At 37.5% G+C, this 62,301-nt stretch overlaps 3 protein-coding genes and 1 pseudogene across 6 annotated transcripts; 2 read left to right on the plus strand and 2 right to left on the minus strand.

The window, feature by feature from the left end:
* Window positions 1–4,479: 4,479 nt before the first annotated feature.
* On the plus strand, window positions 4,480–7,355 carry LOC311096982 (calcium-responsive transcription factor-like; annotated as a pseudogene). Its single transcript has 6 exons — window positions 4,480–4,484; window positions 4,699–5,288; window positions 5,346–5,397; window positions 5,587–5,699; window positions 6,733–7,047; window positions 7,151–7,355. The product of its transcript is annotated as a calcium-responsive transcription factor-like (transcript).
* On the minus strand, window positions 4,998–10,379 carry LOC311097797 (uncharacterized protein). Of its 2 annotated transcripts, XR_014609327.1 has the most exons (3): window positions 9,398–10,379; window positions 5,141–5,262; window positions 4,998–5,027 (listed from the first exon to the last, which is right to left on the minus strand). XR_014609327.1 is itself a non-coding variant. In XM_084137657.1 (2 exons), the coding sequence occupies exon 1, from the start codon at window positions 10,034–10,036 to the stop codon at window positions 9,443–9,445; it is 594 nt and encodes a 197-aa protein (XP_083993783.1). In that variant the 5' UTR covers window positions 10,037–10,379; the 3' UTR covers window positions 5,012–5,262; window positions 9,398–9,442. The 2 variants fall into 2 exon arrangements, 1 of the variants encoding a protein (XP_083993783.1); XM_084137657.1 differs by having other exon boundaries at window positions 5,012–5,262.
* Window positions 10,380–19,779: 9,400 nt separating this feature from the next.
* On the plus strand, window positions 19,780–45,197 carry kif20a (kinesin family member 20A). 2 transcript variants are annotated; one of them, XM_084137411.1, is made up of 19 exons: window positions 19,780–19,988; window positions 20,320–20,491; window positions 22,531–22,653; window positions 22,752–22,871; window positions 22,989–23,127; window positions 23,253–23,428; window positions 24,180–24,285; window positions 24,775–24,987; window positions 25,114–25,225; window positions 27,059–27,133; window positions 27,311–27,454; window positions 29,315–29,483; window positions 29,589–29,741; window positions 30,306–30,445; window positions 32,072–32,174; window positions 40,305–40,554; window positions 40,683–40,774; window positions 42,724–42,861; window positions 44,203–45,197. In XM_084137411.1, exons 2-19 carry the CDS (start codon window positions 20,330–20,332, stop codon window positions 44,548–44,550), a joined length of 2,763 nt encoding a protein of 920 aa, XP_083993537.1. In that variant the 5' UTR covers window positions 19,780–19,988; window positions 20,320–20,329; the 3' UTR covers window positions 44,551–45,197. The 2 variants fall into 2 exon arrangements, with proteins under 2 accessions (XP_083993537.1, XP_083993536.1); XM_084137410.1 differs by having other exon boundaries at window positions 19,850–19,988; window positions 23,253–23,440.
* Window positions 45,187–59,452, minus strand: cdc23 (CDC23 (cell division cycle 23, yeast, homolog)). Its single transcript, XM_084137412.1, has 16 exons — window positions 59,317–59,452; window positions 58,270–58,342; window positions 57,983–58,120; window positions 57,846–57,888; window positions 57,658–57,763; window positions 56,797–56,929; window positions 56,506–56,683; window positions 55,553–55,650; window positions 54,790–54,871; window positions 54,230–54,383; window positions 47,611–47,730; window positions 47,450–47,525; window positions 47,296–47,357; window positions 47,141–47,219; window positions 46,918–47,037; window positions 45,187–45,509 (listed from the first exon to the last, which is right to left on the minus strand). The coding sequence occupies exons 1-16, from the start codon at window positions 59,424–59,426 to the stop codon at window positions 45,342–45,344; spliced, it is 1,740 nt and encodes a 579-aa protein (XP_083993538.1). The 5' UTR covers window positions 59,427–59,452; the 3' UTR covers window positions 45,187–45,341.
* Between the last annotated feature and the right edge of the window lie 2,849 nt (window positions 59,453–62,301).

A 62,301-nucleotide genomic window follows, 5' to 3' on the forward strand; every position in this document is an offset into this window, starting at 1 on the left:
TAGGGTGTTGCTAGGCGGTTGCTAGGGTATTCTGGGTGGTTGCTAGGCGGTTGCTAGGGTGTTCTGGGTGGTTGCTATGCTGTTGCTAGACGGTTGCTAGGGTATTCTGGGTGGTTGCTAGGTGGTTGCTAGGGTGTTTTGGGTGGTTGCTAGGCGGTTGCTAGGGTGTTCTGGGTGGTTGCTATGGTGTTGCTAGGCGGTTGCTAAGGTATTCTGGGTGGTTGCTAGGCAGTTGCTAGGGTGTTCTGAGTGGTTGCTATGCTGTTGCTAAGGTGTTCTGGGTGGTTGCTAGGCGGTTGCTAGGGTGTTCTGGGTGGTTGCTATGGTGTTGCTAGGCGGTTGCTAGGGTATTCTGGGTGGTTGCTAGGCGGTTGCTAGGGTGTTCTGGGTGGTTGCTATGGTGTTGCTAGGCGGTTGCTAGGGTGTTCTGGGTGGTTGCTATGATGTTGCTAGGCGGTTGCTAAGGTATTCTGGGCAGTTGCTAGTCAGTTGCTAGGGTGTTCTGGGCGGTTGCTATGGTGTTGCTAGGTGGTTGGTAGTTGTCATAGATGGTTACTATGGAGTTTTTATAGAGTCCTTAGCATGATCTTGGTATGATTTAGCACTTAACTAATTGATATTAGCATGTAGCTATTCACTGCTAGCATGTGTAGCATGTTGGAAGTGCTGTTTGCTAGCATGAGTCAAAAGAGCCAAACCTCATCTCTATACGATGTTCTGATACAGAGATATAGGTCTTGCAAAACGGTTGCTAGGGTACTCAAGTTTGGTTGCTATGGAGTTGCTTGGGAGCTTGAAGCTTTAAACTTAAAACGTTTAAAGTGGTTTGAAGTTTAAAGTAGTTTACGAGTTTTGAGTTTAAGTTTAAATGAGTTTAGTGTGTGTGTGTGTGTGTGTGTGTGTGTGTGTGTGTGACACACACACACACACACACACACACACACACACACACACACACACACACACACACTCAGAGTTTATGAGTTTAGAGTTTTTAAGTGTATAAATTGATGAGTTTATAAGTGTTAGAGTTTTTGAGTTTAGAGTTTATAAGTTTTAAATGAGTTTAGAGTTTATAAGTTTTAATGAGTTTAGAGTTTATAAGTTTAAATGAGTTTAAGAGTTCAGAGTTTATTAATTTATGAGTTTAAGAGTTCATAAGTCTATGAATTCATGAGTTTATAAGTTAATTAGTTTATAAGTGTATGAGTTTAGAGTTCATTAGTTTAAATGAGTCTCATTGGCTAATATAGTATATAGAACGGCAGTTTGGTTTAGTCTTCAAGGTATTTTGATTTGAATTTTCGTCGGTTGGTGAGTTTGAATCTGGATTTGAATTTTTTAGAACTCCCCAATGTAAGTCAATGGGAGTTTTTCCGAGTTTTGATCGTCATTTTTAGGAAAACCGTAAGTCCAATCAGTCTGAAAAGATATAGCACACTAAGTCAGAACAGTTTGAGTGTCTGAGCCGAGTTTGGAGTATGTAGAGTTAAAGCTCTAGGAGGAGTTTGAGTCAGATTTTTTTCCGCTCAGAAGAATAATAATAACTAGATGCGAAAGTTCGTCGAGACAAACTTTAAGTTGGCTTGAGAAAGTTTGGACCAGAAAGTTTTTTGCTAGGCGGTTGCTAGGGTATTCTGAGTGGTTGCTAGGCGGTTGCTAGGATATTTCTGGTGGTTGCTAGGGTCTTTTGGGTGGTTGCTAGGCGGTTGCTAGGGTGTTTTGGGTGGTTGCTAGGGTGTTCTGGGTGGTTGCTAGGCGGTTGCTAGGGTGTTCTGGGTGGTTACTAGGGTGTTCTGGGTGGTTGCTAGGCGGTTGCTAGGATATTTTGGGTGGTTGCTAGGGTCTTTTGGGTGGTTTATAGGCGGTTGCTAGGGTATTTTAGGTGGTTGCTAGGGTATTTTAGGTGGTTGCTAGGGTATTCTGGGTGGTTGCTAGGCGGTTGCTAGGGTATTTTGGGTGGTTGCTAGAGTGTTCTGGGTGGTTGTTAGGCAGTTGCTACGGTGTTCTGAGTGGTTGCTATGGTGTTGCTAGGGTGTCCTAAGGTATTTTGGGTGGTTTCTAGGGTGTTCTGGGTGGTTGCTATGGTGTTGCTAGGGTGTTCTAAGGTATTTTGGGTGGTTGCTAGGGTGTTCTGGGTGGTTGCTATGGTGTTGCTAGGGTGTTCTAAGGTATTTTGGGTGGTTGCTAGGGTGTTCTGAGTGGTTGCTATGGTGTTGCTAGGGTGTTCTAAGGTATTTTGGGTGGTTGCTAGGGTGTTCTGAGTGGTTGCTATGGTGTTGCTAGGGTGTTCTAAGGTATTTTGGGTGGTTGCTAGGGTGTTCTGAGTGGTTGCTATGGTGTTGCTATGGTGTTCTAAGGTATTTTGGGTGGTTGCTAGGGGGTTCTGGGTGGTTGCTATGGTGTTGCTAGGGTGTTCTAAGGTATTTTGGGTGGTTGCTAGGGTGTTCTGGGTGGTTGTTAGGCAGTTGCTAGGGTGTTCTGAGTGGTTGCTATGGTGTTGCTAGGGTGTTCTAAGGTATTTTGGGTGGTTGCTAGGGTGTTCTGGGTGGTTGCTAGGCGGTTGCTAGGGTGTTCTGGGTGGTTGCTATGGTATTGAGGGCGGTTGATATGGTGTTACTAGGTGGTTGGTAGTTGTCACAGATGGTTACTATGGAGTTTTTATAGAGTCCTTAGCATGATCTTGGTATGATTTAGCACTTAACTAATTGATATTAGCATGTAGCTATTCACTGCTAGCATGTGTAGCATGTTGGAAGTGCTGTTTGCTAGCATGAGTCAAAAGAGCCAAACCTCATCTCTATACGATGTTCTGATACAGAGATATAGGTCTTGCAAAACGGTTGCTAGGGTACTCAAGTTTGGTTGCTATGGAGTTGCTTGGGAGCTTGAAGCTTTAAACTTAAAACGTTTAAAGTGGTTTGAAGTTTAAAGTAGTTTACGAGTTTTGAGTTTACAAGTTTAAATGAGTTTAGAGTTTAAGTTTAAATGAGTTTAGTGTGTGTGTGTGTGTGTGTGTGTGTGTGTGTGTTCACACACACACACACACACACACACACTCAGAGTTTATGAGTTTAGAGTTTTTAAGTGTATAAATTGATGAGTTTATAAGTGTTAGAGTTTTTGAGTTTAGAGTTTATAAGTTTTAAATGAGTTTAGAGTTTATAAGTTTTAATGAGTTTAGAGTTTATAAGTTTAAATGAGTTTAAGAGTTCAGAGTTTATTAATTTATGAGTTTAAGAGTTCATAAGTCTATGAATTCATGAGTTTATAAGTTAATTAGTTTATAAGTGTATGAGTTTAGAGTTCATTAGTTTAAATGAGTCTCATTGGCTAATATAGTATATAGAACGGCAGTTTGGTTTAGTCTTCAAGGTATTTTGATTTGAATTTTCGTCGGTTGGTGAGTTTGAATCTGGATTTGAATTTTTTAGAACTCCCCAATGTAAGTCAATGGGAGTTTTTCCGAGTTTTGATCGTCATTTTTAGGAAAACCGTAAGTCCGATCAGTCTGAAAAGATATAGCACACTAAGTCAGAACAGTTTGAGTGTCTGAGCCGAGTTTGGAGTATGTAGAGTTAAAGCTCTAGGAGGAGTTTGAGTCAGATTTTTTTCCGCTCAGAAGAATAATAATAATAATAAGTTTAAGTACAATATCAGTATGTTGGCTCTCTCAAGCCAACTTAATAATAAGTTTAAGTACAATATCAGTATGTTGGCTCTCTCAAGCCAACTTAATTACATTTGATTTTTTCCAAAGGCTTTAAAATACAAAATAGTATTTTGTATTTCAAATACGTATTTTAAATACATGTATCTGAAATACTGCCCCTGTGTATGTATATATACACATGTATATATATATATATATATATATATATATATATATATATATATATATATATATATATATATATATGTATACTACATATATATATATATATATATATATATATATATATATATATATATATATATATATATATATATATTTTAATCATCTTTGTGTGTATGTAGTTGTGTTTCAGTTCTCCTGATGTATTTGAGCCCCCAGTGAAGCCATTCCCACCAGGGGCACCAAACTGGGCTCTAAGACTGCGTGGGTGTGAGGTTTGTCCAGTAGAAATGGATAAATTGAGTTTTTTTTTGTTTTTTTTACAGACCAAATCATTATGGAATAAAACAATTTAAGAGATAATTGCAACTTTTTATCTCACAGTTATAAACTTGCAATTACGAAAAATAAAGAATTGCAAGATATAAACTTGCAATTCTGAGAAAAGTCTGACTTTTATTGATATTTTAACTTTTATTTTACATTTCTGACATTATATTTCGCAACTGCGAGTTTATATCACACAGTTCTGAGAAAAAAAGTCAGAATTGCGAGATGTAAACACGCAATTGCATGAAAAAAAAGGCAGAATTGTAAGATAATTACCCTAGTCCTTTTTAATTCCATTTTTTATTTTTTATTCTATGGCGTAAACAAGCTTCCATACTAATTTGTCCAGATTTTTGTTCAATCAAATTGTTTCTAGAATGAGAATGCTTACAATAGCAAGTTGCATGTCAAGGCTGGACATGCCTTGTTCTTAAGCCTTGATTGAATGCTGTTGTTGCAGATAATGTAATGGTTTTACAATATGCACACAAAGTCATTTTATCTTGATCTTTAATATGGTTTTAAGGGAGCAGAGCCATTGTGATGGAAAGCCAGTTTGGTCCACGGAGGAAGGGCGTTCAACCTAAAAAAGGGTCAGAGCAAGAAACGAATTAAAACATACTCTACAAAGCCAAGACAGGTATTACACCCAGCTCCCCACAGAGAAAGCTCACCTGTACCATGACGTGGACACTGCAAACCTGCCTCCACTTCCAGAGCAGATCTGCTTTGCAGAGGAAGAACAAAATGAAGATGAAGAGGAAGAGACAGAGGAGCTGGACAGTGAAGCCATGCAGGACGTCACGATGGAGGATGGGGCGTCCCTACCCTCTCGACTACACCCGCTCGTGGCAGAGAAGATCTGTGAGTTGGTAGCACAAGGTCATAACCAAGTTTACACTGTCCGCAAGCAGCTCAGGTATGACTCAGATGGTTTCAAATCTCCTTTGTTTTATTTGCTGGAAAAATATTTACCGTTGCTTTGTCAGAGGAAGTGCCTGAGAGACACAGTCTGTGTTACTTTCCCACTGTCAATGACATCAAGAACCACATCCATGAGGCTCAGAAAGCTCTTCAGCTGACGGCGGGACCACCGGCTACCTCAGATACAGAAAACATGTTTGTAAAGCATTAGATTGGTGAGCACAAATATGCCAACCATTTTCTGTAGTAAGCAGAGACTAATAACCTGCTTCCAGAGACTTTGACCCTGACTCCTGCTACTGTGGATGGTAAAATACTGTTGAGATATTGTTTGAAATCCGACATACATTATTAAAACAATAATCTTGGAATCATTCAATACAATTTAGAGAGCAGAGGAAAGGTCCTGCCTCAAAAAGAAAGCACATACCTGTAGTCCAAGTATAAGCATTGTTTACCCTGCCACAGAATCTAGTGTACTGCTGTTATATTGACAGTGTCCCCTCAGAAGGAAGGACTCTTGGAAGAGAGTGACACTCTTTCTCCAGAGGCTGTGCAGCTCTTCAGCTCTCTCACCTCACTGCAGCCCAAGATCTTTGCACATCTCCAGGTGACCCTGTCCTGAAATGATCATTTTTTATATGGATCTATTCATTTATTAAATTAATGCATTAATTTTGTAAGTTTTTCATTTCTGAATAAATGTAAAAAGTTTCAGGGTGATCAACTGTTCTGATAGTATAATTGAAGAAACAAAAAGCCCATTAAAATGAAATGCTTGAAAATCTGATTATGTAATCATTTTTTATACATTTTTGTTAATGTTCCCATTAACTTATGAAAACGTTATTTCATGGCTTTCAACACCTCTAGTTTTAAACATTTTAAAAACTTTTGTTGGTTAATGCGAACGTTAAGGGAAGATTCAATTTTATAATTTTACAAACATTATGTGGTTACTTTTGAATGTTCTCTGAAGTTTTGAGAACATTATTTAAAAACATTTATACCATGGTCTGGGTGAATACTCGATTCTGATTGGCTGCAGGGTGTCCATTAAAAAGTGATAGAGGACACCTAGTAAAGGAGTTCTGGTGAAACTGACTGTTTATCGTTCGAAATTAATAAATAAATGTGCTGGCTACATCAGCTGTGAGTAACCATAGCAACAGGCAGTAAACTGAAGGGTTCTATGAGCTGAGCGAACTATAAATATCTCCGGTTGCTAAATAAACCGTCAGGCATAACCAGAGAAAAACCAAGTTATTGTTTGTAAAAACTTTAGATTTCGGTTGTAAAACTAATTAAAATATAAACTAATGTTTTAAAAATGTGTTATTTGGCAAGTGACCATGGTATAAGCGGGTTAATGCCCTTCGAGGTGTCCATTGTCAGGTATTAATGGACCTCCGCTGTGCGTCGTACGGTTCACGCCTCTCCTTCGTCCATTAATACCTGACAATGGACACCTCGAAGGGCATTAACCCTTACATAACTTTGAACAAATGTTCTATTAGCGTTAATGGAAGAATGTTTGTTCATAAAAACTTGCCTGGCTTCATTTGTGAGAATGTTCCCTGTTGCCTGGGACAAACCTGGTGGGCAAACTTATCCTTTAAGAGTGCTCTCCTCTTGTCTGATAGGCCATCCAGATACAGCCTGCCTTGTGTCCAGCTGAAGACACTGCCCAACCTAGAAGTGCCACCACCAGAAGCCCCAGAGCTGTCCAGCCCTGCACCTCCACAGCCTGTTCTGCTGAGTCCGTCCCAGTTCCTCCAGTCAAGGGGCAGTGCTGGTGAAAGCATATCTCTGTGTGACCCCCCCGACCCTGCTCGGCATGAGCCAGCCGGTGAGTGTGACCTCGGTGACTAATGCCGGAGCTGAAGGTGGCATCACACAGATCTTGTTGGAGGACGGACAGGCCATTCCAGTCCAGATTGTGGACCCTGCAAGCATAGGTAAGTACATGGCACCACAGAAATAAAAATAAAAAAATCTAAATTTAACCAATTAGAATCATGAAAATAACATATAAACCTGTTGTTTGTTGTTATTGTTCAGCTTTGACTCCCTCAGCAGACGACACTTCAGTTAAATAGGAGAGTGGGAAATCTATGGATGTGTCAGCAGAAATACAACAACGAGAAAAGAAAACTAATGTCCATTTCTGTGACAACAGCGATTGACGATTGAGCTCTTTGACCAATGGAGGACTGATTCATTGTTTCAAGTACAGTATTATGATAACATGAACTCGTGCAATATTGATTTGTATTATTATTTGTTTCCATTTCCCATTATTGCTATTTTAATTTATTACAGTGGTGGCTGGAGAAAAAAAACAATTTCTCAAAAGTATGAATGAGATCAAAATTAAATATTTAAAGCTAAATATTGTTTTCTGTTGCATTCTATTCACACAAAAAACTATTTCACATCTTTTTATAAGAATATCTTATGAGTATTTCTGCATGTATTTCTACCCTTTGAATAGAAGCCTAATGGATCCTTGCGGTGGACTTTTTAAAGTCCCCCTGTGGTGAAATTCAAGTTTTTAATGTTGTTTATTGTCAGGAATCAGTCAGGCTCATTCACATCCACAACACAAAGATCACACTCACCCGAATACTAATCACCTGCACCTGTCATCAATCCCAGCAATCACTGAGCACTACAAAGGAACACACCTCACCTCCAGTCCCTGTCGAACCTTGAACTAGGAAAGACCCACTAACCTGCTCTCTGTGCATTTCAGACTATTGTTCCTGAACTGTTCCAGTCTGTTTCCACAGTACATCCTTGTGATACTTACCTGTGATACTTGTGATACTTACCTGTTTAACTCGTCCTGAGATCCCACATTCTCCTTGGTGTCCATGCTCTGTGTTCCTCGGATTGTGTTTCATGCCACATTCAAGCCTGCCGTTATCTACGAGAGAAAAGACGATCATTCATCAATGTTATTCTCACAGTATCTGTTTGTGCATCTGAATTTACCTGCTGTCCAACGAAAGCTTCATTAAAAGTTATTCTGAATCCTTCTAACCTTGTTATCCGAGTGTACATCCTGACATTTATATGTCTGTGGTGTTTTTAATATGCTTTAAGACAAACCATGTGCAAATTCATAAGTCAGCAACACTGCTGAGTGTTTTCCCCTTAAAACTGCAGTGAAACACAAACTACCTTGTAACCAATCAGATCAACGTGATTGTCAATGAGTGGATCTCTGAGCTGCTTAATTTGCATATTCATAGAACTGGTATACTAAATGAGGCAAGGGTGTAGAGTTACAATCAAGCTATTTTTCAAGGACAAAACAGAAGAACAGTGTCTGTTTATGAAGTTCAGATTACTGTGATAGTGTTTACCTGTGAATAGTAATTGTTGTATTTTAATCATTTTCTCTGCTTACCTGTATATGATCGTGTGCCTGAATTTAGAAGAGAATTATTTCATATTTATCATACATATACAAGAATGTAAGAAATGATAATATTAGCATTCCTCTGATTTATTTGGCCGAATGCTTTTACAAAAATGCTGAAGAAAGAATGCAGCCTTTGCTAATATTAAACTTTTTTACCTTGTTCTGTTCGATCGGTTGCTTCCATTGATCCATTGATGACTTCCACAAATAATCAGTTTTCCTTGAATCATGAATTTTCTTCCATTCCGGTACCGCTGATGTTGTTGTCGTTGTAACAAGACAGTGATCTTCTGCCAGGAACATCAGGTCAATCTTCTGCTGTCCAGAATCAGGTGGTTTGTCTTCGTCTGGCATCTCAGCTGAGACCTGTCCACTATGGGTGACCCTAGCAGTAGTTGTGAAGTACCAGTGGCGTAGCTCTCAGCATCACTGATGCACACAAACCCTCACAGCACGTCAAGCTGCAAACCGTGTGAGGGACCCTAACCTTCCCTAACCTAAGCAACCGCATATCAACCAACTAGGCTACTCTAAACATCCTGACAACCACATAGCAATGCATGAAAAACCAGTCTAGTCCAGCAACACGCTAACAACCGCGCAAAAAACCTTGGCAAACGCATGTCAACACACAAGAAACCATCCAAAACATCCCAACAACCGTGTAGCAAAACGCTAAAAAAAACACTTAGAACAACCTATATCAGTGCTTTGACAATCACCAAAAACATCCTGACAACCTCACAACAACAATGTGCAAAACACCTCTAGAAAATAAAACTTGACGTTACTCATAAAACTCTAATTTTACTCTACAAAATAAAACTTACTCATAAAACTATAAACTTGCTCTGTAACTATATACAGTATTTACATACAGGTCCCGCTGTGATACTCCGGGCTCCATGTGACACAGTGATGACTCAGTGTCTGGGCTTCTTTCTTCGGGGTTCCTCGGGCAGGGGCTCTTCACTGATGTCCACGTCGATTCGAGGAGCGAAGCTTCTGCTGGTTGTGGCGAAGCTCTCGGTGATCCGGACACGTCCATCAGGATGCTCCGTCTCCTCCAGTGAAGGGCGGTTGAGAGCCTCCCACAGTCGCTGCTTGATCTTCCGTCCAAGTTTAAGGCTGTAGGGACGCTGCCGGCCACTGCGTGTCTTCAGCATGGGCTCCACCACAGAGCGGTAGATGTCCTGGTAGGCCTCTACGCTGTAGCCGTGGATGGAGACAGGCTCATCCTGCTGACGCGCGTCCACTGAAGAGCCTGAGACTGCTGGACGGATGGCTGGACGGATGTCAGGAAGGACAGCAGCGTTCTTCACGTAGCGTTCTTCCAAACCCGTGGGTCTTCGAGCTTTGCCAGAGATGCAGCTGTAAGTGTGATCTGACCTGACCAACGTTACAGCTGCCAGCTGTGGAAGCTCACAAGGTTCCGGACTGGAAGAGACGCCCTCCTCCACCAATCCCCTCAGGCGTGTGGGAAGAGCCCTGATTCTTCGTGACCGACGCTGCTCCATGATAATGAATCAAGAAGTACCACAAATCACTAAGACTTACCAAATTGTAGAGTTGTGAAGAGCTTGCAGCAAGTGCGTTCAGGCTTCAAGGCTTCAGAAACAGTTGTGTTGATTTTTAATCTACTGGACTGACATATAATGCTTGGGATCATTTAAATGTAAACATGTGAAAATATGTATTTAAATACAAATACAGTATTTTGTATTTTGAAAATACACAAAATACATGTGAAATTGGCCATCCAGTGCAGGGAATGAAGAAACTACAGGCCTATTGACTTTTCATTCCTACCACACCTCTGCCCTTTCTTTCTTTCTTTCTTTCTTTCTTTCTTTCTTTCTTTCTTTCTTTCTGGCAATTACAAATAAATGTAAAATAGCAGCCATTTATATACTTATTTCTGGTTACAATGTAGTCTATTACTTTTTGATTATTATTTTTTATGTACAATAAAACTAAAAGCTGAAGATTTTTCTGGAGTATCATTCATCAGTGCTTCTTTTTCCACTCCAACGTTCCAATTATTCCTGCCCACTAAAAGCTGCACGGATATTTGCTTACTCCACAAATAGGCCCATCTATGTAAACGATTTAGAAAAAGTTCCATCAATTCAAACTTTATATCATCGCTATATGTAGTGTCATATCACCCAGCCCTAACATGATAAAAATTAACTATTCTTTCTTTTATTCTTTCATGTTAACTGAAGTGAATTATGCACTATTTTAACTTTAATCATCAAGTAGAATTGATCATGACATTTATATATATAAAAAAAAAATCGCTGATCCAATGTTGAGCTAGTAAATGTCTGAACTAGTTGATGCACAAAATCAATACCCTGATAAAGAGGTTGACTGGCAAAAAGTATTTTATGTATTTTGAAAATATAAAAATACTCATCTTAAATGTATTTAAATACAAATTACATTTGATTTTTTCCAAAGGCTTTAAAATACAAAATAGTATTTTGTATTTCAAGTAGGCCTATCTGAAATACTGCCCCTGTGTATGTATATATATATATATATATATATATATATATATATATATATATATATATATATATATATATATATTAATCATCTTTGTGTGTATGTAGTTGTGTTTGTTAAGGCTAGCATCACTGTTAGGAACTGGGTTCATGAATGAATCTGTGTGTTGAAATTCATCTTTAAAGTGAACATACCATTCTTGCATTGACTTTTCTTGTTATTTTTCTAGCCTGGTAAATGTCCAGTAGCTGACCAAATAAAACAATATATCTGCTCAAATTATAAAATTAATTCGTTTTTTAACCTGTGTCTTTGTAATTGCAGACACCAAGGGCGAAAAGAAACTTAAAGTTTCTTTCTAGAAACATTGAGCAGCTGAAAAGAAGAAAGCAAAGACACATTGTAGGTTACGCTTAGATTTATGTAGTGATCGTCAATCATTACTGCCATTTGATTTTTCTCCTATAACAAAAGAAAATGAACAAATCATTTTGATTTATTTTAAAGCGTGCAAGTATATGCTTTGTTTACTGTGTTATGTTTGCTAACTTGCAAATCAATAAATATTTATTGTCTGCATCCACTAATATCATTGTTGGCTAATTAAATAATGTAATAATTCATAATATCTAGGGCTGCAACTACGATAATCCATTAATCTGTCGATTATTCCTGATGGATACTTCCAGCAGGATAATGCACAGTCACAAAGCTCAAATCATCTCAGATCATCAGTTCACTAACACTCAAGTGTCCTCTAATAAAGTGGCTGGTGAGTGTGTGTGTATGTGTATGCATATATAATAGAGTAGTTAACATCTAATAATGAAGAAATTAAATAGAACTAATAAAATATATTATTTTATTATAATATTGCTACACCAATGCAGTTTAGAGCTTGTTTTATTAATGAATCACTATGGAGTATAGTTCAGTTGTATTAGTAAAAGACAATTTTGCACTTATTTCATCTGTTAACTCTCACTCGTTCCTGCTCGCTCATTAGTCTGGGGGTGGGGGCGTTTAATCGATGTCTGTAAATTTGGGGACATCTGAATAATGCTATGGTATATTGGCTCACAAAATTAGACCAAATCATTATGGAATAAAACAATTTAAGAGATAATTGCAACTTTTTATCTCACAGTTATAAACTTGCAATTACGAAAAATAAAGAATTGCAAGATATAAACTTGCAATTCTGAGAAAAGTCTGACTTTTATTGATTTTTTAACTTTTATTTTACATTTCTGACATTATATTTCGCAACTGCGAGTTTATATCACACAGTTCTGAGAAAAAAAGTCAGAATTGCGAGATGTAAACTCACAATTGCATGAAAAAAAGTCAGAATTGTAAGATAATTACCCTAGTCCTTTTTAATTCCATTTTTTATTCTATGGCGTGAACAAGCTTCTATACTAATTTGTCCAGATTTTTGTTCAGTCAAATTGTTTCTAGAATGAGAATGCTTGTAATAGCAAGTTGCATGTCAAGGCTGGACAATGTAACGAATGGATAGAGGGGACAATAGCAAGTAAAACAGATCTTTATTAGAATGTATAGCACCAGTCTCAGAGTGAATAGGAAGGCAGACAAAGTTCTCAGTAATGTTGGAAGATCGCAGATGCAGTTCACAAGAGAGGTGTGTAGACCACAAGATCCTTTTCAGTGCGATGGTAATCTCCGATGATGATGATGATGCAGCAGCGCAGGCTTGCGTGGACAACTCGATCCGATGGTCAGACGTGAAGTGATGAACCCAGTGTCGGTGAAGAGTGAAGACATAAACTGCAACAGCGAACTTCCAGACGAAGACAAAGCAGGAGACACGAGGAGCCGAAGAAACAGGAACACAACAGGCAACATCCACAAAACAACGATCTGACAAACACAAGACGCATAAGGTGAGTATAAATAGGCAGTGGTAATGCACAACACCTGTCGCTGATTCCCCCGGAGGATAATCAGCGACCACGCCCACACACACACACATTCATTCACAAATACACACACACAGCGCAAGGAAGCGTCAATGAATTCCTCAACCGTGACAGACATGCCTTGTTCTTAAGCCTTGATTGAATGCTGTTGTTGCAGATAATGTAATGGTTTTACAATATGCACACAAAGTCATTTTATCTTGATCTTTAATATGGTTTTAAGGGAGCAGAGCCATTGTGATGGAAAGCCAGTTTGGTCCACGGAGGAAGGGCGTTCAACCTAAAAAAGGGTCAGAGCAAGAAACGAATCAAAACATACTCTACAAAGCCAAGACAGGTATTACACCCAGCTCCCCACAGAGAAAGCTCACCTGTACCATGACGTGGACACTGCAAACCTGCCTCCACTTCCAGAGCAGATCTGCTTTGCAGAGGAAGAACAAAATGAAGATGAAGAGGAAGAGACAGAGGAGCTGGACAGTGAAGCCATGCAGGACGTCACGATGGAGGATGGGGCGTCCCTACCCTCTCGACTACACCCGCTCGTGGCAGAGAAGATCTGTGAGTTGGTAGCACAAGGTCATAACCAAGTTTACACTGTCCGCAAGCAGCTCAGGTATGACTCAGATGGTTTCAAATCTCCTTTGTTTTATTTGCTGGAAAAATATTTACCGTTGCTTTGTCAGAGGAAGTGCCTGAGAGACACAGTCTGTGTTACTTTCCCACTGTCAATGACATCAAGAACCACATCCATGAGGCTCAGAAAGCTCTTCAGCTGACGGCGGGACCACCGGCTACCTCAGATACAGAAAACATGTTTGTAAAGCATTAGATTGGTGAGCACAAATATGCCAACCATTTTCTGTAGTAAGCATTTATTTTGATGTTTTTGATGTTGTTGTTGCAGTGGAAAGCAGAGGCTAATAACCTGCTTCCAGAGACTTTGACCCTGACTCCTGCTACTGTGGATGGTAAAATACTGTTGAGATATTGTTTGAAATCCGACATACATTATTAAAACAATAATCTTGGAATCATTCAATACAATTTAGAGAGCAGAGGAAAGGTCCTGCCTCAAAAAGAAAGCACATACCTGTAGTCCAAGTATAAGCATTGTTTACCCTGCCACAGAATCTAGTGTACTGCTGTTATATTGACAGTGTTATTATGTATTAAAGATTATGTAATAATTTTTTATACCTTTTTATTTTGAACTTTTTGTTAATGTTCCCATTAACGTATGAAAACGTTATTTCATGGCTTTCAAAACCTCTAGTTTTAAACATTTTAAAAACTTGTGTTGGTTAATGCGAACGTTAAGGGAACATTCAATTTTATAATTTTGCAAACATTATGTGGTTACTTTTGAATGTTCTCTGAACACAAGTTGAAACATTTAAAAAAATGATAGATAAACATCCAACTAAAATATTTCAGAAAAAAAACTCATTGTTTTTGTGCTAAAGTTTTGAGAATGTTATTTAAAAACATATAACTTTGAACAAATGTTCTATTAACGTTAATGGAAGAATGTTTGTTCATAAAAACTTGCCTGGCTTCATTTGTGAGAATGTTCCCTGTTGCCTGGGACAAACCTGGTGGGCAAACTTATCCTTTAAGAGTGCTCTCCTCTTGTCTGATAGGCCATCCAGATACAGCCTGCCTTGTGTCCAGCTGAAGACACTGCCCAACCTACACCACCAGAAGCCCCAGAGCTGTCCAGCCCTGCACCTCCACAGCCTGTTCTGCTGAGTCCGTCCCAGTTCCTCCAGTCAAGGGGCAGTGCTGGTGAAAGCATATCTCTGTGTGACCCCCCCGACCCTGCTCGGCATGAGCCAGCCGGTGAGTGTGACCTCGGTGACTAATGCCGGAGCTGAAGGTGGCATCACACAGATCTTGTTGGAGGACGGACAGGCCATTCCAGTCCAGATTGTGGACCCTGCAAGCATAGGTAAGTACATGGCACCACAGAAATAAAAATAAAAAAATCTAAATTTAACCAATTAGAATCATGAAAATAACACATAAACCTGTTGTTTGTTGTTATTGTTCAGCTTTGACTCCCTCAGCAGACGACACTTCAGTTAAATAGGAGAGTGGGAAATCTATGGATGTGTCAGCAGAAATACAACAACGAGAAAAGAAAACTAATGTCCATTTCTGTGACAACAGCGATTGACGATTGAGCTCTTTGACCAATGGAGGACTGATTCATTGTTTCAAGTACAGTATTATGATAACATGAACTCGTGCAATATTGATTTGTATTATTATTTGTTTCCATTTCCCATTATTGCTATTTTAATTTACTACAGTGGTGACTGGAGAAAAAAAACAATTTCTCAAAAGTATGAATGAGATCAAAATTAAATATTTAAAGCTAAATGTTTTCTGTTGCATTCTATTCACACAAAAAACTATTTCACATCTTTTTATAAGAATATCTTATGAGTATTTCTGCATGTATTTCTACCCTTTGAATAGAAGCCTAATGGATCCTTGCGGTGGACTTTTTAAAGTCCCCCTGTGGTGAAATTCAAGTTTTTAATGTTTATTGTCAGGAATCAGTCAGGGGTGCGTTTCCCGAAAGCATCGTTGGCCAACTATGGTCGCAAGTTCATCGCAATGTCCATTGAACTCTATTGGTAACGAGGGAACTTGCGACCATAGTTGGCTAACGATGCTTTCGGGAAACGCACCCCAGGCTCATTCACATCCACAACACAAAGATCACACTCACCCGAATACTAATCACCTGCACCTGTCATCAATCCCAGCAATCACTGAGCACTACAAAGGAACACACCTCACCTCCAGTCCCTGTCGAACCTTGAACTAGGAAAGACCCACTAACCTGCTCTCTGTGCATTTCAGACTATTGTTCCTGAACTGTTCCAGTCTGTTTCCACAGTACATCCTTGTGATACTTACCTGTGATACTTACCTCTTTAACTCGTCCTGAGATCCCACATTCTCCTTGGTGTCCATGCTCTGCGTTCCTCGGATTGTGTTTCATGCCACATTCAAGCCTGCCGTTATCTACGAGAGAAAAGACGATCATTCATCAATGTTATTCTCACAGTATCTGTTTGTGCATCTGAATTTACCTGCTGTCCAACGAAAGCTCCATTAAAAGTTATTCTGAATCCTTCTAACCTTGTTATCCGAGTGTACATCCTGACATTTATATGTCTGTGGTGTTTTTAATATGCTTTAAGACAAACCATGTGCAAATTCATAAGTCAGCAACACTGCTGAGTGTTTTCCCCTTAAAATTGCAGTGAAACACAAACTACCTTGTAACCAATCAGATCAACGTGATTGTCAATGAGTGGATCTCTGAGCTGCTTAATTTGCATATTCATAGAACCGGTATACTAAATGAGGCAAGGGTGTAGAGTTACAATCAAGCTATTTTTCAAGGACAAAACAGAAGAACAGTGTCTGTTTATGAAGTTCAGATTACTGTGATAGTGTTTACCTGTGAATAGTGATTGTTGTATTTTAATCATTTTCTCTGCTTACCTGTATATGATCATGTGCCTGAATTTAGAAGAGAATTATTTCATATTTATCATACATATACAAGAATGTAAGAAATGATAATATTAGCATTCCTCTGATTTAATTGGCCGAATGCTTTTACAAAAATGCTGAAGAAAGAATGCAGCCTTTGCTAATATTAAACTTTTTTACCTTGTTCTGTTCGATCGGTTGCTTCCATTGATCCATTGATGACTTCCACAAATAATCAGTTTTCCTTGAATCATGAATTTTCTTCCATTCCGGTACCGCTGATGTTGTTGTCGTTGTAACAAGACAGTGATCTTCTGCCAGCAACATCAGGTCAATCTTCTGCTGTCCAGAATCAGGTGGTTTGTCTTCGTCTGGCATCTCAGCTGAGACCTGTCCACTATGGGTGACCCTAGCAGTAGTTGTGAAGTACCAGTGGCGTAGCTCTCAGCATCACTGATGCACACAAGCCCTCACAGCACGTCAAGCTGCAAACCGTGTGAGGGACCCTAACCTTCCCTAACCTAAGCAACCGCATATCAACCAACTAGGCTACTCTAAACATCCTGACAACCACATAGCAATGCATGAAAAACCACTCTAGTCCAGCAACACGCTAACAACCGCGCAAAAAACCTTGGCAAACGCATGTCAACACACAAGAAACCATCCAAAACATCCCAACAAACGTGTAGCAAAACGCTAAAAACCACTTAGAACAACCTATGAGCAGCATATCAGTGCTTTGACAATCACCAAAAACATCCTGACATAGGCCTACAGTTAAGACAAAGTTGAGACAAAAGGCACCTTATTTTTATAAGCTAATTGTGGAACTACTTATGGGTATTATTGATTGATAATATCTTAGTCTACAAGCTAATGAAATGTCATGTGGAAATTTCACAGCTTAAGTTTATATTTAGTATGCTTGTCCAAAGCAGTAGTAGACCTAATAGAAAATGTAGTCACATTTTAATAACAAAAAAATATTGGTTTACAGCATGAGGAAATAAATGTGAAAATGTTGTCAGTTTTAAAAAGGCTTGAAATACCAATGGTTTTCTCTCTATATAATCTATCTATATATCTATCAATCTAAAAAAAAACAAAAAAAAAATGATTGTTGGTATGAATTAATGTATTTAGAATGATATAGCAATATTAAATAATATTTGTCTTAAATAGCCTATATAGGGAAGTTGGTAGAAAGGCTCAGGACTCACAAATATCATCCAAGGTTGTTTATTAAATGCAAGTGGAGAAGTAAAGGTAAAATAATAATAATAATAATAATTACTGAATGAATTAAAATTATGAAACTAACCAAAATAAAAAAATACAAATTTACAAAAACAAAACTCTTAACTCAGTGCAAACTTTGAGTAGGCCTATACGACCAAAAAACATTTGCTTATGGCAGCATAATCTATACAGACACTTTGAGCAGTATGCCCCCATCTTTTCTTCCCAAGGTTCTGTTTACATGCATCAAAAACATTTTTTTAAAATACTTTAACATGACTGACCAGATAAATGAAATAAATGTAAAAACACATAAATGTAATTCTCCAAATAAAACAAAATATAAACAACACCATAAGACATCTCTTTATGCCCACATGACCAAGGGTTAGGTATCACCCATATTAGTTGTATTAGTTTTACCAAACACCTGAAAAAGGGAAGCTTGTTCAAAACATGTGCAAAATGGTATAAGCCTATATAAAAATATATTTAATATAGTGCTGGGTAGTTACTGATTATGTGCAATCTATGTAATCAGATTCCCAAAATTAAATACTTTGTAATTAGATTATACTAGATTTTAAAATTACAAGTACTTAATTTTTAGAATCTGATTGATTACGTAATCCATATTAGCCTACATGTAACCAGTTATACTGAAACGCCACGTTGTATTACTATTCTGCTTTGTCTGGAACTATTTTTGTTGATGAAATAGAGCAAAAAGAGTCACAATTGACAAGATTGTGTCTAAAAAATGTAACTGTTCATTGTTCATTGAACTGTTGTACAAAATGTATATAACATTTGGGCATTTTATTCATTTTGGTGGCATTTCCGACCTGGGAAACCTCTCGGAATTCATCAAAAGTATCTTCATTCATGTTTCGAAGATGAACGTTTTATGGGTTTGGAATGACATGAGGGTGAGAAATTAATGACAGAAATTTCATTTTGGGAGAACTAACCCTTTAATTGTGGTGGCTGTGACAAGGGATGTAAATGTCAATGTAAATGTAAGGGATCTGGATATCAAAGGGGGGCAGGGCTTTGGCGCAGTTGCCGGGCACACACTTAATTGAGAATTGAACTAAAATATCTTCCAAAAGGGCACTTATATAGTCAGATGCCAAAAGGGAATCTGGGGTCTATCTGCACTTTCAGGAAATGTTTACAAAATTATTTTAGTGGTACAACCACGGATCAATATAAATGTGTGGATTGTTCATGGCGTCATAAAAAGTGAAGCCATATTGGTATTCTTCTTCTTCTTTTTATTGGCGACCTGCAACCATATGGAGCATTATCGCCACCTACTGTATCTTAATTACTTTTACTTAAATCCTTGTGTTCAGTCCAGTTTGTTGTAAAAAAGATGAGATGTGTTTAAGTACCATCTTTCCAGAGTTATTTGAGAAAATAGTTGTAATGTCCATTTGTTTAATTCCTTCATGCTCCAGTCCATTCCTTAAAGCCAGTCTTTGAGTTGAGTATTTAGTGCATTCAAACAGCACATGTTCCACAGTTTCCAGTTGACTGCATGTCTCACAATTTCCAGATATGTTTTCCTATAAGATGTAGAGATGCATTTAACTTTGTGTGTTCTAGTCTAATTCTGCTAAATTGACACTTGACACTCCTGCTCTTCCCCATTGACTTTTCTTATATTGGTATTCCCTCAAGTTCTATTGAATTAATAGGAAATCATCTGATTTTAATGAGGACACATTACCTAACGAGTGTTTTTATATCTGAAGTCACAATGCAAACGCAAACGTCCTAAACATTTAAATGGTTATCTGTTTAAAGTCGGGAATATCCCCTGCTTATTAAAAGTTGCTTTCATCTTCATTACAGTAGCGAATATCAGATCAGCTGACGGACGATAAAAAGTCAACCAAAAAAAAAATGCAACACCTCCACGGGAGTGGAAGTGCCGACCTGGCGACCAATCAAAAGGCAAGTATTTCCTCCGGCGTGTCTGATTGGACGGAGTTGCTCTGGTGCGTTGTGATTGGTGGAACGCACTGACCGCGGTGTTCGAATATGTTGTCTTCACAGTAACCGTCGGCGAGCTATGCACTATGCAGGTGGACACAGATGAGTTTAGTTTAAGTACTAAATGTATTTAGGTTAGATGTTCTGATTTTCGAGACACATATTTAGCTTAGCTGACTGTATAGGAGTCATTTACATAACTGTTAAATCACATTTGGATCATATTTTCCTCTTGAGGACATCATAAATAAAGGTAAGAATGTAACGTTATACGTTTTTTCAAATATGCGATGCTAGCTGAAAAGAGCAAACGCGGCATCCGGTCAGTAAAATAAATGTTACTTTCCTGTCGAAATGCGGTTCCTTGCTCATCTATTCTCGTCTTTTGTTTATAATCATGTCATAATGCTCATTGTTTAACAACTAACGTGAGAGCAAAACAGCGTCTTTGAACTGAAGTGAAGCTAGCTGGCTAGCCGATTGACTTTGTTTATAAGTAACGTTAGTTGTCCATTCATAAACGTCCTGACAGTAAATCTTTATCCGTTTATTGAGTGTAGAATTGTCAATGTTTTCATTTGTAGGTCTGTCATAATGGCTCTGGCGTCTCCATACGGTGTTCTGTCCGATGAGGAAGAGTGTGGAGCTGTGTTTGAGTCCACAGCTGCTGATATTAGATGTCCACGGTTTGTGTCTCCTCTGCCAGAGATCTCCGTCATAACCCCTGCTGCAGATCCTCAAACACCCACTAAAGAGGTATGATAGACAGTAAACTTATGCTCTGACTGACAAATAGTCTTTATTTCTGCAGGCTCAGGTCCAGGTGTTGTGACGAACAATGATAAGTGCCAGATTGTACTACCAACACTAACGTTATGTTTGCATTGTTTTTAGGGTAGGGGTAGGTATGGACGTTAATAAAGCCTCAAACTCATGAATATGATGCTGGTAGCACAATCTGATTGGTAGAATTGGTCATGTTGTCACATGCTGACTTTTAGTGATATTTAAGGTCTTTTAATTATACTAGAAACGTGATTATATAACGTTACATGCTTTGAAATCAAATGGCAAACCATAATGATTCATCACATCACATCTTGTGACAAGCTATTTGAACACTTAGGTGTGGTTTCACAGCCAGGATTAGGCCTTAGTTTAATTATGCCGGAGGAAAAAACATTACTGGTGTACATTGAGACAAAACAATGGCACTAATGTATTGATATGCAAGTTGCTTTCAGTTAAAACAGCTCAAACATGCATTTTAGCCTGGGACTTAATCATTAGATTTTAGTACTTATTTATTAGATCGTAGTATCTATACCAATCATTACTTGTTCGATTTTTAATTTTACTAGTAAGATTCGTAATTAAACTACAGTAGCTGTTCAGACTAGTTATTACATATGACAAGTAATAATACGTTGTGCAACAATTTGTGTATCACTAGTTACTAGTGATAATTGGAACTGACATCAAGTAATAAATGGGTACTAATATCAAATAACTACTTGTCAGTTTATAACCAATAAAAATGGAATGGTTATTTTTACTATTAGAATAAGTACTCAAATCTAATGAGTAAATGTTAGTCAATTTAAAAATGGAATACCTACTAGTAATAATCAGGTGTAATTTGCTGGTGAGACGGATGGTACATGTCCTCACCACTTTTTGCTTAGCTTGATATTGTCCCCACCACTTTTTGAAACATCTCCCATCACAGATATACAAAGAAAGCATCTCCAGTTGACTAGCAGGGTATTCGTTTAGTTTGTTTGTCTTAAATAAGAGGCGATGTGGAGCTGGAATGTGTTGTTTTTGAAATCATGCTGACACCGTGTCACGCCGGACGTGACAGTTTTAAAGTCGTGCTGCAACAGCTTGAGGCTGTCTACACTAGACACAAAGTTTGGATTCTGTGTTTTCCACATCGCAGAAATGATAGGACATGATACTGTGTTGTTAAATGTTAAATCTTCTTGCCATACTTGCCCCGGGCTTATGCTTACTGTTTGTTCAGTCAACTCCTATGTCTCAGATTGTCACATTGCCAGAAGCGGCTCCCTCACAATAATTCTTTTCATTAAGGACAGCTGTAAGTAATGTGTTTTTCCTCTGGTCAACACAAACAGCTTGCTTAATGGTTCCTCACCTCAGGCTCTGTTCAGACTGTTCAGAATGGTGCTTTCATTTCAAAAACCTCCCCGTCCACACCAGCATTTTCAATTGTTTTCCAAATGTTGCTCATCCACACTGAAACTGCTTAAATCTCCTTACTACGCATGCGTAAAATGTAATAAAAGCTCGAGATGAAACCGAGAGAGCAGACATAATAAAGTTCTCATTTCTGGCACGATAATTTTTATTAGCCAAATATCCCATCACTTACTGTTGAAAACAGTCACTCACTCACTCAAAATCACATAGATTAAACGCAATTCTCATCATGTTTTGCAGCAGGACAGCAAATGCGAGTACATTTTCTGTCGTCTTTGCAGGAATATAATATGATGATTCTACCATGGAACATTTATCTTTAACAACACTGATAGTAAATTGCAGGCACAACAATGCAGGTATAACCATAGATCTTATTGGTACGATATGCACCACATGACTAAACGTGCGTCATCGTTTTCAAATACCTCCATTTTCACAGTCCACACTACAATGAGAGAACGACTGTTCCAACGGAGAGAAAAAGATGAGTTTTCAAATGAAAACCTATTAGTGTGTACAATGTCTCAGTTCTGTGATGCTAATGAGTCTTTCATCTGTGTGACTGGCAGCCTGTCCAGATCAAGAGTGATGTCAGCAGAAGAGGCAGCGCTGATGATGGATCAGAGAAGCTGAAGGTTTTCGTACGGATCCGTCCTCTTACCGAGGCAGAGAAGGAGCGGGGAGATGAGCAAGTAAAGGAATTTGACACTTTTGTGAAACACTTTTTCAAGGAAGGAATGGCTTGGTTGGCAAACAATGACATCTTTATTGTAATGTTTGTGCTGTTCAGGGTTGTGTAAATGTGCAATCTGAGGACAGTCTGCTTCTCAGAGCGCCAAAAGACTCCCGCAACATGAAGAGTGCCGAGAGAGGCGTCTCTCAAAGCCTGCACAAGTTCACCTTTACCAAGGTAATGCATCCATTATTAAGGAAATCATCAAATATAGCATTTCATATTTATATATGAATATTTATATATGAATTCCTGGATGCAGCATCATGTACATTTTTTTTTTTCTTTGTGCAGATTTTTGGACCACAAACCAATCAGCAAGAGGTTTATGATCACACCATGAGGGAGATGGTACGAGATGTTCTGCGTGGAGAAAACCGCCTCCTCTATACTTATGGTGTGACCAACTCGGGCAAAACCTACACCATACAGGGTAAGACGGCCATAACACACTTCTGGATTTCAGCATGTTGGTTTGGTGCATATATTTATGTAAAACTGGATAATGTTATTGCTTCCTAAAGTAATGCGAGTACTGGTGTTGCTGTGATTCAACAGGGGCAGGTGGAGAGGCGGGTCTGCTGCCGCGGGCGTTAGTGTCTGTATTCCTGAAGCTTTCTGGGCGACTGTACTCCGCCATGGACCTCAAGCCCGTACTGAGCATGGAGGTCCGTAAGCTTGAGGCTGGTGAGGTCCATGCTGAGGAAATGCGTCGTGATGCTTTGCTGAAAGAGGTAAAGAGAGAGGTAACAAAGAATTAGAATGGTTGAATAAGAAATGTTCTTAGCGATAATTAGAGATGCGCATTTAGTAGGGCTTGTTGATTTAACACGTTAATTTAAGTAGTTCTGGAAGAATAGCGCGTATAAAATATTTAATGCACCCGCCCTAGACCTGCAAAGGTCATTGGTGACATGATACAGGGCAAAAACTCATTGCGTGATGTAGCCTATAGAATGCAGTTGGCGATGTTTTGTTTCTGAATGAATCCGTGTTTTGAGATAATCAATCGGGTGAATCAATGATTTAGTGGCCCATTCATAAAGTGAGCTATTGGTTCTCATTCACTAAGCATGTGTACACCAAAAATTTCGTAATAATTTATTCTAAATTTAGGATTTTTTTTTTATAAAAGGTGTTTATTGTGAGAACTGGTTAGAATGGCACACTTGGCACTGCTCGAGGATCGGGCGAGAGCGTGTCTGCATAAAGTGGCAAGTTATGAAAGGCTGTAAGGAAAGTGTGTGTGAAGAGACATCAGTCAATCAAGCATTTTTATGAACTTTAGCAATTAGAAATAAAATGTCAACCATGTATGAAAATGTGATGTCATATTAAACAGAATTATAAGCTGGTGGTGATTCTTGAGATATTGGTCATTCAGTGTTTCTGTAAAAAAAACAAAAAGTAATGAACATAATCCTTTTTGTCCTTCAGTAGTTTCTGATTTTTCTTGTTGTCTTGAATTGTCTTCCTTTTGTTCAGGAGGAAAGCACAGGTGGACATCAGTCTAGGCTGCGTGCAGGTTTGTCCTGGGACAGTGGCATCGGTGGACTCTCAGCTACCAGTCACATAGCAACACAGCTGGAGGGTGAGGAACTATCTGACATTCCACCCTGAGATACTTCATACTAAAAAGAATTGCAGAAATAATGACACTTGTCCCATTTGCCAGGCACTCACAAGTTAAGATATAGTAGATCAACAAAGATATAGTAGTTCTGTTTGGGGAAAGAAAGACACATTCCAGCTTTAATTTTTGAGCTACATGTAGTTCTCATTAACATATCAGGTGCAGTCACATTAGTGAAATTTTGCAGGCAAAAAAGGTACTTTTTCCATTGCATGAAGCACCGCTCGCAGTCACTTTCAAACCAAGCAGCTTTCTGTTGGTCAGCATGGTGAATTTGTGTGACCCCCGATGCAAAATCTATGTGGGGAAATTTTTCACTCTCACTTGAAAGACTCAATTGCGTGGATTCCTATTGAAATGACAGGATGTCCAATGCGAAGTTTCACAGAGCAACCTTAATAAAATTTTAAAGATTATCTTCTAAGCAGGTGTGTTGTTGTATTACAGATTCAGATGGCATTTTTTTGGAGACAAATGGCCTGGGTCTCAGTGGTGGTGAAGACCTTGAGGAGGGAGTGCATTTCTCAGTGTGGGTCTCATTTTATGAGATATACAACGAATTTCTTTATGATCTCCTGGACACTCTGCCTTCACTTCAGTCCCACAAGAGAGCCACGCTACGCCTCAGCGATGACAAACATGGAAACCCGTACGTAAAGGGTAAGAATCACAGAAGAGGACTGAAATTACCACTTTCAATTACTGATTTAAATATATATCCATTTCCTCAATTATTTTTTACTTACCCATTTTAATTATATTGAATCATTCATGTCCTTCCATTAGATCTGACCTGGATTCAAGTGCGAAGTGCAGAAGAGGCCTGGAAAGTGCTTAAAGTTGGACAACGCAACCAAAGTTTTGCCACTACTCACCTAAACCACAACTCCAGCCGCAGGTACCTGCTTAATGTCATCATACCCATAATGCCGTCGTAAGAGCATGAGTGATGCTGTAAAAAATTCACTCCACTTTCTAAATGCATGTTGTTGATCTTATTGTAAACAGTTCATCCATGCATATGTTTCATTTTAAAAGTTTTGACCTTCTGATGTTTAATTATAATGTCATAACTGGATCTATTAGTGTAAATAGCCATTTCCACCCAAAGTTGCATGCAAAATTGGAATATCGCATAAAACATTTGCAAATAAAGCCATCACATGTGTTTAAGAGAACTAAATTGGGGCAAAATATCTAATAAAAATGCGTTGCTGCAATCGGGGAAGCCACTGTGGCTCTTTTTCCTACATCATAAATGATTTGCATCTTAGAGCGCGCAGATGAAATGCAATAAACGCTGTCATGTTATCTTGTGTTTGAATTGGATGACTGGCGTTTGGTAACGCAATCATATGAGACACTTCTGGGAGACATTGCACAGCAAGCTCAAATGTTGGTTTGATCATTCTGCAAGGAAATTGGTCCTATGGTTAGTCTAGTTATCCAATCATATCCTCATCACCAAAGTCATGTGAGGTTTTTGTTGCGCATCAAGGGATTTATTAAGTAAACATGTTTCCATCGTAGTTTATGTGCATGTCTTATCGGATAAAAAATGTAGTTTCTTTTTTTTTTATACACATTTTTATAATGTATGCGGATAGAAATATAGCTGATGACAATCTTCTCTCTGCTGTTGTATGCAAGACTTCTGCAAACATTTAGTCCTCTTAAACCCTGTTCCTGCAAGCTCACGTTCTTCTGCCTCAATTTTGAAAGCCACACCCACATCTCAAAATCCAATCAACAACCGATAAACAGAACCAAGTCCCGTGAATCCAACACGGAAGTGACTTAAACTGCAATTCATCGACTGGCCGCTAGAGACGGGCTCCAAAAGCCCATTGAAGCCCACTGCCTCTGCCCATTTTCTGTTATCCGGGAGTGACGCTCAACAAAGAGGCGCGGCTCCGCCCACTTTAGGCTTCAAAAATTCACTTCAGAAACCTATGGGTGACATCACGGACACTACATCCATATGTTTTTTACAGTATGGTTAAACTGCAGAAAGCTGCTTGGTTTAAAAAAGTGACTTTTCTGTCAGCTGTGCTTCAAACACCTCCACACTACAGACAATCGGAAACGCAAGCTCAGGTGAAAAAATGTAGCATTCCGCTGCATTCTAAATGTCAGGTTTGGTGAATTCGCATCACGTGAGGACGAGTGACAAGTAGAAGACTGAACCTCGTCATCGGTCATTTAAAAAAAAAACTAAATTAAAAAAATATGGTGGTTGAAATAAAATGCTGCGTGATCTCAAGCAATCAGCATGTTTTGCGCCCAAGTCCCACCCCCAAAAGTTCCTGAACTTAGAAAGTCCCTGCTCGTGAGGTAGTACCTTTTCAGAGGGGGAATTTTTACCTGGAACTTCATTTAGACCCTGGTTCCGGAGGTCGAAACACAGAGTACCACCCCAAAGTTCCTAGTTCCTGGGTAAAGTTCCTGCGGTGGCTCGTATGTTGAATTCATGTTCGTAAAAAAGACGCTGAAGTGCTTGATAAGTTGATATCATGACCATTGCAGTGTCCGAATAAATTATTGCATGCTCAGTGTCTAGTGTGATCGTGGCTTTACTCTTCTGTCCCAATCAGAATCTTTTTATTTGAAATATATTTAAAGTTTACATGTATTTAGTTATTTATTTATGCAACAATACATAAAACAAAAGTATAGTTTATTAAATTGAAAAAGAATTTAATCGTGTTGTGTATTTTCTTTCAATTTTTAGCCACAGTATCTTTACCATCCGTGTTCTACATGTCAAGCCACAAGCAGAGCTGGGACAGGTGACCAGAATCAGCGAGTGAGTCTTTCCACATTAACTGTGTGCTTCTTCATAAGTGAGGTGTTTTTTTTTGTAATATCAGGCATTTTATTGGTGTATTGGACTGAACCTTTTAGAATTACTCTGGCGATTAAAAGATAGTCAGCTGTTCAGTTCTCAAAAGGATTTGATTTTGAATTCTGTTACTTCCGGCAGGCTCTCTGTGTGTGATTTGGCGGGTTCTGAGCGCTGTAAAGTCCAGCAGAATGGTGAGAGAATGAAAGAGGCAAACAACATCAACACCTCTTTGCTGACACTGGGACGCTGCATCAGTGCTCTGAGGCACAATCAAACCAACAAGTGAGTGTGAAACGCTTCAAAATTTACGCGGTGTGATGGGTCATGATGGTACACTAGTAGTCCAATAACTGTCCAAACCATTATAATGCTTTTCCACTGCATGGTACGGCTCACTTAAATAGTACCACCTCGATTGAGGTTTCAAACGTGCCATACCGATACTAAAATGTGACGTGCAGATCACAGATTTGTCAGAGAATCGTCACTACTAGCGTCATTGTATTTGTGAACCAACCCGTTAGAAACAAACTTCGTCTCGCAGTGAAAAACATGCATAGAATCAAGAACACCATTCCATCAATATGCTCCTGTGTTTGTGCGTTTGTTTGTCACGTTTATGATGATGTCACAGCAGTAGAGGCGGTGCAACTAGTGCTGTAGCGGTGCGTCGATGACGTCGACGTCATATTTTTTGCGTCGACGCTTCTTTATTTATTATTTATTTATTTTTTGTACCATTCCCGGAGGTACAGCTCGCCACACACACACCGCCCGCCGTGTTATTCTGTCATGTTTTCTCCCTTTCTTTCCAAACCGCGACAAACGCCAGTCTCCTTTCTCTGCAGAATGTGATAAATCCGCTCAACCAATCACAGCGCACCATTCCACGCATTGTAAACAGTAACGGTGGCGCTTTGAATACACCCGGCATCCTAGTTTTCCTTATCTACTTTGCACTTTTTGATCAACAAACAAACAAAAAATTAATACATTTGACGGCATTGATGAACCTGTGGTGGATTCTGCCGTAGGGAAGAAACGTAAGCCATCGAAATCTAATCATTTACGTGAGGAGATTAACAAGATGAGGCACGCGGGAGGAAGAGAAATGCCGACTTGGACGACAGCGTCAAACTTATGTCAAATACTGACACGTTGACCCCAGGGGATCTTTTAAAAAACTTTCAATTCTTGTACTCAAAGTCAACGAAAACCGAGCAGGACCAAGCCATTTTACAGCTGATCGCCGTCAAAAAATTTCAGAAGGTATTTCTTAGCGATGGCTGATTGAATGTAGCCTATGTTTAGTCCAGTACGTGCTAAATATAAGATTAGTAACTTATTGACCGAGTTCAGAGGCTGTCATGTGGATCAACTTACTTTGTTGTGTATTTTCAACCGTTTCAATATGAAAAATAACTTTTATATTGATTCAATGGATCAATTGCATTTAAAAAAAAAAACGTGTCATGAATTTATTGCATTTTTGGGAAAAAAAAGTTTTTATAATAAATCTTTGAAAATCTAAATCTGGATTTGAATTATGTTATTATAACCTAAAGATGCTATGTGAAAGTTTAAAACAGAAAATAGTGGTTTTCATCTTGCCACTTTCTTGGTAAAGAAAACACATTTTTTTACTCAAATTAATCAAAATGGATTTATCACGTTTATACTATATTATTCAGAAGTAAACATTGTAGCTGACAGTGTGTTTATGTCAGAATGTCTATTTTTTTAAACCACAACCTTCTAAGTGCTTCTTTTACTGATATATTTAACAATATCTTTTGCATTTCTCATCCAAACAACGTCAAACTTGGCACTGCACTTACTCGTGCCCAGACAGCTGTCGAGTTTGAAATCCATCGGAGTAACGGTTCGACAGAGATATGTGAATAACAGACAGGATAATTAATTCAAATTAGTCGTTAGATTAGTCGACTAATCGATAAAATAATCGCCCGACTAATCGTTTAATTAATAATCGTTTACCCCAGCCCTAGGTGCAACTATAACCATCAGTCTATAATCACTTTAAAGCGGTACTAAACTGCAGTGGAAAAGCAAACCGAGCAGAGTCGTACCACACAGTGGAAAACTGCCATTATTGATGTTATTATTCTGTCATTGCCACAGGTCTCGTCCTCCGCTGGTCGTTCCTTTCAGAGACAGCAAGCTAACCAGGGTCCTCCAGAGTTTCTTCTGTGGTCACGGGCGCTCTTGCATGGTGGTCAACATCAACCCCTGCGCCTCCACCTATGACGAAACGCTCCAAGCGCTCAAATTCTCTGCCATTGCCACACAGGTGAAAAGATGCTGCTTGCTCCGAAAAACGTTTTTAATCTTTCCTCTTCTGGACACCAAACGGCATTTAAACAATGTCCATTTACAAATATCTTTCATATTTCAGCTGGTACATGGGCCGTGCAGCAAGACTCGTGTGGCGTACATCCTGTCCCTGCTTCGCGAGCAGCCAGCTTATCACAACGATACCACTTTACTGGAGGAGGAGGATGAGGAGGACAGTGATGAAGAAGGAGACATCACCATGTTTGATCCTGATGTAAATCCACTAATTTGGTTAATTGTTAGTGATAACTAAAAGGACAGTTCACCCAGAAATGACATTTCTGTAATTTATTTACCCTTATGTTGTTCCAAATCTTGACTTTGAAACACAAATTAAGATATTTTTTTTAATGAAACCTTGAGGTTTCTGTCCCTCCATTAAAAGTCCAGGTAACCAAAATGTAAAAGCCTTTCTTGTGAAGGTATCTCTACACAAGACTTGGATTTAAGCACTCGATTCAGATGGATGTTTTTTATAATGCCTTCATGACCTTTTTGGATCTTTTAACCTCTCAGGTTTCATTGATTAATCTTTGAAACATTAAGTTATTTTTTAGAGTCTTATGTGTTTGGAGTTTTCATTCTCTGTAGGAAGTAATTGTAGAAAATCACTATGACTGTTGACTAGCCTATGACGGTTGATGTAACGAGTCATGAATGACTTTCTATTTTCTTTGTGAATGTCTCAGAAACCCTATTTACCGGAAAGCATAAAAAATCCTCTTTAAACCCTACTGAAATATTTCATAATTCAGCTGTATTTGGTTCTGTTGGGCAGGCGCTCCTAAAGGCCATCGATGTTCTGAAGCGCGAGGTGCTGCGTCAACGGCAGGAGAAAGAGGAGCTCGAGGCCAAGGTTCGAGAGGAGGTCTGCGCTGAGATGATGGAGGTCATCAACCGGATGCAGCATGACTTCAGGTACCTAGTGCTTCTATGGATAAGGGAAAGAATCTATATCTCTAGTGTATATATATATATATATCAGTGTTTCCCCTACCATTATATAAGGGGGGCGCCCCGCCCTCCTAACGGCTCCCCCCGCCCCCCTTGAAGGTCAAGTAAATTTGATTTGATTTTCTTTATAGCGCCAGATTAAAGTTTTTTTTTTTTATTACAAAAACTAAATAGCCCTTAAGTAATGTTATTTATCTTATTTCCACGATGGCATGTCTTTTCTGTCTGTGTTTGCGCGTTTACAATTATTCCAATGAGTGCGCAAGCGCGCACACTCGCACACAAACAAACACTTGCGTCAAATACAGATGAGCACTAGCGGACAGAGAGCGCGCGGTGGGAAATATGTCGCTGAACTGAAGATGGCAACACTCGCTCTACTGCGAGTAGCAGCCGGAGTAGCTCTCCTGCTCCAAGTCTAATGCCCGTTTCACACATATTTCGTTTGCAGTGTGTATGCGGTGAGTATTGTTTTCCGTACCCATGTTTACAGAGCTTTCACACTGCACGCAGATGCAGTCCGTCGATGATCGATCCGTTCCAGTTGCGGTGCGTATACAGCAGTGCAGCGATCGTTTCCGCACCGAGTCTATTTTTGCCATTTATATACTGTCTATGATTTTTGCTGTGCTGCAAACGCTGAATTAAAGTGACAGCGCATGTTTCGTGGTCAAAATGAACACAGATTGACCTGAAAATGTAGTCATTTCACCATAAGTGCGATTAATTAAATAAAATGTATGTATTTATACCATAAATTTATTTAATTAAATACTACTTTTTTCATTTTAAAAACGGGGTAAAGCAAGGAAAACTACAATTTACCTTAACAAGGCGACATAATGACATTCGTGGAGGTGGAAAAACAAGTTCTCTGTGACATGCAAGATTTATTGTATTAAAATTGAAATGCAAAAGATTTTAATATAAATACATGGTTAAATATTTTACCACTTGCTTGAGCAACTTAATATATAGCCTAATTATATAGAAGTAATGCATTGAATAGTACATTGTTTAAATTGTGTTTAAACGTGAACGCGCGTTCACAGCAGTGCTGCGTCTGACAGGATTATTCTCTCCAATAAATGCATCATAGAAATAAAAACTTCTCACAAAAAAAGCCCATTTAAAATTTGTTTTTTTTAGTTGTAAATAAAACTATTTAAGCTCTGGTCCATTAATATTAACAAATACTTCTATAAATTTAACAAAGGTTATTTGCAAAAGTCAATTTTAAAAAGATTTAAATATGTTTATTTTATTTTTTTAAAGAGATATCTTATGTTAATTTTTTTTTAAACATTTGTGTTTTATGTTAACTTTTACAAAGCATTACCCTCCCAGACAACCAATTAATGTGACAGATAGATAGATAGATAGATAGATAGATAGATAGATAGATAGATAGATAGATAGATAGATAGATAGATAGATAGTGTCTGTGTCAATTTTCACCAACCCCCCCCCCCCCCCCCCCAAACCTGTAAACCAAGGGGAAACACTGTATATATATATGTACTGTAACGCAATATAAAGTTGTTATTTAGTTGTAAATTCAATGTTTTAAGTTGCTCCCTTGTCGTGCAGCGAGACACTGGAGGGCGAGAGGGATCTGATGGAGAAGAGATGTGACAACAAAATTAACAACCTGAAGAGCAGCCTGAAGAATTATTACAGCCAAGAGCTAGAGGTCAGTGATGTGAAGGGAGCAGTTACACTGACAATTCAACCAAACCCCTGTTTACACCTGGTATTAGCATCTATTTTATCTGATTTATTATTAATAATAATGACACAATTTATGAAATGATTATTTTAAGGATTAGGGTTGTCCCAGTAGACGATAGTCAGAGATATCGCAGATGGCTGATGCCTTTGACGATATCAATACGATAATTGGCATGTTTTCGTTTTTTTTAATCAGGGTCCCCGCGGATCCTTAAAGTCTTAAAAGGTCTTAAATTAGATTTTTTAAATTTAAGGCCATAAAAAGCCTTCCTTTTTTTTTTTTTTTTTAAGTCTTATTTTTACTTATGAAAGGTCTTAAATTTTAGATGACACTTTGACTTAGACTTATCTAAATGCTTTCGAAATTAAAACTATCTAATTAGCGTAGGCCTACGTATTATTTTTTTTAATTCTATCTTTGTGGATTTGCTTGTTCACGTGACAATTCGCATCACTTACGGCAGCATATTAGTCTGTCTCCTGCACGCGAGAGGAGAGAAGAAAACGAGTAAATGAACATTTTTCACCGATGTCTAGGGGCTGTTCACACCAGGCCACTTCATGCGTTTTCTCAGATCGGATTGCAATCTGATTTATCAAAACGATTCCATGTACACCTGCTTACATATACAAATGTGTGTGGGTTTTTTTGCGGATATAAATCCGATCTTCAATTCCCGCTATAGATTTAATGGAGTGCATGTCACCGAAAGCAACAGTTATGAGATAAATTATTTTATTGATCAGCTAAAATTTCGGAATCAAAGCCCGCAATAAGAGAAAGCGGAAACAGCCCTGGTAAGATCATTTCATTTCTTTACATTTAATGAAGATGATTGTGTGTTAAGTGTCTTACTTTCACTTTGATTTGCGATAGCACGTTGATGCTCAGCTTCTCATCTGCGGCGATGCGTGTTGCAGTAGCGTCGTCATATCTGACTAAAACATTACATATAGCCTATAACACGCTCTCACATGTTTATTTTTTAATAAACCATATTCAACAACATATAAAAATGAAATAATCTTTAGAGTAAAGCCGCAGCCATCATTACCAAGCGCGAACCATTGACAGTGAATGAAACGAAGCGAACTTAGCCTGCAGGCCGTAGTGTGACATGCGTAAACCAATGGTGTAAACATAATCATAGATGACGCGCCACGGGTTTTTATTTAAAAGAAAGAACGTAGCTTATGTTTGTATGTAGGTCTAGGCAATTTATATTCACAATACTTAATAACTAATATTATTTTATTGCATTTGTATTAGTTGTTTGAAGAGTTTAAAAAAAAATCGGTCGGTCTTAACGCATTTTACAACCGGCAAGTCGGTCGGACTAAAAGGGAAAAAATAATAATAATTGGGTCGGTACTAAATTGACAGGGTCGGTCGGGTTACGGCAAACAAGAATATTTTTAAGGATGGCCTGAAGAACTCGTTCATATTTTGGATGAACATGAACTGAACGTACTGTATTACTGCCTGATGAACATTACTGTGAACTCGTTCATTCTGGTGTCTGTGAACGGCACGCTCTCTGTTTAACTTCGTTCAATAGAGTGCCAGATTTCTATAGAGACTTCCAGATGAAAACCCGGCTAAAACACACCGTAACCGGCCTAATATGTAGCGGAAAAAAACACCCAATCTGGCAACACCCGCCACCAGTGTCTACTGACTCTCTTGTTCGATCTCGTTCATCAAAATGAACAAATCTTTTTACGAGTCATTTCGTTCATTTAAGGGGCTTTAAATGTTATACTATTAACTGGCAAATTCCCAGAACACATCCACCTACGCAATCTTGATCATATTCTGGATTAAGAAATCATTATAATGCAGTCGTTTACAGGGAACATAAATAATTACTTTACCTTCCAAATCTTTCGTTCATTTGTCATGTGACAGACGCAATGAATGGATCGTTCATGAGCGACTCATCACTTACGTTACAAATCAAAACAAAAAGCAGCAAGGAGGCGTCGTATGATCATTTAAACGAGTTTTATGACAAGGTCGGTGAGGATGGGAAAAATCTGACGCATATCTTCAGTGTTAAAACTGATAAAATAATTGTCTGTGGTTCTATATGGGCTGTGGCAATCATTTTGAAAAATAATATCTCGCAGCAACATGGAAAAAAAGAACTATGAACTAGTTCATTTTTGGAACTGTGAACTTAGTTCAAAATTTTGAAGTATGAACTATGAACTGAACTAGTTCATTTTAAAATTTGTGAACTGAACTTTGAACTAGTTCATGTAGAAAGTGAACTTTCCCAACACTGGCTAGGAGTGTGTGATATTGTCTATGAACTATGATGATATTGTAATCATTGTTTTAACTATGTACGAGGCACTGCGAGTGCGAGCTGACATCGCGTTTGTCTCTCATGCTTGCTTTCACTGCGTGATGTGTCAGTGCAGTTATAGATGTCCCCAAATGAATTTTTGTCTTATATTTATATCATATTATGTTGTTATATTACAATATCACATGAACAAGAGTGCCGTTTTCCTGTGCACAATTGCAAATGTGATATTTATTTTATACAACAGTTAAATTAACAATAAAGCTAACATTGTGAGTAACTTTTTGGACACAATAGTCAATTTTCACTTTATATCGCCGACGAGAATTTCATAATGAAGCCGTGGTCCAACAGACCAATTTTTTTTTTTTTTTTTTTACTGAAATCGGCGTTTTGAACAAATCATTTTAACGATTCAATGAACAATCACTTGTTTTTCTGAATGAATCAGCGGTTTGAACAAAGCGGTTGAATAAATGACTCTAACAACTCGCTTATTAAGACAGTGACTTGCTACTGGTGGTTTTAGTTTCATATTTAAAGTATACTTTAATTAAAACGTTAAAATGATAAATCATTTCATATTTAAATATTGAATAGCTTTATGCAATTGTAAATTAAGTGTAAATATAGTAGGCTAATGCCAGTTTTGATGCCGCTTGTGTGTCATCTCTGCACTACAAGGATGGATTTTAATTTAATTTATTTAATTTGACATTGGTACTGTGTTATTCTAATATAATTTAATTTGAATGTTAGAATTTGACATAAAAGGTGATGCATACCTCTAAATACATTTAGAAACAATGTCCATATATAGGTGAAAATGCCCCTGGAAATCAATTTAAGGTGGTAAATATTGCCCCTTAATAAAAATGTTAATTTCGGTCACTACTGTGAACTGACCACTGCATAGAATATAAAAAATATGAATATCTTCGTGAGTCTGCTGTCAACCACAGGCCTAAACCAGCCAGGGTACCAGTACAAAAACACAATCAGTAAAATATCATCTAATTATTATCAACAAAACTTTGAAAATATCGAGACATATATTTGTCAATATTGCGCACCCCTAATGTACGGTATTAATTTTGATTTCTTCAGGTCTTAAAAAGCCTTAAATTTGACTTTAAAAATTGTGCAGCTACCCTGTTAATTGTTTTTATTATTATCAGGCTTGCTAGTATTATCAAATTAATATAGACCCTATTATTTAGAGCAGCGCCATGACAGGTATGAAAGCGAGGCTGTGAGGGATAGACCGCGTTTTAAAAGCTGTATAAATATCTAGATCACTTATACCACAGCTCATTTTGTTGGGAGTTTTTTTTTTTTTTTTTTTTGTCATCAAAAAATATCTTTCCAAGAAATTTCAGTGGTGTTTCTGCAGCAGAACCATCCAAAAACACATTAAATAACAGTAAAACCCACTGAAGAAATTAATGTCTATCCCTCACAGTCTCACTTTCATTCCTGTTAAAAATCAAAGATGCGCTGCAAAATATAACCATTTAAATGGTGGCTGTTATATTAATTATTATATTATTACTAGAATTATATAGGCCTAATAACAATCTTTAGGTCCAAACACAGCACAATAATCAGTCATCAATGAAAATCAAAAGCAACTTCAAACAGACTTAAAAAAAAAAAAAGAAGTATTGATTCTTCTCATTTTTTTCCACTATCATTAGTCTCTATGGTCCACAGGAGAAATATTAAGCCAATAAATTAAGGTAGATTCAGCTCTCGTCGTGTCTAAGAGAATTAATGTGCAGTGCAGCGCCAGATGCCAAAGCTCAGTCAGTTTTGATTTTCACATTCAGGGAATAATTGACTGGTTTGAGACTCCATCAGCATAAATCTTGTACATATTTGCAAATTACATGTGATATATATCCACGGACTCACCCTTTGGATGAAATATTTCTATGCAACATGACATATTTCTTCATCACAAACTTGATGTTAAAAAAAATTGATAGAATTTGATTCTCATTTCCCAAGATTATTTATTTGAAGTGGTTCTTATACTACCAAGACTACAAAAATACAGTAAAAACATTAATATTGTGATATTAAGGTAACTTTTTCTATTTTAACATTTTATTTGTAATGTAATTTATTCCTGTGATCAAAGCTGAATTTACAGCATCATTACTCCAGTCTTCAGTGTCACATGATCCTTCAGAAATCATTCTAATATGATGATTTGATGCTCAAGAAACATTTCTTATTATTATCAATGTTAAAAACGGTTAATATTTTTGCAGAAACAGTAATACATTTTTTCCCAGGGTTTTTTGATGACTAGAAAGTTCAAAGGAACAGTGGGTACGGAAAGTATTCAGACCCCCTTAAATTTTTCACTCTTTGTTATATTGCAGCCATTTGCTAAAATCATTTAAGTTCATTTTTTTTCCTCATTATTGTACACACAGCACCCCATATTGACAGAAAAACACAGAATTGTTGACATTTTTGCACATTTATTAAAAAAGAAAAACTGAAATATCACATGGTCCTAAGTATTCAGACCCTTTGCTCAGTATTTAGTAGAAGCACCCTTTTGATCTAATACAGCCATGAGTCTTTTTGGGAAAGATGCAACAAGTTTTTCACACCTGGATTTGGGTATCCTCTGCCATTCCTCCCTTCAGATCCTCTCCAGTTCTGTCAGGTTGGATGGTAAACGTTGGTGGACAGCCATTTTCAGGTCTCTCCAGAGATGCTCAATTGGGTTTAAGTCAGGGCTCTGGCTGGGCCATTCAAGAACAGTGTGAAGCCACTCCTTCATTATTTAGTTATGCTTCGTTATGCTTAGGGTCATTGTCTTGTTGGAAGGTGAACCTTCGGCCCAGTCTGAGGTCCAGAGCACTCTGGAGAAGGTTTTCGTCCAGGATATCCCTGTACTTGGCCGCATTCATCTTTCCCTCGATTGCAACCAGTCGTCTTGTCCCTGCAGCTGAAAAACACCCCCACAGCATGATGATGCCACCACCATGCTTCACTGTTGAGACTGTATTGGACAGGTGATGAGCAGTGCCTGGTTTTCTCCACACATACTGCTTAGAATTAAGGCCAAAAAGTTCTATCTTGGTCTCATCAGACCAGAGAATCTTATTTATCACCATCTTGGAGTCCTTCAGGTGTTTTTTAACAAACTCCATGCGGGCGTTCATGTGTCTTGCACTGAGGAGAGGCTTCCTTCGGGCCACTCTGCCATAAAGCCCCGACTGGTGGATGGCTGCAGTGATGATTGACTTACTACAACTTTCTCCTATCTCCCGACTGCATCTCTGGAGCTCAGCCACAGTGATCTTTGGGTTCTTCTTTACCTCTCTCACCAAGGCTCTTCTCCCCCGATAGCTCAGTTTGGCCGGACGGCCAGCTCTAGGAAGGGTTCTGGTCGTCCCAAATGTCTTCCATTTAAGGATTATGGAGGCCACTGTGCTCTTAGGAACCTTAAGTGCAGCAGACATTTTTTTGTAACCTTGGCCAGATCTGTGCCTTGCCACAATTCTGTCTCTGAGCTCTTCAGGCAGTTCCTTTGACCTCATGATTCTCATTTGCTCTGACATGCATTGTGAGCTGTAAGGTCTTATATAGACAGGTGTGTGGCTTTCCTAATCAAGTCCAATCAGTATAATCAAACACAGCTGGACTCAAATGAAGGTTTAGAACCATCTCAAGGATGATCAGAAGAAATGGACAGCACCTGAGTTAAATATATGAGTGTCACAGCAAAGGGTCTGAATACTTAGGACCAGTGTTGTGCAAGTTACTTCCAAACTGTAATACATTATACATTACTTGTTACTGTTATTTAAAAGTAATTCTTTACCTTACAATATTACTGTCTCAGAATTGTAATGCGTTACATTACTCCTGTATTACATTTGAGTTACTTTAACCAAAATAACTACAGAAGTAGAACTTAACATTCTAAAATGACTAGGGCTGTAAAGATATGCGATATGAAACCGCGACACTCAAATTCATGAACCTGTGTCGCGGTGCGCGGTGTGAGAAGGCAGAATCACGACACACACACACACACACGTCCAGATCCAAAGCTACCACATCTTTAAATTACTATTAGTATTATTTGAAATTAACATTATAAAATACGTACCTACACCACAAAACTAGTTGAGAATAAATTCTTTAAAATTGGCAATTCCAGCGTTATGGACGTGACATTTGCAGTAAAAACTTGAAATATAAATTCTCAGAAAATGTATTTAATACCAATATATTGAAACGTCTGTTTATATATCCATACTCCTTTAATAAAGGATTCCAGACATTAGAAAAATATCAGTCTACACACATGCGTTTTATATTTAATATGAGGGAAATAGACATGCATGCATGCGTGACACCAAAAATCTTTAACTTTTAGGTAGCAAAATATTTTTTAGTAATTCTGTGAATTACACTGCGCAAACCAAAAGTAGGCCTAATACTACACACCGGATGAAGAAGGGTCGGCTCTCCACAGAACATAATATATTCATTTTATTTTATTTTTCGTGTTCGCATTTATGTGGAAAAAACGATGTTACGGTCGTGACAGTTCTCAGTTACGGACGTGAGCGCTCTGAAAGCGGCACAAAAAGACTGCTTTAAAGCTTTCACAGTGACCTCAAACAGAAAGCACAAAGCCTTTCTTTAAAGTGAATTTCGTTTTGTATTAATTGTATCTTAATTTTAATCAATGTTTCATCTACCAATTGCCTGGATTTAATAAGTAAGTATATAGTAGACAAGAGATAACCAGGACACGGAGGCGCCGGCGTCTCATAAATGAACCGAAACTCAGCGCCTTGCCTCACAGTCAGACATGTCTACTTTTAAACAGAACAATTCAAAACGAAAGAAAACGGACTGCTCTCTGGTTAGAAAGAAAACACAGAACAAACAAACAGAGTAATGCGCATACGTCCATCCCGCGAATGTACAGTCGTCTTCATTCTCCCATTAACCGCTTTTCCACTGGCCAGCGCGAGCACAGAGACCAAAATCATGCCTCGCGGCACTCCTGTAAAACCTGCCCTAAACACGCTTTTACTGGACTGTCACACAATACAAAGGTACACCCGCAAGAGGGAGATGAATGAAATAAATCGCCTTACAAATATATCAGAAGCTGTCATTTAGTCTTACAAACTTGGACACCACACGCGGCTATTGACTGACCACGAAACAGGTAATAACTTGCTTGCATTTTTCATTCGTCTGGCTGTTTTTTTTCCCCTGTTTTTTTTTTTTAAACAATTAAATTTTGGGCTAAAAGTGTGTTGTAACGCAAGCGTTACTGAACATGTACCGAGTAAAATATTACTGAAAATTGATTAGTAATGCCTTGCACTACTGCGTTACAACAAAAAGTAATAAGTTACTGTAATACATTACTTTTGTAACGCGTTACTCCCAACACTGATTAGGACCATGTGATATTTCAGTTTTTCTTTTTTAATAAATGTGCAAAAATGTCAACAATTCTGTGTTTTTCTGTCAATATGGGGTGCTGTGTGTACAATGAGGAAAAAAAATTAACTTAAATGATTTTAGCAAATGGCTGCAATATAACAGTGAAAAATTTAAGGGGGTCTGAATACTTTCCGTACCCACACTTTTTTAATTTTTTTATTTACTTTTATTTATTAACTTTTGAGAGTGAACACTATTTTCCAAAGCTGATGTTACTATATTGATGCAGGACAAATTAAAAGATGTGATCTTGATAGTTTTGATTTGGTCATTTGTTGAAGGAGCGAGATGATGAGATCAGAGAGCTCACTGCTGCTCTTAAGGAAAAGGAAGAGGGCAGTATTGTCCCAGCTCCTGTTTTCTCACCTCTGAGTGATGTCAACGGTCCCCGGCGCTCACGGCGCCTGGCTTCAACACACAAACGAGAATCGGATCATGAGAGCGTGGATCTCATGCAGTGTAAAGCTGAGCTGGAACAGTGCAAAGCTGAGCTGGACCTGAAACAAACAGAACTGCGGCTGAAAACACTTGGTACGTTTTGCATTTCACATTGGAAAAGTTTCAGGTAACAGTTTAAAGACTCAATTTTACAAGTAAAAAAAAAATGTATTTACCTGACTGCACTTTTCTACAACTACTGAATCCACACTCTTCTTTAGAACTGAAGCGTTTCCAAGAGAACCTCCCAGTGACGGCCATCACAGGCTCCCTGACAACTACAGCCGAGCGGAAACTGGAGGAGGGTCAGAGGGTCAGTGCTTTTGTTTCTCATTGGATGTGATGGGCTGTTTGAATTCCGTTTTTAGCATTTTTTTTAAGGGTTTTGCCATGTAAACATAAAACTGTTATACGAAGGTGTGGCCAGATTTATTTTTACTCTGTGAAACTTTGCTTACAAAGTCCAGTAATTTCTTTAGGCATCCACTCAAATTCGCCATGTTGACCAACCGAAAGCTGCTTGGTTTCAGCATATGTGGTGTTTTGTGCATCACTACACTCAATGGACCTTTTTTTTCCCCCTGCAAAATTTTGATAATGTGACTGTGCCTCAAGGAATTTGGCAAATTCTGAAATCAACAGCAGGGCTGTACAACTAATCAAATCATGAAATTAACTAGTTTGTGACTATTAATATGTTCTGCTTGTCTCGGGCCCTGTTTACACCTGGTATTAAGATGCGTTTTGGTCGATCGGATCACAAGTGGACGACGCTAAATACAGGTGTAAACGGTCTAAAACGTTTGGAGCTTGTCCACTTTTGACCACTTCCATAGGGAGTCGAAAACGCATTCGACCTTATTGCTTTCGTAGTGTAAACGCTCATGTGGTCGAATGTGTTGACCACAACTGACCTAATGCGTAAACATTATGGGAAGCGCTCTAGCCAGATGGGATCTAAACTTTGGCAGAAGACCTACGTTTTGTTTGAAGACGAAAAACATACCAAGTAGGGCTGAACGATTTTGGAAAATAATCTAATTGCGATTATTTTTTTTAAGCTCTTTATCTTCTGTTTTATTCAACAAAGACAAGTAATCGTTGTAAAGTAGGGATGGGAATCTTTAGGCACCTCACGATCCGATTCCAAAACTATTCTTGATCTACTTTTTTTTTTCTTATGTATTTTTTTAAGTTTTATTAATACAATTAATTAAGTAATTAAATAAAGTTAAGTACTTTTTAAAATTACACAAAAAAAATGTAATAAACAATTGCATGTTAAGAATTTTAAATGGCTAATATAGCTTCAAAAAGCAAGGAAATAACAAAGAGGAACAATTACACGCAATAAACAAAGTGCTTTTAGTATTTGAGTGTATCTAGCCGAAACGTTTTCCTTTCAAGAGCTGTGAGTGACTTTTTCTTTTTCTCATCTTTACTCTTTTTTTTTTTTCTCGTTTATTATTACTGATGACATCATAGACAGCAGGAGATCCCATAAGCTGCGTTCACACCAATGTACAGCTCTCTTGTGAAATATAAGATGTGGTTTGGCCCGTCTGGACAATTTTTAATCCCTTACATGACTGTGATGACCGTGATACTCAAGCATGCGTGATGCTTGTGGTGTTTTCTGCGATTGCCGTCTCACTGTCTAAGGACAGTCCAGGTCAACTTCATCTCCAGAGCTGCTCTTCACCAGCATTTCATTTGATACTGTTGTCAAATACAGCACAGAAACTCAAATGTCTTCACTAAAACCTGCTGAAATACATTAGCCTACTACTGTATAGGAAAGTACTTGTCAAATTAGTAATGATTTAATACATTTCTATTAAATATATAAAACAGAATTCAGAAATATTAAAACGGACAATACCAAATTTAGGGAAAAAACAGAGTTCATAGGGCCCTAACCCTGTTGACTTTATAGTAAATGTACAGTTCATCAGTGCACAATATTTCAAAAACAAGATTCAGTTTGTTAACTTTAATGCATCAGGCATCATGTATCAACTAACAATGAACAACATTTTTAAAGCATTTATTAATCTTGGCTATAACATTTATTATTTCATGTTCGTTCATAATACATTGGGTGGAAATGTTTCTAGCTAATAAGTGTTCTTGTTGTAGACGAAGTCCCTCCAGGAGGCGCTTGATGGCATAAAGTCTATTCCTCCACTGTTGACTATTTGCATGATAGTCCCATTATATACAGAATTTGTCCTGTGTAACGAGTGTGTGTTTTGTGTGTAGAACCTGAAGCAGCTGCGGATGGAGCTTCAGATGCTGGGTGTTAAGCTGCAGTCGGGAGAAAGAGCGTGCTGCCGTAACACAGATGGAGAGAAACTCCGTCACGCGCTCTCCTCAGCAGACAGCAAACTCGCCAAACAGGTAAAGAACACCAATACACTTTCAGTCACGTCATGTTTACATAAATTCACCCAACATTTAGAGTTTGCACATTACATTTAAAGGGGACCTATTATACTTTTTTGACTTTACCTTTCCTTTAGTGTGTAATAGCTGTTAGTGCATGTAAACAATCTGCAGTGTTACGTCAATTATAAGGATTTTTTTTTGAACATTAAATCTTGTAAACCTGTTCTAGTAGACCACCTGAACAAAATTATGTTGCTGTGATTTAAGTTCACTTACATTAGTTTGATTGTAATAAAAAGGGAAAAAAAAACGTTTTTTAGCTATTAATGAGGGTATTCAATAGGGCTGGGTATTGACACAAATTTCACGATTTGATTTCAGTTCATTATCGATTAATTTGGATATCAGGTACATTACATGGCAAATTTCCTCAAGGAAAGAAAAATGTCAACTAATGCTGTAAACTATGCAGGGAGTTGGTTGGGACTACATTACTATAATACTGAAGGTTTAAATGGACTGATTGGTATACAAACACTTAAATTACACAAGGAACTTTATAATCAAGTTATAATACTAACTTTATAATTGCATAATGTTTCTAGTCCAATTTGTTTTTTTAAATATAACCATTTAAATGGTGGCTTTCATAAAAACTTGACTGATTTATTTAAACATGCATTAAATATTGAAAAACAGTAAAAAAATAATACAATTTTTTAATATGTATATAAAAATGTGTAAAAATACTCTCACGGTATTGAGATATTGTTTGAATTTCATAATAAAATGGACAGAATTTAAATCTTTTATTTCAAAATAAACTGCACAAAGCCTTGTGATTTATTGGATGGGACGTGCGCTACAGTGTTCTGTACATTCATCAGTTGAAGACAGCATAGACTAAAAGATTGATTCTTGATATTTAAAAAAATCATAAATTTCATAAGTTCATAAAAATGAGAATTGATTAAAATTGATGAATCTTTTTTTAAATACCCAGCCCTAGTATTCAACCCAAGTTGACATGTCTGCCTGGAGAGTCGGTCTGTACTACATCAACACCTTTCCCTCTTTGTTTCTTCCTATATTCTCTCTTAAACCCCTTTCACTCTAATTTAGACTGGTCATATTTACTAAGAACAAAATCCAAACAATGACATGCAAAAGATTCACATGCATCCCTTGCTCTTAATTCCTTTCCTAACATGCTGTTTCTTGTTCTAAACCTCCTGACTTAAACCAGATTTGATCTAATTGGTGTGATTTGATAAGAATTAACCACAGGTGATTCCAGTTTCCACCACACCTTTTGCCCTCTGGCCTCTCTAACCCTGTTCGCTGCGTCTGTAGGCTCAAATGCTGGTGGAGCTGCACACCAGCCTGCAGCTGGTCAAAGTAGACCTGCGTAAGAAAGACGAGATGCTCGGTCAGTATCAGAGCGCTCAGCCGCCTCAGGCCCCCACGGCACCCGGATCCTGCAAGAAGAGGGGCTGCGGGGTAGCGGTAGCTTATGTGGAGAACCAGCCTCCTGAAAAACGGCCCTTCTTCCGCTCACTGTTCCCCGCCCGCACGCCCTCAAAGACCCCCTCGCGACAGGCCCGGCAGAGACCCGAAGTCAACACGCCCTACGCCCGCGTGTTGCGCTCGCGCCAGCCCTCTCCTCCGTCCACTCCCATCCAGCTCAGAGTCAAGTATTAAGAGCTGGACACTGCGACATTTTAAAGCCGCTTGCTTTTCAGTCTTTAAGTTTGTTTTTAGACAAGTCTTTTAATATAATCAGGTGGCCTTGGTGCATAAATGGGCCTTATATTGATGACAATGATTGTTTTCTTTCCTTTTTTACTGAAAACATTGTATAGGTTTTCAGGCGTTTAATTTGTGCTCAAGGTTTCCATTGTAAATAGAAAAACATGGTCATTGACTACTGTCATTTACAGTCTTGTTTTTTTAACACGTGTACATGTATGTATTATGCAAACCAAATACAAGATACAAAGATAAAAGTAGTGCTTCCAAGTTATTAACCTGCATTCAGTGTTTCCCAAATGTATAATAAATCTGAGCATTACTCCAGTCCATGCTATGCATATTTCATGGTTGCTGCTTCATACTTGGCAAGGTTCAGTGTTATTGTCACCAAATAAACATACGTTTTTTCCCTTATGTTTGTAAGTAGCCAAATGCACAGGTTTAAGCACTACATTGTGTTGGCTGCTCTTTTGCACATTTTGCATGAGTTTGGTCATGTTCGTTTTATGGTTTGTCACTTTTCAATGTCTTTTCTCTACACTGTATAATCTCAACTGAATGGGTGAGTTTTTTGTAATAAAACATTCAACCTTCAATGTTTTAGCATTTTATTTAACACAATGGCCACCTTTGTCTGTACAGGCAGTTATTTACAATGTAGCGTACGGGAACATAAAGATGATCAAAGCATCAAAATTGAATGAAGTTTCTAAAACCGACCCGTCGGCGACTGGGATGAGTTAGGGTGTAATAGACGACAGGTCGAGTGGAGATACTCTCCTGACTGGAGTGGTGTTGTTGGACAGAGGGTTGAAGACGCAGGGTAAAGACAGGTCTGTAGATGAAGGCTCTCCTTGCTCCCGCACCGCAGAGATTTGTCTTAACAAAGCCTTGCCTTCCTCTCGTGCCTGAAAAGAAGCAAGCAAACAAGTTCGACTAGTAGTGCTAGTTTATTAAGTGAGAAAGCAAGCTATATTGAACATCTACAAAGAGGAAATAAATGACCAGAAATTGACTAAGCTATCTTTCACCAAACATGGGGTGTCAGAGTAGTCCTTGCTGTAGAATATAGCCAAGTGTTCTGCACACGTTTTAAAGTGAAACCAAAACATCTTGATCGACTCCCTCTGGTGGCTGGCTTTACATGTATTTGGATGGGATGTAAGCCTAACTAAAAAAAAATAATCATTTTATTCCAAAGATGGTTTCTGTCATTTTAGGTCGTTTTTAATCACGCTGATGTATATTTAAGTGATAGTTTTTCCAAATAAGTTTGGTTTTAGTTATTTGATGCTATAAAACAGGGTGTGAAGTCCTGATTGCCAGCTGTGCTTGTGATTGAGTCTATGGGTGGGATCTTGATACAGGATCACTACTGCAAACTCTGCCTCCAAATGATGTAACTGGCACACAATGTCAACCACCATTTCTGGGATTATTTTGGCTTCATTTTTAAACAATGGAAGAAAGTGGAGACACGTCATCCTTTCTTTTCTTTAGTCTATGGTTATCCACCTTGTTTTTCAGGTAAGTGCGGGCAAGCACTTATTTTTGTAAGCCTGTTATGCTGCTTGATATTGCAAATTGATATTTCTTACCATATTATTTTAATTAAGTTTCTTAATTATAAACATGCTGGTTTGTAGCACACACAGTTTTATAGTTTACTGCACTTTTATATATTGTATAAGAAAACTCCTTACTTCTGTATTGAAAAATAAGGTGGATAGCCCAACCAGAGATTCCTAATTATGTTGGAGGCTTTAGTGTGCTACACCTTTTCTAACTGATCAGACTAACGGGTTTACTAGCGAAGCCTAACAACTAGCCTAGGACATGCTAGCAAAATGTTAAAACGTGCTGACAATGTGATAAATCATGTTGGCAACATGTTAAAACATCTTAACAATGTGTTAGCAACGTTGCTAAATCGTGCTATCAATGCCTAACAAAATGATAAACTGTTAAGAAAATGCTAAACCATGCTAAGAACTTCTAGAAATATTAAAACATGCTAGTCAAAACATTCTAATCAGTTACAGAACAACATAAATGTCAAAACATGTTAGCAACTAGCAACATGCTAGTAACACTTACATATGAAAGTGTCAATGAACGTCAATATGTCTGTCTTACAGATTGCATGGCTTTAACATCTTCAAGCTTTTAAATCTTACAAATCCTTAAAACCTGCAAACTTAAAGCTTTTTAACTTACTTTCTGGCTAAATTATTTTGATCAAAGTCTGCAAACTTTATTATCTTAATGAATCTGAAATAATATCATAATGAAGGGTGATGAACGGAAGACACTCACGTCATTGTAGTCGCAGCAGCGCTGAGCGCAGAGAGACGCCTCATCGTACAGTCTGTTCTTGAAGTAGTACTGGCCTAGATAACGCAGAGCGGTGCTCACCTCAGCATGCTCCAGCTGCTCCTGAGATCGAAAAGACATATTTCTTCTAATCATGTGACTATTAACATCAAATCAGATCTTGATGTTACTGTACGGATGACGTGCAAAAACTCCAGTAACTTACACCACATGAGAAAATATCCTGGATGTAGATTATGTAGCACTGTGCAGCGTCGTCAGATTCATTCAGTTGCTCGTGAAGCCTAAAAGCAAACATACAGTTTCACCAAAACGGGCAACGACGACACTGACCATTATCCTGAACCAAACCTCACTCACTTTGCCAGCTTTAGAAGAGCCATTCTCTCCACATCCCCGACCGAATAAGCCCTCCAGTAACACTGAACCCACAAAAACAAAGAATCATTGAAAACAATTTCACATTCTGAGAGAAAATGATCTATTCCAGTGCTGAATAATCATAACTGTTCACCTTTTTGGCCTCAACTTGCTGAGACAGTTTCTCGTAACATTCACCGAGAGCTACAAGCATTCGCGAGTCGTTAGGCCTGATACAAACACAGCATAAGTGAACTTTCTCGGGTCTATATTGCATAAAACGGACCAAATGATTGGTGTACATGATGCACTCACCTGAGTTGATGGGCCTTCCTGTAGTAGTAGAGCGAGTAGAAAGGCATTTTGAGGATCTCGTAGGTCTGTCCGAGTCCGTACCAGGCCCGGTAGTCCCTTTTGTTCACTTCAATTGCATGTCTAAGAGACAGAAGAGACAATGCATTACATTAATGTTTAGGCTAAAAATGTAGCACTTACTTTACTTCTTAACATGAATACAACAATTCAGTATGACTTCCTGGTCCAAACAAATTGAAAAATAAAATAATAAAATTTGAAGTAATTCTATATGCAAATTATATATATATATATATATATATATATATATATATATATATATATATATATAATTATTATTATTATTATTATTATTATAAAATAGTTATTTTTTAAAGAAATCTCAACAAGGCTACATTAATTTCAGCAAAAATAGTCAAAACAGTACTACTGTAAAATATTATTACAATGTAAAAGAACTGTTTTCTATTTGAATAGATCTTAAAATGTCATTTATTCCTGTGATGCAAAGCTGAATTTTCAGCATCATTACTCCAGTCTTCAGTCACATGATCCTTCAGAAATCATTATAATATGATGATTGGCTGCTCAAGAAACATTTCTTTTTATTATTAGTGTTGAAAACAGTTGTGCTGCTTAATATTTTGGTGGAAAACCATGATACATATACATATATGTGTGTGTGTGTGTATATATACATATGTATGTATATGTATATATACATATGTATGTATATGTATATATATATATATATATATATATATATATATATATATGTGTATATATATATATATATATGTGTATATATATATATATATATATATATATATATATATATGTATATATATATATATATATATGTATATATATATATATATATATATATATATATATATATAAAAAAAAGCAGAAGTTTTGCCAGTTTGCTGGTCTGGAGCGGAAACACGTCAGCAATGATCTTAGAGAAGCAATTGTTGCTTGTAACAATGACATGGTGTAATGTCTTGTGGTGTTGTTCATCTGAGGTTTTATTTTCCTCATTTTAAGACCTGTTAAATGCCAGATGATTTTTTTACTATGTCCTGATACGTAAAACCATAGAATTCAAAAGGGTGTACTTTCTATTCACATTAATAAATAATAAAATTAACAAAGAAATATCTTACGATTACTTTAATACATATGATTGTACTGTAAAATTGTACTGTATATTATATTATAACATTATAACACAAGATATGTTATAATAAAAGTATCATCAGAATTATTATTGTTATATTATTTTACAGAACAACAGTAAAATTACAATAGGGTCATTTCGTGTCAAATCAGCCAAATTGCGGAAACTTCCCCGGCTCAAATCTTTGATTTTGTCAATATTTTTTCTGAAGAAAGAAAAAGATAAATAGTGATGAAAGCCAAAATATTAAATGTAATGGCTGTAATCCACTATTTTGTAGAGGGGGGTCAAAATTAAAATTTTCACCTCAAATTTGGAGCCAAATTACAGGGGGTAAAAATTACTTTAGAAAGAAGGCCGCATCATTATTTATTTATTTTTACACAGAGATTGGTAGGTCTATTAGTAAAATCTGTTGACTTTAGCAATCTTTGTATCATTGTATGCTAACGGTGACAGTTCAAAAATGGGAAAAAGCACTTCTTGTGTATTTTGCCCCAAGTTTGCATGCCTGTAACTCAAGTATTATTAAAGATACCTTATATTTTGGTTTTTAACAAACATTTCTTTTGGTATCTTCATTTTAAAGGCCCCATAAGGTACAATGCCAGAGATATTGAGATCTTAATGTTGCTCCATGAGTAAATTGGTCAATTTACACATTTTAAGTGGTCAAAAACCAAATGTGGGTCACTTTACATACAGTTTATATCATTTTCTTTTAAAGCAGAATATCTGAACAACAATAATGTTGAAACTAGATATACATCTTATTTTTTTCTATCAACACAACTGCATAGAACATACCTGTCTGATTGCCATAAATATTACTTTTCCAAAGATTGTGTGCTACATATTAAAGATATCTCAATATGATTTTAGATTCTAGTTCTTAAACTTTCCTTTTGAAAGGCCCTATATGGTTCAATCCCATAGATATGGGAATCTCAATGCGAGTCATTTTCAATGGTCAAAACACAAATGTGGTTCACTTTGCACAACGCTGATACTTTTTGCATTTAAAGGGGAATGTCTGAAGAATAAATAATGTTGAAACTAGAAATGCATGTTGTTTCCCTATATCAAAATAATTGCATACAACATACCTCTCTGAGTGCCAAAAATCCCCTGAAATGGTCAAGCTGAGGCACATAACTTGCCCTCAAAAGTGTATTTATATGAATCTATATTTGAATCAGTTTCAGTGATATTTAAAAGAAAGGATTTTGTTAATTTTAACAGCTTCCGAAGCTAGCAAGAGTTCAAATACGCAGTATCGTAATTACGTTACCCCATTGACATCCCAATATCTCCAGGATTGAACCATATATGGCCTTACAAATTAAGATTCCAAAAGAAAAGTTTCATAAGAACAAGAATCTAAAATGACATTAAAATATCTTTAACACTCATAAACGTCAGAAAAATATATTTTTTGGCACTCAGCGAGAGGTGTTGTATTCAATCGTTTTGATAGAGGGAAACAAGATTGATCATATGATAAAATCTATTTTATTTCTCATTTATTATTTGATCGTCTGATAAAATTGATTTTATCATCTGACTGGATCTCCTAGCATGAGTACGAGTTGGTGAATTGGTGATGCTTCGCAAGGCATAAACAGAGAGGTGAGTCTTCTGGGTGTTGCGGATAGTTTGAGTCTGTGAGCTAGCCTACATCTTGCGGACCCAACTCTTTCTTATTTTGGCTCGAGACAAAGAAAGAGCTGGGCCATATGACAATCACGTCCGGATTGGTGGACAATTGTCCCATAAAGGGAGTGATTGCCGTGGTTAGTGAGTGTGCGCTCCAGTCGGGAATCATTGCTTCGTCAAAGGGACCTTTATTTGGGATGTAGTCTCCATGTTCCTAAGACTCAACAATCAGCAATAACAGAGATACACCTTGCTATATAAATTATAATTGGAGATCCAGTAGTCAGCAGACATAAGGCACGTTTCGAATACAGATTTGCGCAAAACTTTTGCGATTTTTTTCTAAATGTCGACAAAAAACTATTGCGAAATGACGGCGTTTCCATAAACCGATGTTATGCGACTAAAACTTAATTTTTTCTCTCGCGATAAGTAAAATCATTCCAAAAACCATGGCAACGGACGTTGGTAGGTTTATGTACTATAATCCCAGCCACTGCACTAGCCATTATTATTAATCGAAGGAGATGTGTGTGTGTTTTCAAAGCATTAATGGTAAGGAACGACCCTTATACTTGTGAGCGGCACATATGAGGTGTTTCTGGGTGTTTCTCCCTCAGATCTGCTTCGAGGTCTTGATTGTGGCATTTATTTGAAGTTTAGAATCCATTATTCCTGTAATTCTTTTGTCTTTCATGAATTTAATAAAGAGCTCTGTCTCGTATTCTGTCCAAACACACCGCGTCATCTACGTCAGGTGACCTGTAAATGCGCAAAAGCTGTATCCATTGCAGTTTTGCGAAATATTTCTTTTTCGAATTGCCTGAAAAACCACCTCATGCGAGCGTAAGAACTTTTTGGCGATAAATGGGAGTTTTTGCGAAATTGACATGTTTCTATTGGCCGTATTTTCAATTCGCAATTTCGATTTGCGCAATTTGAAGGGTAATGGAAACGCAGCTATAGTTGCAGTAAGAGAAATAATATTTCTTTCATAATCAGGATTTAAAGTTTAATAAAGAAACATAACATGAACAGTTATAGCCAATACTTAATAACAATATCACTTATTTCTAATATTTCTAAATAAAATCTAAGTCACACTCTGAGTAAAATATTCTTGCCTAAGGAAAAGCAAAGTGATCGAGAGCTCTCTTTCTATAAGACAAATCGCAAAAGAGCAAAGGTCTGAGTCCAAAGTAAGACTAACCTATACAGAAAATATGTCTTCCTTTTCTACAGTTAACTTAGATAAGCGAAGCCAAGTTCCTCTTTTCATTGTATATTGAAACAAGGCAGCCCCACCAGAAACAGCAACAAGATTAGACATCTGGCTTCTGTGGTTTCGCACCCCTGGGGTGAGTGTACAGTTTCTTATTTTGTTCTTGACCATATGAGACAGAAAATTGTTAGTCTCAACACATACATACACATTAGTATTTAAAAGAAGCGTCTCTTGCACCCTTTCCCCCACATGCTAGATGTCTTTCCTGCTGACATAAGATAACATCTTTAGCACTTTAACAAAAACATTTGTTCCATTGTGGTCTGTCTAGTGGAAACTTCTGCTCGCATCTTACAGAAAGAACAAAAGGTTAACTACATAGAGACATCAAGATTAATAAGTGAAAAGAGCATTGAACATACATTTCAAATGATAATAATGATAAACACAACCAACTATTTATTAAAGATATGATTAATTAGATTTGATTAAAGATAAAACAAACAAGAGATATCATTTTTTCCCCCTTTTTTCTGCTTCATCAAAGATACATTTCTAGTTTCAGTATTATTTGTTCTTCAGACATTCCTCTTTAAACACTATGAGTTATCAGTTATTTGAAAAGTTGAAATGGTTGGTTTTTGACCAATGGAAATTAGCTCAATTTAACAATTTGAACATGGAGTCGCATTGGGATCCCCATATCTATGTGATTGAACCATATTGGGCCTTAAAAATGAAGATTTCAAAAGAAAAGTTTAATAAGAATTAGAATCTAGAAGGATATTAAGATATCTTGAATACTTACAGGCATGCAAACTTTGGAAAAATAATATTTATGGCACTCAGACAGGTATATTCTATGCAATTGTGTTGAGAGAAAAAAAAAACTAGATACATTTCTAGTTTCAACATTATTTGTTGTTCAGATATTCCCTCTTTAAAAACATTTTTTTTTTAAATAAACTATGTAAAGTGACCCAAATTTGGTTTTTGACACCTGAAAATGTGTACAATTGACCAATTTACTCATGGAGCAACATTAAGATCTCAATCTCTCTGGGATTGAACCATATAGGGTGTTTTAAATTAAGATACCAAAAGAAACGTTTGTTAAGAACCAGAATCTAAAAGGATATTAAGGTATCTTTAATAATTCTTGAGTTACAGGCATGCACAAGAAGTACTTTTTCCCATTTTTGAACTGTCACCGTTGGCATATAACGCAACAAAGATTGCTGAAGTCAACAGATTTTACTAAGGGTGTATTCACACCTGACTTGTTTGGTTTGATTGAATCGAACTCAAGTTCGTTTCCCCCCCTTGGTGCGGATCTTTCTGGCAGGTGTGAATACAGCAATCGCACTCGGGTGCGGACCAAACAACCGCACCGAGACCCAGCTGAAGAGGTGGTCTTGGTCTGGTTCCAAACGAACTCTGGTACGGTTCGTTTAAGGTGTGAACATGAACTGACCCAATTGATTTGTACTATGTAATTTTGGGGTGATGAAATGCCTATATGCTACATTAATCTGTGATCCGTCCGGACCAGCTGCCACACGGTTTGGTACCCATGTGATTCGCGGATTAACTACTAAATTTAACCATCATAGAGTGAAAGTTGATCAATTGGACGTGTTCAAACAATTTTAAACGCAAAAGAGCCGAAAATCGGGACCCGAAGTGCGCGCGCACGCATAGAGAGAAAGAGAAAGAGAGAGCGCGCGTTTCAGACAGCACTCGAACACTGAATTGATTCCTCTTTTGCGTTTCCTTGCCCTTGAACAGACACACATGCACACAAAATTATGTTAAAAACTCTTCTACCCATCTCTGCAAGTATTTTCTCAGTTATGTCATGGTTGATGTTTGTAATTTTTTTCGGTCCATACATTCGGTCTTAAAGTGACAGCAGACACCCAATATTCCTACTGTTGTCTGTCATTATTAATATTAATAAAATAACAAAATACAACTTTAAGAAAGATGAAACTATATTTAATTTCTTCAGTGAACAAATAGTGTTATTCTACATTTAGGCTTAATAATTTCTGTAGTCTACCTGAAAACTACTGTTAGACTTTGTATAGACCTGACTCTCATATATAGTATATGTATAGTATTACATCATAAGTTTTAATTTGATTTGATTTGATTTCACTAAAAGCCCTATTACATTCTCACAACCATGCATTGTTACAATTCATAAAAAGGTACCAGGCAACAGGTAAGTACCACCGTTTCAATGATTTTTACTCTCATTTGGCACTTTGAACCCTGGCTAACATGCAGATGTCAGAAGCAATCCATGCATGACATTAGAAAGAAGACATAATATAACTAACTAACATATTAGTTAGAAAACATAACATTTTGCAGTTTATTTAGTAACTGTTTAAGGCAATTTGGCGATTTCAATCATCATACAGTAACACCAAACACCTCCCCTCCCCCCAACCTTTTTTTTTTACCCTCAGATATACGCAATCCGGGTCATATTTTTCAGGTCAGAAAATACGGAGATACATATAAATACAGAAAAATCCCATCCCTGGTACCTGTAGGCCTGAATGGCAGCTGATGTGTTTTTCATCTCCATGTACTCATGACCCATGAGGGTCCAGGCCCCCAAACAGCGCGGATTCAGCTTCAGAGCACGCTGAAAATACAGGGCGGCTTTCTCATGCTGAGACCGCAGACTGTAATAGTTACCTGTGAGTGGACAACAAAACAAACAGTTTTCAGTAGTGACTTAATGGCTGATGTTCAATTTCAAGGACATATTATTATAGACTATGTCTTCCTCAGGCTATTTTATCTTGTTTTTCTTACATCCTCGTTGAAAAAATCCAAAACTTGCTAAACTGGAAGGCACTGTTTTATGCACACACGCTTCCTTGGAAAATTCAACACTCTTATCAACCAACTGTCCAGATCACCGATATTGAGCATAGTGTGTCACTTAACCAGACTTATGACCATCGACACAACATCGTGTCCACTTTACATCCCCTAAGAATCGCGCACTTAAGACAGTAAGAGTTTGTCTGACCGACATGTACAGTGACTAACAATAATTAATTTATATATATCTGACTACATTTTTTCTCATCCTCACCTATGACGCAGCATGTCTCCACTCTGTACTTATCTATCTCCACCAGATTATGGGCCAGATAACTGAGCTCCGGCTTCATGCTCTGAAAAATAAGACAAACAAACAGAGGCTCTTGACACAAAATTATCTACTAAAACCGAAATTCATTTCTACTTGCATTTTCGTATGATCCTATATATTCCAGTTTAATACAATATCAGCAGATAATCTGTCATCTGGAACATTGTAATCTGACCCAAGAAACCATATCCTGCAAGATCCCCCAGCACTGTCCAATCCCCCTTGGACCCAAAAGCAATTCCATTGGCTGAGACAACTTTGTATGGGCACTCTATCCTTTGCCTGATTAGAAATGATAGAAAATCACTTTATGATGACATTTCAGTGTTAAAGTCCACATGAAATGGACAACTGTATTTTCTCCCTTATTCTGATGTATTTTCAAAGAAATATGAGAATTAATGTCTTTTGAATTACGCATCACATAACCAAAGCTAATAATTGTCAAATTTCAAACATTTTCCTTTTTGTCAATCATAAGAAAGGGGCACGTTTTAGCTGAATAAATAATTGGAGAAGCCCTGCATACTTCAACACAGAAGTCTGTTTTTGACTAAAAAATTGGGGCAATTATTTTATTAAATGAAACATATACTTGGATGCATTATTCACAATAAGACCTATAATATACATTTAGAAAATAGATGAATTAATAGTTGATTAATTTCAGGCCAACTTAAACCCCTGATCAACAGTTTCTTACCCGGACATAAAGCAGGTTGGAGAACGTGTCCATGTTTTCGATGCGAAAAGGATCCTGTTCCCGGAGTTCGTTAAACAGATATAAGGCTTGATCAATATCTGGGGAAGAAAAATGGGAAACACTTTACAAGAAGGTTCTGTTAGTTAATGCATATAAATAACATTTACTATCAATGAGAAATACAGTATTTATTCATCTTTGTTAACGTTAGTTAATACAAATTCAACTGTTCGTTTTAGTTCATGTTAGCTGCTAATGAACAGATACAACTTTTTAATTCTAACAATGTATTATTAAATGTTGAAATTAACATGGATAACTAAGGTTGATAAATGTTTTTTTCATTGCTAGTTCAAGTGTAGTTAATTATTGTCAACAACAAATGGAACCTTATTGCAAAGCGTTATCATTTTTAAACACATATTATGATAATACCCTTTCCTCATCCTGTTTTATCTACACAAATACATTTTAAAGATACTTTTTTGATTCAAAATTTACGAGTACATCATGAATCTGTCTTCCAAACTGTGTTTGTCTTATCCTGAATCACTACAGTACACCTACAATATATATATATACATATATATACACATACATATACATACATACATACATACATATATATATATATATATATATGTGTGTGTACACACACATATATAGTAGCTCTGGCTACAATGTTTATCCGCAAGATGCATGCAATTTTGTTCATTAACTGCTAGAGTGTCAAAAGTTACATAGTGTACCTTTAATTATATTATTTATTACACTATAAATCCATATAGCAACATTACACTACATTGTTAATACTATATTGTAATACATTTTAATATAATGATTTTAAAACCTGAAAAAAAAGGTAGTAATATGCTTAAACAATGAGTAAAAGCATAGAAGAACTTCCAGATTTAGGGATATATAATTTGCTGTTTGCTGCAACTAGCGGTCACCTCGTATGTTATGGTAAGCCACGGCGATCTGGGAGATGATGTAGGTGCTCTTGGCAAACCCTGCTTCCATAAGGCTCTGATATTTCTGCAGCGCCTCTTTGATCATCTGCAGTTCAGTGTACATGTGCGCCATGAAGAAATCCCTCACCCAGCAGTCAGGCAGAGACAGGGACTTCAGCTGAGAAAGACAAAACAGAGAAGATATTTCAGTATGTTTGTGTGTCTACTTCAGTGTACCGGCACTGAACTGTAAAGCACGGCAGAGCACAGCTAGTTGGGAAAAATATGGACCATTTCAATGTTGGTGATGAGATTGCAGAGCTCCAGCCATGATCCCCAGTGCAGAGGGAGAGCGTGTGTCGCAGCGACAAAGATCTCTACTGCCTCCTTCAGCAAATCCAGTTTCCGAAGAACCACCCCATAACTGGTGAAAAACAAGATTGTATTAACAAAAACTATAGTTTATTTTAGTATTTTCCTACTATGTGCAACCCAGAACTCACTAGTGTTGGGGAAAGTTACTTTAAAATTGTGTGTTAGATACTTTTTATGGAAAGTAATGCGTTACATTACTTTGATGTTACTTTTCCACACCTGGGCTGGGCTTGCTTGTTTGCTTTTTTTAATAACCCCCCAAAAAAATTCTATTTTTGACATATGTAAAGGCACTTTCACACCAAAAGTGAAATAAATAAGCCTCAGGCTGAAAGAAATGCTAATTCACACATGTACAGTAGAGGGCGCAACTCAAACTGATTTTTCAGATGTGCTGCCGTTCTGGAAGAATAGGACGCATGAGAAGAAAGTTCAACACTCTTACTTCAGCAATAAAAACAAAAAAAGCATTTTTGCTAATTAGTATGATTGAATTATCAACGGTCAGTTTTTATTCATTTGGAGAAATACTGAATATGTGAAAAGCGAGACAGAACTGCAATAGGCATCATGTTCACAGCGCACACAACACCTTAATCACGATTTCTCTCAACATGGGGACAGGAGGGCTGTCAGAAATGGGAAAACCAAGTAACTTGCGTTACTTATTTGAAAAAGTAACTCAGATATTCAAAAGTAATGCGTTACTTTACTAGTTATTTGAAAAAGTAATCTGATTACTTGTAATGTGTTACCCGAACACTGTTTGATACATACAGATAGAGAGCAAATCCATCCAGCTCTCCGGCACTATGTTTTTTGCTCAATTCCACCCGAAGTTCTCGCAGGGCTTCGTTTCGGACCTGACCCTTTTCCAATGGACCTGCAACCAAATACATGTTTATGATGGGAGCAGAGGAGACCGTCTGTGCTGGAGACACTGTTTAAAATGTTTTTTTTCTTACCAAGGCTATCAACTGTCTCGTCATCTTTCTTCTTTTCCCCTGACTGAGTGAACGAAAAAGAATATAGGTTCTTCCACATTTCATCTCCAAACAGAAGGGATAGAAAACATGTACAAAACAATGATGAAACATCTTACTAGGTAGCGTGAATACATATAAAGGAAATATGCTTTCTGACTGCGGCAGCCACGGAGAAAATATGCAGCTCGATCATATTCCTTCAGGTCAAAATATGATTTGGCCAGACAAAGAGCATCCAAATCTTGAGCGTCCTCCTGGAAGAAAGGGCAAGACGGTCAACGTTTACCTGCATATCTTCAAGCAAAAGAGATTATCTACACCTGTTATTATTAACATCTAAAAATATATTATAGCCAGCTCTACACTGTCTTATACCGGGAGCAAGACAGAAGTTCAGACTGACCTCAGTTAGCTCCGGTGGTGGAGGGATCTCATTCAGAGGAAGGGTCTCCAAAGAAAATGCCAGTTCAGATGCCCTGAAACATAAATTACAGGTATATTGTATTTTTTAAACACTGCAGAGCAATACATAAAATCTAATATACAGTAGTCAACATCTGATGTGGATCAAAACCTTTCATCAAAGTTATACATGAATTTTGAACAATACTCGTTCTTGTCTTAGGACAACTTTGATGAACTTTTTTTGATCCACTTGAAATGTTGACTACTATATATGTGCATAAAACAGATTATATATGTGTGCATAAAACAGATTATATAGGCCTATGTGCATAAAACATTATATATATATATATATATATATACACACACACACACCCCACCTATCTATATTTCTAATATTCCTTGAGTAAGTAGCCTATACTTAGCAATCAGTCTCATTTTGTTCTGATTCTATATGTGGAAACTACATTTAACATACATTCAGTAGACATTTAGCAATACACACTGTAAATTATTAAGACATTATTAAATAACAGCACACAATATTTCAAACAGCACAATACACTATAAAACAAACATACAGCACAGTGTTGAACGAAGCAGAACAAAGATGAATATGATCAGTACATTTAGTTATCTTCTTGTCCTGGACCACCAATACTATGGTAAATATTTACTATGGTGCAGAATGATTGTTATATTTATTCTTTACATGGTACACCAATGTCTTTCAAAGAATATAGTTTTAAAGGTATCACTGTGTTATAACGGTACGTCAAACAACATGGCATTGCCAGGGTAGGTGTTAATGTATGAAAGCCCCAACATGTTACAGACGCAACTAAATCACGTGCAGAAACATGTCTATGTATGCAGAAACATGTCTATGTATGCAGATGACCAGGCTTTGAGATACAGCCACAATTTCTGTTTATTTCATTGTGTTAGCTGTCATGCTAACTAACTGTCACCCATTAAGACAATGCAATTAAATAACTGGCTGCATTCTTGATATGTGTTGAATTATAAATATAACTGCTTTTACCATTTCACGCTGTGGACGAGTCCTCTTTCCTTACACTGCGCTATAATAGAAATAAGTTGCTTTTTAATTTGAACCAAGTCACCAAACTCACTGCTGCGCGTAGCCGCCATTTTTCATAAATACGTCATGCCGACGCAACCACAGGCGCAAGAGCTGATTGGTCAAACTGGTGGATCAGAGAAGAGCGTAGCAGAAATAAAGATAGGCTACACCTTTTTCGTACTTTTAGTTTAAAATCTAAAAGAAATGTTATCTTGTTGACTGGCTTGTAATGAAACATCTGTGAGACGTTATTTATGATAATTTCTTTTATGCCTTTTTAATTATGATGTTTACACGATGGAATTTCACGTAGGCTATAGAATCTGTCAAATAAACATTAATAATAGTCTGACTTAACTTATTTTAAATGACTTATTGCATTATATTTAAAACAAGTGATGCAATACTTATTTAATATGGCAAGTTTCTTCAGTGAATATTTATTTAGGGTATATTTAAATATAGCCTAGGCCTACATCTGAATTATAAAATATATTTAATGATGCAATAGCAGGCCACCGTTTTATTATAAAATGTCCATAAACATATAAATGCGTGTGTGTGTCACATTTTGATGTTGAAGTGTGAACAAAACATATTTAAGCATGAATTTCCATAAACACATGGTTTATCCAAAGTAGCCTCTTTTAGACCTCTCTAATTTACCAAAATGGCTGTATTCTCCGTTCCTCTGTCTTTGAAGTTCAGTCTGTTGTTCATTATCATTGCCAAACCCCTTGGTTGCCCCTTTCCAGGAAGTGGAACATAATCAAGCACAGCTGAGGTTGGTGAGGTTCTGTGTTTGCAGTCGACTTAAAGGGATAGTTCACCCAAAAATTTAAATTCTGTCATCACTTACTCACTCAAGTTGTTCTAAAATCTGTATGAACTTCTTTGTTCTGTTGAACATAAAATATGATATTTTGAAGAATATGGGTTACCAAACAGTTGATGGGCCATAGGCTTCCATAGGCTAGTAAACCTGACTTCCATAGGGGAAACAAAGTAAAATGTAAATGTGGGCCCAGTAAATGTTTGATTACCAACATTCTTCAAAATATCTTCTTTTGTGTTCAGCAGAACAAAGAAATTCATACAGGTTTGGAACAACTTAAGGGTGAGTAAGTGATGGAATTTTCATTTTTGAAGTGAACCATCCCTTTAAATTAGTCAGTTTCACTGTCACCATAACCCTTGGATCTATTGGTTTGTAAATACAGACAGTGTGTATCTAATATGGTTTCTACATACAGGACACATCCCTTAACTCCAATACTTAAAGTCAACTTAAAAACAATAACAACCTGTTAATCAGCAGGCAGCTTCCTCCTCAGCTTGAATCAGATGTGTTGAAATTGAATGGAATCAATGTGTCATTGCTGGATGAGGATTAAGTCATGTAAAACATGATTTCATATAGGAAATGATTATAACACATGGCTCACCAGATTGTGAAAGCAACAGGAGGTGTATAAGAAAAACGTATGCTCATGATCATTATGATTATCCTTGTATGGTTATTTCTATTAGTAATCCTTTCAAACATGTTATTATTATTGTAAAAAACAATTTATGAATGATCATTTTGTCTATTGTATCTTTTAATATCATATACTCATAGTTTATTTCATATGTTCTAATCAAGCCAGACCTTTGGTTCACCCCTGCTTTGTGTGTGTGTGTGTGTGTGTGTGTGTGTGTGTGTGTGTGTGTGTGTGTGTGTGTGTGTGTGTGTGTGTGTATGTTCCCACAGCCCTATGTTCCCACAAATGGCCTACCCCTGACTCCACCCCTAAACCTACCCGCAACTGGGGTTTGGACAAATCGAAAAAAAAATCAATTCTTAGAAATGTGGGAACATAGGGCCGTGGGAACATAGGGCTGACCCCGTTTGGGGAGGTTTTTCTATACTTGTCCTCTTATATATATATTAAAAAATTATGCCAACTGGTAGTGAGGACATTTTACTGGTCCTCATTGGTTATAAAGGCTTATAAATTGGCCAAAACTTGTTTTTATTTAAATAACCTATGTTTGCATGTTTCTGTGATAGGTTTAGGGGTAGGGTTTGGGTTAAGTGATAGAAAGTTTAGGGGTAGGGGTTGGGTTAAGTGATAGAACGTTTAGGGGTAGGGTTGGGTTAAGTGATAGAACGTTTAGGGGTAGGGTTTGGGTTAAGTGATAGAAAGTTTAGGGGTAGGGGTTGGGTTAAGTGATAGAACGTTTAGGGGTAGGGTTGGGTTAAGTGATAGAACGTTTAGGGGTAGGGTTTGGGTTAAGTGATAGAACGTTTAGGGGTAGGGTTGGGTTAAGTGATAGAAAGTTTAGGGGTAGGGGTTGGGTTAAGTGATAGAACGTTTAGGGGTAGGGTTTGGGTTAAGTGATAGAAAGTTTAGGGGTAGGGGTTGGGTTAAGTGATAGAACGTTTAGGGGTAGGGTTGGGTTAAGTGATAGAACGTTTAGGGGTAGGGTTTGGGTTAAGTGATAGAACGTTTAGGGGTAGGGTTGGGTTAAGTGATAGAAAGTTTAGGGGTAGGGGTTGGGTTAAGTGATAGAACGTTTAGGGGTAGGGTTTGGGTTAAGTGATAGAAAGTTTAGGGGTAGGGGTTGGGTTAAGTGATAGAAACTCATTAACCTGATATAAAATCAATGGAAGTCTATGCAATGTCCTCACTAAAATAGAGTAACAAACTTATGTGTGATTTGTAAATGTGTGTATAATGATACTCTGTCAGAAATAGGGGTACAGTAGGAGTCCATTTCTGTCCCCCAAGGTACAGGTACATGTACCTTTTTGAGGGTCAAAAAGCATTAAAAGGTACATATGTACCGTTTCTTTTAAAGGTTAAGGTACAATATTGTACCCTTGCAGTGACAAGCCCTTGTACCCCTAAAGGTACAATCATGTACTTTATTTTCTGAGAGTGTATGCTATAGCAAATT

This window comes from Abramis brama (assembly GCF_963993115.1).
Source record: "Abramis brama genome assembly, chromosome: 15".
Classification (NCBI taxonomy): Eukaryota; Metazoa; Chordata; class Actinopteri; order Cypriniformes; family Leuciscidae; genus Abramis; species Abramis brama.

What these genes read in the sequence shown, in the direction of transcription:
- LOC311097797 (XM_084137657.1), bottom strand. Translation starts at nt 10,036, where the DNA reads ATGGAGCAGCGTCGGTCACGAAGAATCAGGGCTCTTCCCACACGCCTG.
- kif20a (XM_084137410.1), top strand. Translation starts at nt 20,330, where the DNA reads ATGGCTCTGGCGTCTCCATACGGTGTTCTGTCCGATGAGGAAGAGTGT. An exon ending in ACAAGTTCACCTTTACCAAG is followed by an intron (nt 22,872 to 22,988) that starts GTAATGCATCCA and finishes TTCTTTGTGCAG; the next exon opens with ATTTTTGGACCACAAACCAA. An exon ending in CAAAACCTACACCATACAGG is followed by an intron (nt 23,128 to 23,252) that starts GTAAGACGGCCA and finishes GTGATTCAACAG; the next exon opens with GGGCAGGTGGAGAGGCGGGT.
- cdc23 (XM_084137412.1), bottom strand. Translation starts at nt 59,426, where the DNA reads ATGGCGGCTACGCGCAGCAGTGAGTTTGGTGACTTGGTTCAAATTAAA. An exon ending in CGAGACAGTTGATAGCCTTG is followed by an intron (nt 57,764 to 57,845) that starts GTAAGAAAAAAA and finishes ATTTGGTTGCAG; the next exon opens with GTCCATTGGAAAAGGGTCAG. An exon ending in AGCAAGTTGAGGCCAAAAAG is followed by an intron (nt 47,358 to 47,449) that starts GTGAACAGTTAT and finishes TTGTGGGTTCAG; the next exon opens with TGTTACTGGAGGGCTTATTC.